This window comes from Strongylocentrotus purpuratus, unplaced genomic scaffold, assembly GCF_000002235.5.
Source record: "Strongylocentrotus purpuratus isolate Spur 01 unplaced genomic scaffold, Spur_5.0 spur5_scaffold_2, whole genome shotgun sequence".
NCBI lineage: Eukaryota > Metazoa > Echinodermata > Echinoidea > Camarodonta > Strongylocentrotidae > Strongylocentrotus > Strongylocentrotus purpuratus.
This window is the reverse complement of record NW_022145605.1, coordinates 30,101,075-30,173,163: the sequence shown is the minus strand read 5'-3', so window position 1 is coordinate 30,173,163 and position 72,089 is coordinate 30,101,075. Positions and strand designations below refer to the sequence as shown.

Genomic DNA, 72,089 nt, shown 5'->3' with positions numbered 1-72,089 from the left:
CCGTTATGCACTGTCAAAAATTTAATATCAAACTTCGTCACATAAATTTCATGAATATTTCCGGCATGAAAAAAGGTTTGAATATTTTATGCGTACATGTATAATTGAATTCCAATAATGCATCACGCTTGGATGCTCTTGCTTTGGTAGAATAATGGATGGCGTCGTTTTTTCTCTCTCTCTCTCTCTCTTTCTCTCTCTCTCTCTCTCTCTCTCTCCCTCTCACACACAAACACACACACACACACGATTTTTGTTTTCGTTTTTCAATTAAATTGCACCTTCAAAATTGTGTTTTGGAGGCCCCATCCTGATCAAGCGTCGCTTATGATGGCGGTCTCCTGCACTTTTCCACAAATAGCTAGGGTCAGGCACGTAGCCACGGAGAGGGGGGGGGGGAGGGGAGCACGTGCCCCCCAAAATGTCCAAGATCGGTTGAAATTTTTTAGACCCCTCCCCAGGACGTCGATCGATTACATGTACCAGGGGATTAGTTGGTATAAAACAATGGCGGCCAGCGTAATTGCAACTAGAACAACATTTATAATAGAACTAAAGAACACAAAAATACATTTTGAGAAGGAAGATACATTAATATTCTTCCTTGTCCCTCCATTACAGCGTTTCTTATAACATTCCTATGACAAAAATCGGCATCTGTTATGTCTCTCTCTCTCTCTCTCTCTCTCTCTCTTTCTGTCTCTCTGTCACTTTTTATCCAATCATTTCTCTCGTTATCATACACACGCATAATTATGTTGTACTCCCTTTCTCTATCCCTCTCTCTCTCCCTCCCCCCCCCCCCCCCCCTCTTCCTCACCCTCATATAGATCCGGTGGTATAATTTATGCTTGCTGGACTACTGGATATAGGTAGATATAATATATGGGGATGGGGAGATAATCATAACAAATTAACTAACAAAATAATGTAAGGTTGCTGATGTGAAGCACATTGAAAGTCAGGCAACTTCATCATTCTTGACAGAGCGTAGAAAATCTTGCTGGGTTGAAGAAGTTCTTTAATTTCAATTATATATCCTCACATTCTATCAATCTACATGTATATATATCTTCCATTTTTTAAATCCTACGACTCTATCATATTCTTCTATCACGACAAATTTATATTACTTTAAATTCAATATCTTCTTTCATTCTCACACTCTTTATCTCTTCCTTTCCAAATCTCTCACTGAATTATAAATCTCTTTCATTAAAACTTCTCTCAATATCTCTCCTCGACACGTTCTTATACGCTATGTACATGTATCTCTCTTCTTCTTACACAAACACAATTGACAGTAAAGTCATTGAAACTTAATTATTACACATGGCCTTCGGAAATGTAACGCCCCTACCAGGTTACAGGGGAGCTAAAATGATAAAATGAAGCGAACAAACAGTTCCTTGTGGTGAAATTGGTGTCAGAATGTAGAATGACTTTTATTACTAGAATAACCATAATCAAAAGTAATCAATATACAAACAATGATCATGAACACATTGTAATGCTTTAGTTTTATATAACGGTAAAGCTGTTTCATATCAATCTGCATGAGCCAGATCTTCACCACAAAAAAAAAGAAACCTAATCTAATTTCCAATTATATTAAACAGCTTTAAAGAAATGTCTATAAAAACAATGAAATAAATGTTTAGTTAATTCCAACTAACATTTCCTGGCTTCAATAATAACACGTAACTCAAATGATAACTAAGTATATCACAAGTAATATAAATAGTTTAATTGCAGATACAACATTTTCAATAAATAATTAATAATATATTCTGCTATGAATATAATCCTTACGTCCAATAACCAAGCAGTTCCAAATTACTCGTGTATCCACAAAACACAATAAGTCAAGATAAAACAACATGCTATAACAGTGTTATGTTCTGTCAACAATCCACATGGACAATTAAATACATGTAGTGATTGTTTGAATCATCTGAAAATATACTTAAGATTTAATGAGCGAATATAAATAACTGTGCAATGTAATGACAGGAAGCATAATATTGAAAGCAATAATTCCTTGCTTTAGGTTCCCTTTAAACTCTCAAACGAACTCCCTAGCTGGAGTAAAATCCGCTAAAGAAAAATATGATTTCCTCAATGTAAGAAAGTGCTCTATGTGCTCCTGTTTCACTGCATCAGCTAATTAAAAGAGAAACTTCTTTCTACCAATTTTTTGAGTTAAAACATATTCCTGAAACTTCGCATACCGCTGGGTTGGCTGTTTTAACTAATCAAATCACTTAAGTCCCTTTCTCCAAATAACTAATATTACTATTAAAGCCAGTTGCTCTAGCGCAGGCCTTCTCAACTAGTTTATTAGAAGTGCCAAAACGAAAAGAATTTGTAGTTGAAGTGCCACCCTGTATGGTTGTATGCCATACCTTGTATACTTGTATACCACCCTGTATGCCACCCTGTACTGTGCTGCGAGTGAGCGTAGCGACCGAGCCGAAAATGGTTGGGGTCCACGGGCGAAGCCCTAACGGGGGTAGCAGGGGGCAGAGCCCCCTGAAGCTGGTGGATTTAGGGCTTTCTAAAGGCCCTAATGGGGCATTTTTAGCACCAGTTCATTCCACAATATAATCAATCATAATTTCATATTGATGTGACAAAATTAGTACAATTCCTGGGTACAATTACACTGGAGGTATATTTATATGTAGTGTTTTGTGTGCAATAAACATAGGAAATGTCAAAATAAAGTGAAAATCAAACCAAAAAAAAACAAGATGTTTCCAGAGATTGGCAATGTTAAAATTGGTATCCCGTCGTAAGCTAATTGTTGTTCAGACCTTAGGTTTAGATTCGTATAAAATGGTAAAAAACAATAAATTCCCCTTTCTTCATGTTTGTTTAGCAGGCATTTTGGGACCAAATTCGACTGCAACTTCTTGATTTAGCTGAGTATTTGATTCTAAAATATATATTTTCTTTCTTTCTGTTTTTTGTTTTGTTGTTGCAACAGTCGCGCGCCACTCCGACTGACCGCAAGCGCCACAAGTGGCGCGCGCGCCGCCAGTTGAGAAGGCCTGCTCTAGCGTAGCATCACGGAAACAAAATAAAATGTAATGTAATGTAATCAAGCTCATGAAATGTGTGTCGCAATCATTAGTTATGCCGGTTAGAATTCAATAACTGCACTATTCTAAAACGTAGCAAAATACATCTTCTAAATGGGTCCAAAAGAGTTGTTGTAGTTGACTACAAGACTGTTTATTAGTAGGTTATAATTAAGAGGCGTCACACAGTCCCTCTCTTAGAACAAAGGTCCTGTTCACATTTATAAACGACTTGGGTGCCGTGTTTCCACTTCGTTACAGAAATTCTATGCCACTGGTTACAGGCTTGTTCATATTCTAGTTGTGAAATGGGTATCCACCCACACACTTCCACTACTATTTCATGAGGCATTCATTCATAGCATCAACAATTATCCTATTCTTCTACCGATTCTATATCTTATAAAGTGTAATAGCAAAACATTAAAAGTAGTAAACACTTATGTACTTACAAAACTCATCAATTCATTATACTGTTTAATAACAGTATAACGGCGATATAGGTATATTAACTCTAAAGTAAATCAGTATAAACAAACTCATCCAGCTCTTTTGATACACAATCACATACAACGCTTAAGTATATATTCTCATTGGGAGATTTACTACACTTCACGGGCGATCATCTAACAACACAGAGTCAATGAGAATTCGGTACTTTGAGATAAAAATCCCACTCTCCACTCATATAACACGTACAAGTAGAAACCATAATATCGTCGGCCTTATGCCAAAAGGGCCTTAACCCGATTTTGGGGGTTATTGAGTTATTAATATCACCTTGTAGATTTCATCATTCTCTTTAAAATGATGTGCTTCACTTGTTGAAATTCGATTTATTTATGAAGATAATTATGAATTTCAAAAGGGCCTTAACGCGTATCTCATCTTTTTCCTTACGCCAAAAGGGCCTTAACCTACACGGATGATCCATTTGCGTTAGGAGGGCCTTTCTGGCAAACCAAAGGTGTTGCGAAACAAGAAAATTTCCTTATGCCAAAAGGGCGCTAACTATGCGCGCGTACGCGCGCATAGTTACGCGCATAGTTACGCGTACGATAACGGCAGGTTAAGGCACTTTTGGCATAACGCCGCGTAGGTTACGCCCCTTTTGGCATAATGCCTAGCAGGTTACGGCCCTCCTGGCATAACATACGCTAACATACGCTACATTCAAGCCTTATGCCAAAAAGGCCCTAACATGTTTTTTGCACATAGCATGTACAATTCTGAATATTTTATAACAAATTTAACACATTTCATGTAAAACTTAATAACTTAACACATTTATCGAAATTGGCTTCAAAAGCAAAAAAACGACCACAAACTTTTGATTATTAGAGAGGCCAAAACCTTTAAACGCGATTATCTCGGAATGGCCAAAAGCAGTTAAGGCCCTTTTGGCATAAGGCCGACGATATGGCAGATTTTGCAGTCTTCAACTTAAATCAGAATTATGACCACAATCCTGTCTTCTGATCAAAAGTTGAATCATAGTAAAATTGTAGAGTAAAGTCTCAGCCGGGGTAAAACTTTGAATTGAAACTTTTTCTTTCCGAAAAGTGTCAACAGTTGCTCCTATGGTTTCTATATATCTGAAAAATGTCCTATTCAGATCTATTCAACGTCATGTAGTTGATTCAATTATATGTGTAAGGAAGGCGGTTAAATTGGCAATTGTATACAAATGTTTGTCTTCGAATGCTTTCTAATTATCATAAAAACTCTAGGTCTACTGTTGATCACCTTGGTATTAGCCAGCACGTTTTCGTATGAGCTTTGATTTTTTTAGTTTTTGAGGTTAATAAACCATTGACGTGATGTCACCTTCGAGTATAAGCAGTCAAGATGTTGTAACCGACAAATGAATAAACGTGAAAATGAGAGCATGATAACCATCTAAACACGTATCTAGAGATTTGCCCCCACTCTAAAAAAAAAAAAAAATTGCAAGTAAACACACAGCAACAACCACAACCACAACAACAACAACAACAAAGACAAAATCAATGTTTACCAGCAGTGGTTTGTAAATGTGACTGGTTCCGATTGTTCAGGTATCGCTGTTGTGGGTACGCTCATAGTTGTTGGAATCGGAGTTCATTCTGTTGAAAACAATCATTACAAGTAGTTACTGTGAATAACTAGGAACACACATATAAATAACAAAGGGGATATCAAATTGAACAGTGTAATGTTCGTTTGAATAAAATACTCATGATGGACAACCAATAAATTCCAATACTCAGAAGGAGCAAAACCTAACATCGGCCCCCAACATCGTTCTCGAAAGCCCATTCGCGGGATAAGGTTAACAAACAAAATGGTCCAAATTGTTACATATTTTAAACATGAGGATTGCCGCTCACGGAAAAAATAAAATGAAATAATTAGCTAGATGATATAAATACGTATACGATACGGTACCCTAACATTGAAACTGGCACGGTCACTGTTACCAGAGCTGACAGGTTATTCTATCAAAGCAAAGAACTAAATATTATTGGTTAAAAATGAAGGAGTAGAAGCATCCGATCAAAGCGAATGACATACCAATAGGTGCATGAACCCCTTCAGGAAACAGTTTAAGTGCAGTGGGATTTTCGCTCTTTAGGTTTGAATTAATGCTTTACAAGAACCACAATGTAACATGATTCGTTTCTTTTCTCCTGCCAATGTAAAATAATTTGATATGAATGCATACATCTTTATATTAATCACTTCTTCCCTACCTTGGCATCTGGGGTCAAGGGAACCTACTGCACAATACTGCCATTGTTTCTTAGGATTGGTGGTGAAACACCAAGCAGTGTAACTATTATCGGGGTTTCTGCAATAGTTCTCGTCTAGTCCCGCTTTAGGATAGTTAGTCATATAGTATACATGATAGGTCCACGCCTCACAAGTATGACCGTTGATTGTCTGAGATAAGTTTCCTCTGTAGTTCACTCCTTTAGGATCTTCCAGGCATGCAGGTGTGGCTAGTAAAAGACACAGAGTAATATTTCAAAAGAGCTTGCCAGAAGTAATATTGGTTCTGAATAATAATTTGCTCCACCTTTCCACTCGAAAAAGCAATTATCTACTGTTATGCAACGATTGATGCACATAACAAAATGGTCCAAATTGTTACATATTTTAAACATGAGGATTGCCGCTCACGGAAAAAATAAAATGAAATAATTAGCTAGATGATATAAATACGTATACGATACGGTACCCTAACATTGAAACTGGCACGGTCAATGTTACCAGAGCTGACAGGTTATTCTATCAAAGCAAAGAACTAAATATTATTGGTTAAAAATGAAGGAGTAGAAGCATCCGATCAAAGCGAATGACATACCAATAGGTGCATGAACCCCTTCAGGAAACAGTTTAAGTGCAGTGGGGTTTTCGCTCTTTAGGTTTGAATTAATGCTTTACAAGAACCACAATGTAACATGATTCGTTTCTTTTCTCCTGCCAATGTAAAATAATTTGATATGAATGCATACATCTTTATATTAATCACTTCTTCCCTACCTTGGCATCTGGGGTCAAGGGAACCTACTGCACAATACTGCCATTGTTTCTTAGGATTGGTGGTGAAACACCAAGCAGTGTCATCATTATCGGGGTTTCTGCAATAGTTCTCGTCTAGTCCCGCTTTAGGATAGTTAGTCATATAGTATACATGATAGGTCCACGCCTCACAAGTATGACCGTTGATTGTCTGAGATAAGTTTCCTCTGTAGTTCACTCCTTTAGGATCTTCCAGGCATGCAGGTGCGGCTAGAAAAAGACACAGAGTAATATTTCAAAAGAGCTTGCTAGAAGTAATATTGGTTCTGAATAATAATTTGCTCCACCTTTCCCCCCGAAAAAAAACAATTATCTACCCCTATGCAACGATTGACGCACAGACCAAATTATAATTTCTTGTGTCAGTCACTTCCGAATATGACGACGCGCCTGAAGTGTAGACCATATTTGAAATAATCATACGTACGTGTCAGGATCACTGCCCATGCAGTCAATATAACTACCTTCTAATAGACAAACAGCCAAGGTGACTACCCTTTAGACAAACCCCCAAGATGACTACCCTCTAGACAAACACCTAAGATGAGACATACACCCAAGACTCCTACCCTCTGGGCCACACCCCAAAAAAAGATGTTAACAATATGGAACTTAAATATTAATAAATTAGGGGAGATAAAATCGAATAGTGTATTTTACATTTGGATGAAATATTGATGAACAATAACATCCAAATGCGTATGAATTTAAACACACGCACATCCGCCTACGTACACACCAATGTGATTTACACATTCATGTACAATGCAAAATGATGATGTTGATAGTGATTATACAATGATCCAGCAGCTGCTTGATCGGCGATAATCGACCAGTTCGTAGTTAGCACATGGTTCAGGCGCCCCCAAATATCCGCAGATCTTTTAAACATAGATAAATCTCACTCGTGGTTTTAGCCATTCCTGTAAATAAACGAAAAATGCCAAACATATGTCATAGTTCTAGAGTAAATCAGTAAAATCCCGGCAAAATTCCAGTTACCGGGAAAATAGTTCAATCTTGCTGAAATACCCTTTGGTTCACGTGTTAAAATCTGGTTTGAGCGAGCGCAGATACCATACTGCATTGTGTGTGTGCGATTTGGTCGCTAGCTTAATTTTTATATTTTTTAATGAGACGTACGATGTCGATCGTACTAAATCCGGCCTAGATTCTACTTATAGTTTCCAAACAAGGCAAAAATGGCGGAAGAAACTCTTTCTAGATTTCAACTTCTTGATGATGATCAATTGCAAGACATGATTAATTTTGCTGACAGCAAGAACACCAAAAAGGTACGTGAAATTCTCCTACATTGCTCCGGTTGTCTCATTTTCGCTCGCTGGACCATTGCCAGCACAAACGTAGCTAGTTCGACGTCACTACCAAACTAGAATGTTCCACTTTGTTGCAGGGCCATTGGGTATAATGTGTGAACCGAGTGTGCGGAAATGGTGTGTTGGGGAGGGGAAGTGAGAGTGTTCGCATGTATGTGTGTCAACAATTAATGAATAATAAATATGGCTAATCATAAATCTACAAAACTGTCTACATCACTGTCCACAGATAAATGTGACTTAAACGTATATAGCAGACGGCAATCGGCGGATCAGACGACACTTGATAGTGATTTTGAAAGTGATATTGCTTTGCTAAATATAAACTACAGAACCTTTTCCATATCTTTAAACTATCATTGATATCTGATAATTAAACCATGAACCTAATAGTTAAACAGTTAGTAAAATAAACCTACCAAACTACATAATACAATGAAATACTTGACTGAAAGTAGGGGATTTTGATGTGGTGCACAATTGCACCCCTCTGTATTAAAATGATCGAATAGTCCATGGCGTGTCATGAATGTTCATGTTTGGCTTAACTCTGCAAAATGTTTGCCTGTACTAAATGGAAAAATAACGGTGGGGGTGGCTGAAATGGACATAATGAACCAATAAGAAGTGATCTATGAAAATTCATGCTTGTTATCCTTCGTGTGCTTGACCTAAACCTTACATTCGCGTGGCAAATTGCGTCCAAAGTTCGACTTGTTGCACATGTGTTATATAGGCAATGGCGAGCTGGCGACCTATTTTGATCAAATGACGGTGGGTGAACTTTAAAAAGTCAATGGGACATGAGGGTTCCAACGAAAGAGCTATTGTCAACGTACGTCAGGGTGGATGTGCTTTTCGTTTAAACAAAAAATGAATTTTTAAGGATTTTGGGGGTAAAAGTCCATAGGCTAACATGCTAGGCTGCTGGACTCTGACGATAGGGGGCGTTGTGAAATGAGACTATTCAGAGCCATATGATAACAATATTGAGATGATTAAGGTCTAGATCTACGCTACCTGCAAGTTATCAACAGAGACCTCGATAGCGTAAACAAACTTCTAAATGTTTACTATTAGATTCGGACTTCAGCGCCATTTCCTCAATTCTAACAATGTCGACATCATAAATTAAACATGAAGATTTTTCCAATTCGACGAGAATTTTTAAGTGTTTTTTAGCAATGCTTAGACAAGAATATTGTGAGGAATTAGGGGGAAATGCTACATACTTGGATCAGGATCTAGTCTAACTCTCAAAGATACACTCACAAAAAAAAAAAAAACGTGCAGATAAACGAGAAAAGCCAAAGTAATGTTTAGCAACGCCCTTAATAGGAAAGGACACAAAACACTCCGATAAAGACTAAGACAGAGATAGAGAAAGAGAGAGAGAGGGAGGGGGAGGGGGAGGGGGAGTAGGTGATAGAACGGGAAGGGGAAGTTGCTAAACACATAATGAGAGTGATTAAATGCAAGAGGTCATTTCATTGTTTCTCTTACTTACTGGAGTTGGTGGATTCTTCATAAGCCGTTGTGTCTAACATCGTTGTCGTAGGGCTCGTCATGGGCTTGGGGGTCGCGTCCCTAATCGATGATTCATTTGACTCTGAAACGATTTTAACAAACATAACAGAGTTATCAAAATGATCATGATATAGTTGATGGTTCAGGGTTATAAAAAATTAAAACATAAATTTTAACAGTTTATTTCTTTTAAAAGGTATAATTTGTGTCCGCATATTTTTTTAGATTTAGTGGTGTTTTATCAAAGCCCAAGGGACTTTTTTTGTCACATAATGTATCTATGTTCCTGTGGCGTGTTTGTTGTCCTTAAACTCGCGTTCTTAAAAAAAAAAAGACATAAAATACCCCACCCCCTCCCTAAAAAGAAGTTTCATCAATGGCCCTGTAAGGAAGGGTTAAAGAAAAAGAGAGTCAGGTAGAGCCTAACAGAGAGAGGGAGAGAGAAAGGGAGAGAGGGTGGAGGGGGTTCGGCAGGGGAAATGTGTGAGAGACGGAGGGAGAGACAATGAGAGAGAGAGAGACAGAGACAGAGACAGAGACAGAGAGAGGGAGAGAGAGGAGGGAGTGGTGGTGGCACATTATAACAATGATCGAAGTCATGACGTCATTTCATTGTTTTTCTTACTTACTGGTGGTGGAGGTTTCTTGCGATGATGTTGTGTCTGACATCGTTGTCGTAGGGCCCATCCTGGGCTTGGTAGTCGATTCCGTAGTTGATGATTCTGTTGACTCTGAAACGTTAAAACAAACATAACTGAGCTAATTGATCATGATAAAGTTAATGGTTGAGCGTTTAATATAACAAATGAACCCACACGTACAAATCAATGTGATTAGGAATGTACAAAGGCACAAACGTGGACAATTTAGCTCCAGGAAAATATATAAACTTTTACAGCTCATTTCTGTTATAAGGTAAACAAAAATTATAATAAGACGAGCACTACCCCCCTTATACAAAAATGTTTTAGCAACGTCCGTAATAGGAAAGGACACAAAACAGTCAGATAAAGACTAAGACAGAGATTGAGAAAGAGAGAGGGAGGGGGAGAAAGAGAGAGTGATAGAAGGGGGAGGGAAGTGGCTAGACACGTAATGAAAAGGATTAAATGCAAGAGGTTATTTCATCATTTCTCTTACTTACTGGAGGTGGTGGTTTCTTGTGATGTGGATGTGTCTGACATCGTTGTCTTAGGGCTCGTCATGGGTTTGGTCGTCCCGTCCGAAGTCGATGATTCACTTGACTCTGAAACGATTTTAACAAACATAACAGAGTTATCAAAATGATTATGATATAGTTGATGGTTCAGGGTTATAAAAAATGAAAACATAATTTTTAACAGTTTATTTCTTTTAAAAGGTATAATTTGTGTCCGCATATTTTTTTAGATTTAGTGGTGTTTTATCAAAGCCCAAGGGACTTTTTTTGTCACATAATGTATCTATGTTCCTGTGGCGTGTTTGTTGTCCTTAAACTCGCGTTCTTAAAAAAAAAAAGACATATAATACCCCACCCCCTCCCTAAAAAGAAGTTTCATCAATGGCCCTGTAAGGAAGGGTTAAAGAAAAAGAGAGTCAGGTAGAGCCTAACAGAGAGAGGGAGAGAGAAAGGGAGAGAGGGTGGAGGGGGTTCGGCAGGGGAAATGTGTGAGAGACGGAGGGAGAGACAATGAGAGAGAGAGACAGAGACAGAGACAGAGACAGAGAGAGGGAGAGAGAGGAGGGAGTGGTGGTGGCACATTATAACAATGATCGAAGTCATGACGTCATTTCATTGTTTTTCTTACTTACTGGTGGTGGAGGTTTCTTGCGATGATGTTGTGTCTGACATCGTTGTCGTAGGGCCCATCCTGGGCTTGGTAGTCGATTCCGTAGTTGATGATTCTGTTGACTCTGAAACGTTAAAACAAACATAACTGAGCTAATTGATCATGATAAAGTTAATGGTTGAGCGTTTAATATAACAAATGAACCCACACGTACAAATCAATGTGATTAGGAATGTACAAAGGCACAAACGTGGACAATTTAGCTCCAGGAAAATATATAAACTTTTACAGCTCATTTCTGTTATAAGGTAAACAAAAATTATAATAAGACGAGCACTACCCCCCTTATACAAAAATGTTTTAGCAACGTCCGTAATAGGAAAGGACACAAAACAGTCAGATAAAGACTAAGACAGAGATTGAGAAAGAGAGAGGGAGGGGGAGAAAGAGAGAGTGATAGAAGGGGGAGGGAAGTGGCTAGACACGTAATGAAAAGGATTAAATGCAAGAGGTTATTTCATCATTTCTCTTACTTACTGGAGGTGGTGGTTTCTTGTGATGTGGATGTGTCTGACATCGTTGTCTTAGGGCTCGTCATGGGTTTGGTCGTCCCGTCCGAAGTCGATGATTCACTTGACTCTGAAACGATTTTAACAAACATAACAGAGTTATCAAAATGATTATGATATAGTTGATGGTTCAGGGTTATAAAAAATGAAAACATAATTTTTAACAGTTTATTTCTTTTAAAAGGTATAATTTGTGTCCGCATATTTTAAGATTTAGTGGTGTTTTGTCAAAGCCCAAGGGACTTTTTTGTCACATAATGTATCTAACTATGTTCCTGTGGCGTGTTTGTTGTCCTTAAACTCGCGTTCTTAAAAAAAAGACATATAATACCCCCACCCCCTCTCTAAAAAGAAGTTTCATCAATTGCCCTGTAAGCAAAGGGTAAAGAAAAAGAGAGTCAGGTAGAGACTAATAGAGAGAGGGAGGAAGAAAGGGAGAGAGGGGTGGAGGGGTTTCGGCAGGGGAAATGTGTGAGAGGAGGAGGGAGAGACGAAACAGAGAGAGAGAGAGAGAGAGAGAGAGGGTGGGGGGAAGTGGTAGTGGCACATTATAACAAAGATCGAAGTCATGACGTCATTTCATTGTTTTTCTTACTTACTGGTGGTGGAGGTTTCTTGCGATGATGTTGTGTCTGACATCGTTGTCGTAGGGCCCATCCCGGGCTTGGTAGTCGATTCCGTAGTCGATGATTCTGTTGACTCTGAAACGTTAAAACAAACATAACTGAGCTAATTGATCAGGATAAAGTTAATGGTTGAGGGTTTAATATAACAAATGAACCCACACGTACAAATCAATTTGATTAGGAATGTACAAAGGCACAAACGTGGACAATTTAGCTCCAGGAAAATATATAAACTTTTACAGCTCATTTCTGTTGTAAGGTAAACAAAAATAATAATAAGACGAGCACTTCCCCCTTATACAAACATGTTTTAGCAACGTCCGTAATAAGAAAGGACACAAAACAGTCAGATTAAGACTAAGACAGAGATTGACAAAGAGAGAGGGAGGGGAGGGAGAGAAAGAGAGAGTGATAGAAGGGGGAGGGGAAGTGGCTAGACACGTAATGAAAAGGATTAAATGCAAAATGTCACTTCATCATTTCTCTTAATTACTGGAGGTGCTGGTTTCTTGTGATGTGGATGTGTCTGACATCTTTGTCTTAGGGCTCGTCATGGGTTTGGTCGTCCCGTCCGAAGTCGATGATTCACTTGACTCTGAAACGATTTTGACAAACATAACAGAGTTATTAGTCTGGCAGCCAAATCCAGATTATTGGCCTAACCTTGTTTTAGGGTCTATAGATTTTTTTTCAATGGATTTTGATTGCTTAGACCTTCTATTTCAAGAATCCGATTGCTGACACTCTGTCAGCCTTGAGCAATTAAAGATATATGACGTCATACAAAACGGCCGCCAAAGTACATGATTTTCCTTTAAAAATGAATAATAAATATATAATAAGGATTTTTTTTCTACAATTTTTGGGAGCCAAATGTCTGTATCTCTCTGGGACCATCACTAACAAAATGTTTTGTGATGTTGCAAGGCCATAGATGACCAGCTTATTCGCATATTTTGAAAAAGCGCCCTCTATAAACCTATTAATTTGAATAAAATATGTGTGCCAGCCAAATGCCAATTTCTTAAATCTATGTCACGTTGAAATCATATTAAATGCTTTTGGGGGGCAACAATTGCAGTTGTGCTGCATTAATCTTTCATCGTGTTTGGTATAAATTTAGATAGGGTAGGTGTGGAGAATGGAAGACCCTTAAGCAGACCCTTAATGACGTCATTACCAAAGGTCTCTCATTACCTACATGTGTAGGTAATAAGGGACAGTTACAAATCAAGACATTTTAAATACAATTTGAATGAAAATGGGATTGTTATAGTTCAAACACTTTTTGAAAGAGATACATGGAGCCAATGAACTTACTGTAATTTTGAAACGATTTTAAAACAATGTGGCCCAAAATATTTCTGTAGTTTTTTTTGTTTACAGTAATAAAGGTGCTCTCAATTATGTTAAAATACTTTCAGAATAATGTTCTGGCAATATGACTTTTACATTGATCAAACTCACAGCATAGAAACAACTTCTTAAAATTAAATGCATTCAAATTAGAATGGTGACACGTACAACCAAATATGTTTCATGATAGTGCCTTTCAACATGAAATGGACAACTCGGGAGAAGTAGGCCCGCATCTTAGACCTGGTGTCCCCAATTACCTACACACATTTCTGATCAGACACCATTCATAATGTGAATTGCAACACCCATTCACAACACACAATGGTCATAAGCTTTCTGTGATGGTTGGCACATTTCATAAACTTCCTTTTAAAACTAATTTTTAAGAGCCACCCCTAAATATCTGCATACACCACAACATTCAGTGAAAATTGTGTTTTTATATCAGAGCAAAATTTTACGATCAAAATTGCTTAGCTTGGTCAATTTTGCCAATTTTCTCGGAGAGAGAACGCATTGTAGTCTTCGAAATGAATTGAATAAATGCAGTAGTGTTGTTAAAGGCCACAAATGTCGCTATATCAATATTGGCGCCAACACGGACAGACAGTGATGAGTTCAAGCTTGGTAGTCTCCAATTCCCTACACCTACCCTACATATGTTAAGAAAAAAATGGCTATGAAAGAATTCATTTTTCATCAAATCGGTGAGAAGAGGTTTTACGTCACACATTATTATTCAATTGATAGGCTTTATTTAGACCAGCATTGCTCCAACGTCAGTGAATGTGGATAAAGCAGTTGACATCTATACTAGACAGATGCATGATTTTCAAAAGAAATTACCTGGTGGATTCTATGACACAATTTCCAAGAAAGTTCAAACCGTGGCAGCCATGAAGAAGTCAATGTTGGGGTACGAAAGTCTATGAAAAGTTGATCTACTCCAGAGTAATAGGACTGCAGACAAGTTCAAGAGAGGTCAATGTCAAGGACATTTTGTCATAAGAGCTTTCAGCAGTCCCAACAGTACTTGTTGATGATTCTGGAAACGAGCACTCCCATGTCAAAGACGGACTTATAGAATTTGACAAAAGTTGAGATGTCAGCCAAGCATGAGACACTGGAACAACCTTGTACAGTCATTGATGGTTGTGCTCTGCTGTAGATGAAAATCTGGTGATGTTTGCTTGGTGTTTGACAGATCCGAGAGTATCTAGAGGTCATAACGGGTCGAGAGTCTTCCAACTGAGTCCCGCGTCACTGCTGCCCTCCAAGAAACTATCTCTTACTGTTTGTCGTCGTCGTTGTCATATAGATCATGGCTCGCCCTTGTGACCCGTTTGATGAGACCTTTTGATCGGCATCTGTCTCCTGCAATCCGGTAGAGTGTCTTTAGTATTTAGAGGGTGGCTAGTGATTTCCCGAAGGTCGTCAGTCCACCTGAGCTTGAGTCTTCCTTTGTTACGTGTTCCTTCAAAGGTACCTTGAATGATAATTTGTCAAGGTTGTCTCCTGATCTTCTGCTAACGTGACCAAACTATTGTAGATTGTACCGTCAATCCTGGTAGCAAGTGGCGGTTGATCTCCGATGATGGACATTAATTGTGTCCGTTGGTGTTGTAATCTCTTCATGATATCCCAAGTAGCTTCCTCCAACACCACATTTCAAAGGCAGATATTGCCGAGCTTCCACCCTCCTTGACAATCATTGACCCAAGAACATTATATAAACTTGTCCACTTGATCAACTTCTTCTCCATCAACCACCATGCTCTGTTGCATGTAGTTAATTTCCACCAATCATGATCTTGGTTTTTTTTTCACATTGAGGTAGGGTCCAAATTATTCACTTGCATACTTCACTCTTTTTTTTAAGGAGTTCTAGTAGTTCTTCCGATGTTCTTGTTATAAGTGTTGTCAGTGGCATACTGAGCAAAAACACTTAGAGGGGCAGAAAAACAATCTGCATCCCCACCACTCATATATGTTACATGCAGGCCCCGCAGAACTTTTTTAAAAGCGGGGTGGGGGGTGAAGTATCTACGATCAGGAAGAGAGGAACACAAATTGGCGTGGTGTTCAAGGGGCACAGCCCCCGGAAGCTCAAGGGTTTCAGGCATTTATTAACTGTAAGATGAACATATTTTGATACCTCATTTCACATCTTTCTTTCTAGTTCTCTTTAACATACTTTATACAAAAAGTGAGGGGGGCTCGAGTCCCCTGAGCCCCGCTGTTCTGCGGACCCTGGCATGTAGGCTTTTAAATGGGCATAGTTTTTGCTTGACTGTGAATTTAGGATTTGTCATTTTCCAAAATACGCTTAACAAATAATAATTTACTAAAAAGTGAGAAAAAACCCAGGAAAATCATGTCATTTCAGCAACATTTGTAAATCACTGGTATCGAATATATAGAAAAAACATTTTGAATTTTGTTTGGGGGTTCAACTGTCCCCAACCCTTCCCCATCAATACGCCTGAGAGTGTTGTATTGTCGGTGTATCTTAGGTTGGTGATCGTTCGTCCACCAACAGAAACTTGACCATAAAATGCCTTTCTCATGATGAATTCAGCATAGATGTTGAAAAGTTATGGTGATAGGATGCAGCCTTGACGGACAACTTGACCAATAGTGAACCTTTCGGTGTAGCCATTCTCTGTTCTTACTGTTGCTTCTTGGTATTGGTAGAGCGACTGAATGAGTTGAATAATATGTGCTGAAAAGCCCATCTAGCTAATAATCCTCCATAGGCGTTTATGTTGTACGCAGTCAAAAGCTTTGGAAAGATCAATAAAGCTAGGGAGAGAAGTTGTTGAAACGTGTCTTTAGTGTTGTTAACTTCACTATCTTTTCATGACAACAAACTACAGTTGATCGACATCATAATTATATGCGCGAGTCTGCAGGATGATTGGGTGCTCAGAAATAGGCAAAAGCACAAGCAGGCCTTTACCGTCAAGGTGAGGTTCCTGTTGAAGTGATTCCAAGCAGTGATGTCATGCCAAGGAAAGGTCTGTCCACAACATAGTTATGATGAAGCAGGCAACATCAAAGTACAGCAAGCGATTTGAATTGATGCTAATGAGAAGATGTATGTTAGGGTCCTAGTGGATGACACAGACGTCTACGTACTACTTTTGCATCATTATCTACATGACGGACTTATAAAACGCCAATGACCATGGAGACGCTCCTTCACAAATCGAACTGTTATTGATGTTCTTGCCAATGTAGACAAGTTAGGAGATATCATTCCATCGATGTTGGCAGGACATGCGTTGACGGGATGCGACACTCTTGGGGCATAATTTGGGGTACAATGCTGAAAGTGATGAAGCAGAAGATTCGACTCCCTTAGGACTCAGTTGGCAATGTTGATGCAGCATGGTCATATGTCATCACTCAACCTACTCAATGCTTTGCTTCATGTTATGGACAATCAACAACCAACTGAATGTCAGGCTCGTATCATCGTGTGGCTATCAAGGGTCCGAAGACTAGGAGCTCCAAATACCCCCAAACCTTGCCTCACTACCTCAAACTAATGAAGCGTTTGTAGAAAATGTTAAGAGAGCTCATTTGCAAACATGCGTGTGGAAGCACGCATTACAGTCACAACCTCATTTTGCAGAATTAAGTGTTAAATGACACCCTCTTCCGCATGGAATATTTTAGGGTTCCCAACACTTTAGAGGGCTTTTAAACAAATTTCAAGATTTTGAAGCAAACTTATAAACGGATATAGTCCTGTTTCGTATTGGTAGTTCGTAATTTTAAGGTTAATTTAAAAGAATCTAGTACCTTAGAATACAAATCTAGTTTCTTAACGCTGTCACTGAAAATGGGCATTTATCACCATATGCCACCTCATATCTATGGGACAGAGAGCATAAAATTCAACCATGTTTTCTTCGAGTATCAAATTACAAAATAAAAATAAATGTGCAGCACAATTTTTACTCACTGTATCCAGTGCATCTGACTCATGACATATGATAATCTCATGTTAGAAATTGGTATTTGGCCATCATTTTGAACTATTCAAGTTAATGTGTCTATAGAGGGCGCCATTCCGAATTTTGCAAATTTGCATATCATTTGTGATCATACAACATCGCAATTTTTATTTAGTGATGATTCTAGAAAAAAATCAAGATATTTGACTGCCATTTAATGTAGTAAATTCTGTTAAAACTTTTTATATCATTAATTTTGGTTAAAAAGGGGATTTTGGCGGCCATTTTGTATGACGTCACATATCTCAAATTGCTCAATGCTGACAGCAATCGAATTCTTCAAATTGATGGTCTAAGGAACTATAATCCGAAGAAAAAAAAACTATAGACCCTAAAACAAGGTATATCGAGATGGCTGCCGGACTATATCAAAATGATCATGATATAATTGGTGGTTCAGGGTTATAAAAAATGAAAACATAAATGTTAACAGTTTATTTATTTTAAAAGGTATAATTTGTGTCCGCATATTTTTAGATTTAGTGGTGTTTTGTCAAAGCCCAAGGGACTTTTTTGTCACATAATGTATCTAACTATGTTCCTGTGGCGTGTTTGTTGTCCTTAAACTCGCGTTTTAAAAACAAAAGAAATATAATACCCCCACCCCCTCCCTAAAAAGAAGTTTCATCAATTGCCCTGTAAGCAAAGGGTAAAGAAAAAGAGAGTCAGGTAGAGACTAATAGAGAGAAGGAGGAAGAAAGGGAGAGAGGGGTGGAGGGGGTTCGGCAGGGGAAATGTGTGACAGGGAGAGGGAGAGACAAAGAGAGAGAGAGAGAGAGAGAGAGAGAGAGAGAGAGAGGGTGGGGGAAGTGGTAGTGGCACATTATAACAAAGATCGAAGTCATGACGTCATTTCATTGTTTTTCTTACTTACTGATGGTGGAGGTTTCTTGCGATGATGTTGTGTCTGACATCGTTGTCGTAGGGCCCATCCCGGGCTTGGTAGTCGATTCCGTAGTCGATGATTCTGTTGACTCTGAAACGTTAAAACAAACATAACTGAGCTAATTGATCATGATAAAGTCAATGGTTGAGGGTTTAATATAACAAATGAACCGACACGTACAAATCAATGTGATTAGGAATGTACAAAAGCACACACGTGGACAATTTAGCTCCAGGAAAATATATAAACTTTGACAGCTCATTTTTGTTGAAAAGTAAACATAAATAATAATAAGACGAGCACTTCCCCCCTTATACAAAACTGTTTTAGCAACGTCCGTAATAGGAAAGGACACAAAACAGTCAGATAAGGACTAAAACAGAGATTGAGAAAGAGAGAGGGAGGGGGGGGGGGGAGAAAGAGAGAGTGATAGAAGGGGGAGGGGAAGTGGCTAGACACGTAATGAAAAGGATTAAATGCAAGATGTCACTTCATCATTTCTCTTACTTACTGGAGGTGGTGGTTTCTTGTGATGTGGATGTGTCTGACATCGTTGTCTTAGGGCTCGTCATGGGTTTGGTCGTCCCGTTCGAAGTCGATGATGCACTTGACTCTGAAACGATTTTAACAAACATAACAGAGTTATCAAAATGATCATAATAGAGTTGATGGTTCAGGGTTATAAAAAATGAAAACATCAATTTTAATAGTTTATTTCTTTTAAAAGGTATTATTTGTGTCCGCATATTTTTAGATTTAGTGGTGTTTTGTCAAAGCCCAAGGGACTTTTTTGTCACATAATGTATCTAACTATGTTCCTGTGGCGTGTTTGTTGTCCTTAAACTCGCGTTCTTAAAAAAAGACATATTATACCCCCACCCCCTCTCTAAAAAGAAGTTTCATCAATTGCCCTGTAAGCAAAGGGTAAAGAAAAAGAGAGTCAGGTAGAGACTAATAGAGAGAAGGAGGAAGAAAGGGAGAGAGGGGTGGAGGGGTTTCGGCAGGGGAAATGTGTGACAGGGAGAGGGAGAGACAAAGAGAGAGAGAGAGAGAGAGAGAGAGAGAGGGTGGGGGAAGTGGTAGTGGCACATTATAACAAAGATCGAAGGCATAACGTCATTTCATTGTTTTTCTTACTTACTGGTGGTGGAGGTTTCTTGCGATGACGTTGTGTCTGACATCGTGGTCGTAGGGCCCATCCCGGGCTTGGTAGTCGCGTCCGTAGTCAATGCTTCTGTTGACTCTGAAATGTTAAAAAAATCATAACTGAGGTAAGTGATCATGATGAAGTTGATGATTGATGGTTTAATATAACAAATGAACCGACACGTACAAATCAATGTGATTAGGAATGTACAAAAGCACACACGTGGACAATTTAGCTCCAGGAAAATATATAAACTTTGACAGCTCATTTCTGTTGAAAAGTAAACAGAAATAATAATAAGACGAGCACTTCCCCCCTTATACAAAACTGTTTTAGCAACGTCCGTAATAGGAAAGGACACAAAACAGTCAGATAAGGACTAAGACAGAGATTGAGAAAGAGAGAGGGAGGGGGAGAAAGAGAGAGTGATAGAAGGGGGAGGGAAGTGGCTAGACACGTAATGAAAAGGATTAAATGCAAGAGGTTATTTCATCATTTCTCTTACTTACTGGAGGTGGTGGTTTCTTGTGATGTGGATGTGTCTGACATCGTTGTCTTAGGGCTCGTCATGGGTTTGGTCGTCCCGTCCGAAGTCGATGATGCACTTGAATCTGAAACGATTTTAACAAACATAACAGAGTTATCAAAATGATCATAATAGAGTTGATGGTTCAGGGTTATAAAAAATGAAAACATCAATTTTAATAGTTTATTTCTTTTAAAAGGTATTATTTGTGTCCGCATATTTTTAGATTTAGTGGTGTTTTGTCAAAGCCCAAGGGACTTTTTTGTCACATAATGTATCTAACTATGTTCCTGTGGCGTGTTTGTTGTCCTTAAACTCGCGTTCTTAAAAAAAGACATATTATACCCCCACCCCCTCTCCAAAAAGAAGTTTCATCAATTGCCCTGTAAGCAAAGGGTAAAGAAAAAGAGAGTCAGGTAGAGACTAATAGAGAGAAGGAGGAAGAAAGGGAGAGAGGGGTGGAGGGGGTTCGGCAGGGGAAATGTGTGACAGGGAGAGGGAGAGACAAAGAGAGAGAGAGAGAGAGAGAGAGAGAGAGAGAGAGAGAGAGAGAGGGTGGGGGAAGTGGTAGTGGCACATTATAACAAAGATCGAAGGCATAACGTCATTTCATTGTTTTTCTTACTTACTGGTGGTGGAGGTTTCTTGCGATGACGTTGTGTCTGACATCGTGGTCGTAGGGCCCATCCCGGGCTTGGTAGTCGCGTCCGTAGTCAATGCTTCTGTTGACTCTGAAATGTTAAAAAAATCATAACTGAGGTAAGTGATCATGATGAAGTTGATGATTGATGGTTTAATATAACAAATGAACCGACACGTACAAATCAATGTGATTAGGAATGTACAAAAGCACACACGTGGACAATTTAGCTCCAGGAAAATATATAAACTTTGACAGCTCATTTCTGTTGAAAAGTAAACAGAAATAATAATAAGACGAGCACTTCCCCCCTTATACAAAACTGTTTTAGCAACGTCCGTAATAGGAAAGGACACAAAACAGTCAGATAAGGACTAAAACAGAAATTGAGAAAGAGAGAGGAAGGGGGGGGGGAGAAAGAGAGAGTAATAGAAGGGGGAGGGGAAGTGGCTAGACACGTATTGAAAAGGTTAATTGCAAGAGGTTATTTCATTGTTTTCTCTTACTTACTGGAGATGGTTGTTTCTTCATATGCCGTTGTGTTTGAAATCGTTGTCGTAGGGCTCGTCATGGGTTTGGTCGTCCCGTCCGAAGTCGATGATGCACTTGAATCTGAAACGATTTTAACAAACATAACAGAGTTATCAAAATGATCATAATAGAGTTGATGGTTCAGGGTTATAAAAAATGAAAACATCAATTTTAATAGTTTATTTCTTTTAAAAGGTATTATTTGTGTCCGCATATTTTTAGATTTAGTGGTGTTTTGTCAAAGCCCAAGGGACTTTTTTGTCACATAATGTATCTAACTATGTTCCTGTGGCGTGTTTGTTGTCCTTAAACTCGCGTTCTTAAAAAAAGACATATAATACCCCCACCCCCTCTCTAAAAAGAAGTTTCATCAATTGCCCTGTAAGCAAAGGGTAAAGAAAAAGAGAGTCAGGTAGAGACTAATAGAGAGAAGGAGGAAGAAAGGGAGAGAGGGGTGGAGGGGGTTCGGCAGGGGAAATGTGTGACAGGGAGAGGGAGAGACAAAGAGAGAGAGAGAGAGAGAGAGAGAGGGTGGGGGAAGTGGTAGTGGCACATTATAACAAAGATCGAAGGCATAACGTCATTTCATTGTTTTTCTTACTTACTGGTGGTGGAGGTTTCTTGCGATGACGTTGTGTCTGACATCGTGGTCGTAGGGCCCATCCCGGGCTTGGTAGTCGCGTCCGTAGTCAATGCTTCTGTTGACTCTGAAATGTTAAAAAAATCATAACTGAGGTAAGTGATCATGATGAAGTTGATGATTGATGGTTTAATATAACAAATGAACCGACACGTACAAATCAATGTGATTAGGAATGTACAAAAGCACACACGTGGACAATTTAGCTCCAGGAAAATATATAAACTTTGACAGCTCATTTCTGTTGAAAAGTAAACAGAAATAATAATAAGACGAGCACTTCCCCCCTTATACAAAACTGTTTTAGCAACGTCCGTAATAGGAAAGGACACAAAACAGTCAGATAAGGACTAAAACAGAAATTGAGAAAGAGAGAGGAAGGGGGGGGGGAGAAAGAGAGAGTAATAGAAGGGGGAGGGGAAGTGGCTAGACACGTATTGAAAAGGATTAATTGCAAGAGGTTATTTCATTGTTTTCTCTTACTTACTGGAGATGGTTGTTTCTTCATATGCCGTTGTGTTTGAAATCGTTGTCGTAGGGCTCGTCATGGGTTTGGTCGTCCCGTCCGAAGTCGATGATGCACTTGAATCTGAAACGATTTTAACAAACATAACAGAGTTATCAAAATGATCATAATAGAGTTGATGGTTCAGGGTTATAAAAAATGAAAACATCAATTTTAATAGTTTATTTCTTTTAAAAGGTATTATTTGTGTCCGCATATTTTTAGATTTAGTGGTGTTTTGTCAAAGCCCAAGGGACTTTTTTGTCACATAATGTATCTAACTATGTTCCTGTGGCGTGTTTGTTGTCCTTAAACTCGCGTTCTTAAAAAAAGACATATAATACCCCCACCCCCTCTCCAAAAAGAAGTTTCATCAATTGCCCTGTAAGCAAAGGGTAAAGAAAAAGAGAGTCAGGTAGAGACTAATAGAGAGAAGGAGGAAGAAAGGGAGAGAGGGGTGGAGGGGGTTCGGCAGGGGAAATGTGTGACAGGGAGAGGGAGAGACAAAGAGAGAGAGAGAGAGAGAGAGAGAGGGTGGGGGAAGTGGTAGTGGCACATTATAACAAAGATCGAAGGCATAACGTCATTTCATTGTTTTTCTTACTTACTGGTGGTGGAGGTTTCTTGCGATGACGTTGTGTCTGACATCGTGGTCGTAGGGCCCATCCCGGGCTTGGTAGTCGCGTCCGTAGTCAATGCTTCTGTTGACTCTGAAATGTTAAAAAAATCATAACTGAGGTAAGTGATCATGATGAAGTTGATGATTGATGGTTTAATATAACAAATGAACCGACACGTACAAATCAATGTGATTAGGAATGTACAAAAGCACACACGTGGACAATTTAGCTCCAGGAAAATATATAAACTTTGACAGCTCATTTCTGTTGAAAAGTAAACAGAAATAATAATAAGACGAGCACTTCCCCCCTTATACAAAACTGTTTTAGCAACGTCCGTAATAGGAAAGGACACAAAACAGTCAGATAAGGACTAAAACAGAAATTGAGAAAGAGAGAGGAAGGGGGGGGGGGGAGAAAGAGAGAGTAATAGAAGGGGGAGGGGAAGTGGCTAGACACGTATTGAAAAGGTTAATTGCAAGAGGTTATTTCATTGTTTTCTCTTACTTACTGGAGATGGTTGTTTCTTCATATGCCGTTGTGTTTGAAATCGTTGTCGTAGGGCTCGTCATGGGTTTGGTCGTCCCGTCCGAAGTCGATGATGCACTTGAATCTGAAACGATTTTAACAAACATAACAGAGTTATCAAAATGATCATAATAGAGTTGATGGTTCAGGGTTATAAAAAATGAAAACATCAATTTTAATAGTTTATTTCTTTTAAAAGGTATTATTTGTGTCCGCATATTTTTAGATTTAGTGGTGTTTTGTCAAAGCCCAAGGGACTTTTTTGTCACATAATGTATCTAACTATGTTCCTGTGGCGTGTTTGTTGTCCTTAAACTCGCGTTCTTAAAAAAAGACATATAATACCCCCACCCCCTCTCTAAAAAGAAGTTTCATCAATTGCCCTGTAAGCAAAGGGTAAAGAAAAAGAGAGTCAGGTAGAGACTAATAGAGAGATGGAGGAAGAAAGGGAGAGAGGGGTGGAGGGGGTTCGGCAGGGGAAATGTGTGACAGGGAGAGGGAGAGACAAAGAGAGAGAGAGAGAGAGAGAGAGAGGGTGGGGGAAGTGGTAGTGGCACATTATAACAAAGATCGAAGGCATAACGTCATTTCATTGTTTTTCTTACTTACTGGTGGTGGAGGTTTCTTGCGATGACGTTGTGTCTGACATCGTGGTCGTAGGGCCCATCCCGGGCTTGGTAGTCGCGTCCGTAGTCAATGCTTCTGTTGACTCTGAAATGTTAAAAAAATCATAACTGAGGTAAGTGATCATGATGAAGTTGATGATTGATGGTTTAATATAACAAATGAACCGACACGTACAAATCAATGTGATTAGGAATGTACAAAAGCACACACGTGGACAATTTAGCTCCAGGAAAATATATAAACTTTGACAGCTCATTTCTGTTGAAAAGTAAACAGAAATAATAATAAGACGAGCACTTCCCCCCTTATACAAAACTGTTTTAGCAACGTCCGTAATAGGAAAGGACACAAAACAGTCAGATAAGGACTAAAACAGAAATTGAGAAAGAGAGAGGAAGGGGGGGGGGGAGAAAGAGAGAGTAATAGAAGGGGGAGGGGAAGTGGCTAGACACGTATTGAAAAGGATTAATTGCAAGAGGTTATTTCATTGTTTTCTCTTACTTACTGGAGATGGTTGTTTCTTCATATGCCGTTGTGTTTGAAATCGTTGTCGTAGGGCTCGTCATGGGTTTGGTCGTCCCGTCCGAAGTCGATGATGCACTTGAATCTGAAACGATTTTAACAAACATAACAGAGTTATCAAAATGATCATAATAGAGTTGATGGTTCAGGGTTATAAAAAATGAAAACATCAATTTTAATAGTTTATTTCTTTTAAAAGGTATTATTTGTGTCCGCATATTTTTAGATTTAGTGGTGTTTTGTCAAAGCCCAAGGGACTTTTTTGTCACATAATGTATCTAACTATGTTCCTGTGGCGTGTTTGTTGTCCTTAAACTCGCGTTCTTAAAAAAAGACATATAATACCCCCACCCCCTCTCCAAAAAGAAGTTTCATCAATTGCCCTGTAAGCAAAGGGTAAAGAAAAAGAGAGTCAGGTAGAGACTAATAGAGAGAAGGAGGAAGAAAGGGAGAGAGGGGTGGAGGGGGTTCGGCAGGGGAAATGTGTGACAGGGAGAGGGAGAGACAAAGAGAGAGAGAGAGAGAGAGAGAGAGAGAGAGAGAGAGAGAGAGAGAGGGTGGGGGAAGTGGTAGTGGCACATTATAACAAAGATCGAAGGCATAACGTCATTTCATTGTTTTTCTTACTTACTGGTGGTGGAGGTTTCTTGCGATGACGTTGTGTCTGACATCGTGGTCGTAGGGCCCATCCCGGGCTTGGTAGTCGCGTCCGTAGTCAATGCTTCTGTTGACTCTGAAATGTTAAAAAAATCATAACTGAGGTAAGTGATCATGATGAAGTTGATGATTGATGGTTTAATATAACAAATGAACCGACACGTACAAATCAATGTGATTAGGAATGTACAAAAGCACACACGTGGACAATTTAGCTCCAGGAAAATATATAAACTTTGACAGCTCATTTCTGTTGAAAAGTAAACAGAAATAATAATAAGACGAGCACTTCCCCCCTTATACAAAACTGTTTTAGCAACGTCCGTAATAGGAAAGGACACAAAACAGTCAGATAAGGACTAAAACAGAAATTGAGAAAGAGAGAGGAAGGGGGGGGGGGGAGAAAGAGAGAGTAATAGAAGGGGGAGGGGAAGTGGCTAGACACGTATTGAAAAGGTTAATTGCAAGAGGTTATTTCATTGTTTTCTCTTACTTACTGGAGATGGTTGTTTCTTCATATGCCGTTGTGTTTGAAATCGTTGTCGTAGGGCTCGTCATGGGTTTGGTCGTCCCGTCCGAAGTCGATGATGCACTTGAATCTGAAACGATTTTAACAAACATAACAGAGTTATCAAAATGATCATAATAGAGTTGATGGTTCAGGGTTATAAAAAATGAAAACATCAATTTTAATAGTTTATTTCTTTTAAAAGGTATTATTTGTGTCCGCATATTTTTAGATTTAGTGGTGTTTTGTCAAAGCCCAAGGGACTTTTTTGTCACATAATGTATCTAACTATGTTCCTGTGGCGTGTTTGTTGTCCTTAAACTCGCGTTCTTAAAAAAAGACATATAATACCCCCACCCCCTCTCTAAAAAGAAGTTTCATCAATTGCCCTGTAAGCAAAGGGTAAAGAAAAAGAGAGTCAGGTAGAGACTAATAGAGAGAAGGAGGAAGAAAGGGAGAGAGGGGTGGAGGGGGTTCGGCAGGGGAAATGTGTGACAGGGAGAGGGAGAGACAAAGAGAGAGAGAGAGAGAGAGAGAGAGAGAGAGAGAGAGAGAGAGGGTGGGGGAAGTGGTAGTGGCACATTATAACAAAGATCGAAGGCATAACGTCATTTCATTGTTTTTCTTACTTACTGGTGGTGGAGGTTTCTTGCGATGACGTTGTGTCTGACATCGTGGTCGTAGGGCCCATCCCGGGCTTGGTAGTCGCGTCCGTAGTCAATGCTTCTGTTGACTCTGAAATGTTAAAAAAATCATAACTGAGGTAAGTGATCATGATGAAGTTGATGATTGATGGTTTAATATAACAAATGAACCGACACGTACAAATCAATGTGATTAGGAATGTACAAAAGCACACACGTGGACAATTTTGCTCCAGGAAAATATATAAACTTTGACAGCTCATTTCTGTCGAAAAGTAAACAGAAATAATAATAAGACGAGCACTTCCCCCCTTATACAAAACTGTTTTAGCAACGTCCGTAATAGGAAAGGACACAAAACAGTCAGATAAGGACTAAAACAGAGATTGAGAAAGAGAGAGGGAGGGGGGGGGGGGAAAGAGAGAGTGATAGAAGGGGGAGGGGAAGTGGCTAGACACGTAATGAAAAGGATTAAATGCAAGATGTCACTTCATCATTTCTCTTACTTACTGGAGGTGGTGGTTTCTTGTGATGTGGATGTGTCTGACATCGTTGTCTTAGGGCTCGTCATGGGTTTGGTCGTCCCGTCCGAAGTCGATGATGCACTTGACTCTGAAACGATTTTAACAAACATAACAGAGTTATCAAAATGATCATAATAGAGTTGATGGTTCAGGGTTATAAAAAATGAAAACATCAATTTTAATAGTTTATTTCTTTTAAAAGGTATTATTTGTGTCCGCATATTTTTAGATTTAGTGGTGTTTTGTCAAAGCCCAAGGGACTTTTTTGTCACATAATGTATCTAACTATGTTCCTGTGGCGTGTTTGTTGTCCTTAAACTCGCGTTCTTAAAAAAAGACATATAATACCCCCACCCCCTCTCTAAAAAGAAGTTTCATCAATTGCCCTGTAAGCAAAGGGTAAAGAAAAAGAGAGTCAGGTAGAGACTAATAGAGAGAAGGAGGAAGAAAGGGAGAGAGGGGTGGAGGGGGTTCGGCAGGGGAAATGTGTGACAGGGAGAGGGAGAGACAAAGAGAGAGAGAGAGAGAGAGAGAGAGAGAGAGAGAGAGGGTGGGGGAAGTGGTAGTGGCACATTATAACAAAGATCGAAGGCATAACGTCATTTCATTGTTTTTCTTACTTACTGGTGGTGGAGGTTTCTTGTGATGACGTTGTGTCTGACATCGTGGTCGTAGGGCCCATCCCGGGCTTGGTAGTCGCGTCCGTAGTCAATGCTTCTGTTGACTCTGAAATGTTAAAAAAATCATAACTGAGGTAAGTGATCATGATGAAGTTGATGATTGATGGTTTAATATAACAAATGAACCGACACGTACAAATCAATGTGATTAGGAATGTACAAAAGCACACACGTGGGCAATTTAGCTCCAGGAAAATATATAAACTTTGACAGCTCATTTCTGTCGAAAAGTAAACAGAAATAATAATAAGACGAGCACTTCCCCCCTTATACAAAACTGTTTTAGCAACGTCCGTAATAGGAAAGGACACAAAACAGTCAGATAAAGACTAAGACAGAGATTGAGAAAGAGAGAGGGAGGGGGAGAAAGAGAGAGTGATAGAAGGGGGAGGGAAGTGGCTAGACACGTAATGAAAAGGATTAAATGCAAGAGGTTATTTCATCATTTCTCTTACTTACTGGAGGTGGTGGTTTCTTGTGATGTGGATGTGTCTGACATCGTTGTCTTAGGGCTCGTCATGGGTTTGGTCGTCCCGTCCGAAGTCGATGATGCACTTGAATCTGAAACGATTTTAACAAACATAACAGAGTTATCAAAATGATCATAATAGAGTTGATGGTTCAGGGTTATAAAAAATGAAAACATCAATTTTAATAGTTTATTTCTTTTAAAAGGTATTATTTGTGTCCGCATATTTTTAGATTTAGTGGTGTTTTGTCAAAGCCCAAGGGACTTTTTTGTCACATAATGTATCTAACTATGTTCCTGTGGCGTGTTTGTTGTCCTTAAACTCGCGTTCTTAAAAAAAGACATATAATACCCCCACCCCCTCTCTAAAAAGAAGTTTCATCAATTGCCCTGTAAGCAAAGGGTAAAGAAAAAGAGAGTCAGGTAGAGACTAATAGAGAGAAGGAGGAAGAAAGGGAGAGAGGGGTGGAGGGGGTTCGGCAGGGGAAATGTGTGACAGGGAGAGGGAGAGACAAAGAGAGAGAGAGAGAGAGAGAGAGAGGGTGGGGGAAGTGGTAGTGGCACATTATAACAAAGATCGAAGGCATAACGTCATTTCATTGTTTTTCTTACTTACTGGTGGTGGAGGTTTCTTGCGATGACGTTGTGTCTGACATCGTGGTCGTAGGGCCCATCCCGGGCTTGGTAGTCGCGTCCGTAGTCAATGCTTCTGTTGACTCTGAAATGTTAAAAAAATCATAACTGAGGTAAGTGATCATGATGAAGTTGATGATTGATGGTTTAATATAACAAATGAACCGACACGTACAAATCAATGTGATTAGGAATGTACAAAAGCACACACGTGGACAATTTTGCTCCAGGAAAATATATAAACTTTGACAGCTCATTTCTGTCGAAAAGTAAACAGAAATAATAATAAGACGAGCACTTCCCCCCTCATACAAAACTGTTTTAGCAACGTCCGTAATAGGAAAGGACACAAAACAGTCAGATAAGGACTAAAACAGAGATTGAGAAAGAGAGAGGGAGGGGGGGGGAAAGAGAGAGTGATAGAAGGGGGAGGGGAAGTGGCTAGACACGTAATGAAAAGGATTAAATGCAAGATGTCACTTCATCATTTCTCTTACTTACTGGAGGTGGTGGTTTCTTGTGATGTGGATGTGTCTGACATCGTTGTCTTAGGGCTCGTCATGGGTTTGGTCGTCCCGTCCGAAGTCGATGATGCACTTGACTCTGAAACGATTTTAACAAACATAACAGAGTTATCAAAATGATCATAATAGAGTTGATGTTTCAGGGTTATAAAAAATGAAAACATCAATTTTAATAGTTTATTTCTTTTAAAAGGTATTATTTGTGTCCGCATATTTTTAGATTTAGTGGTGTTTTGTCAAAGCCCAAGGGACTTTTTTGTCACATAATGTATCTAACTATGTTCCTGTGGCGTGTTTGTTGTCCTTAAACTCGCGTTCTTAAAAAAAGACATATAATACCCCCACCCCCTCTCTAAAAAGAAGTTTCATCAATTGCCCTGTAAGCAAAGGGTAAAGAAAAAGAGAGTCAGGTAGAGACTAATAGAGAGAAGGAGGAAGAAAGGGAGAGAGGGGTGGAGGGGGTTCGGCAGGGGAAATGTGTGACAGGGAGAGGGAGAGACAAAGAGAGAGAGAGAGAGAGAGAGAGAGAGAGAGAGAGAGAGGGTGGGGGAAGTGGTAGTGGCACATTATAACAAAGATCGAAGGCATAACGTCATTTCATTGTTTTTCTTACTTACTGGTGGTGGAGGTTTCTTGCGATGACGTTGTGTCTGACATCGTGGTCGTAGGGCCCATCCCGGGCTTGGTAGTCGCGTCCGTAGTCAATGCTTCTGTTGACTCTGAAATGTTAAAAAAATCATAACTGAGGTAAGTGATCATGATGAAGTTGATGATTGATGGTTTAATATAACAAATGAACCGACACGTACAAATCAATGTGATTAGGAATGTACAAAAGCACACACGTGGACAATTTAGCTCCAGGAAAATATATAAACTTTGACAGCTCATTTCTGTCGAAAAGTAAACAGAAATAATAATAAGACGAGCACTTCCCCCCTTATACAAAACTGTTTTAGCAACGTCCGTAATAGGAAAGGACACAAAACAGTCAGATAAAGACTAAGACAGAGATTGAGAAAGAGAGAGGGAGGGGGAGAAAGAGAGAGTGATAGAAGGGGGAGGGAAGTGGCTAGACACGTAATGAAAAGGATTAAATGCAAGAGGTTATTTCATCATTTCTCTTACTTACTGGAGGTGGTGGTTTCTTGTGATGTGGATGTGTCTGACATCGTTGTCTTAGGGCTCGTCATGGGTTTGGTCGTCCCGTCCGAAGTCGATGATGCACTTGACTCTGAAACGATTTTAACAAACATAACAGAGTTATCAAAATGATCATAATAGAGTTGATGGTTCAGGGCTATAAAAAATGAAAACATCAATTTTAATAGTTTATTTCTTTTAAAAGGTATTATTTGTGTCCGCATATTTTTAGATTTAGTGGTGTTTTGTCAAAGCCCAAGGGACTTTTTTGTCACATAATGTATCTAACTATGTTCCTGTGGCGTGTTTGTTGTCCTTAAACTCGCGTTCTTAAAAAAAGACATATAATACCCCCACCCCCTCTCTAAAAAGAAGTTTCATCAATTGCCCTGTAAGCAAAGGGTAAAGAAAAAGAGAGTCAGGTAGAGACTAATAGAGAGAAGGAGGAAGAAAGGGAGAGAGGGGTGGAGGGGGTTCGGCAGGGGAAATGTGTGACAGGGAGAGGGAGAGACAAAGAGAGAGAGAGAGAGAGAGAGAGAGGGTGGGGGAAGTGGTAGTGGCACATTATAACAAAGATCGAAGGCATAACGTCATTTCATTGTTTTTCTTACTTACTGGTGGTGGAGGTTTCTTGCGATGACGTTGTGTCTGACATCGTGGTCGTAGGGCCCATCCCGGGCTTGGTAGTCGCGTCCGTAGTCAATGCTTCTGTTGACTCTGAAATGTTAAAAAAATCATAACTGAGGTAAGTGATCATGATGAAGTTGATGATTGATGGTTTAATATAACAAATGAACCGACACGTACAAATCAATGTGATTAGGAATGTACAAAAGCACACACGTGGACAATTTAGCTCCAGGAAAATATATAAACTTTGACAGCTCATTTCTGTTGAAAAGTAAACAGAAATAATAATAAGACGAGCACTTCCCCCCTTATACAAAACTGTTTTAGCAACGTCCGTAATAGGAAAGGACACAAAACAGTCAGATAAGGACTAAAACAGAAATTGAGAAAGAGAGAGGAAGGGGGGGGGGGGGAGAAAGAGAGAGTAATAGAAGGGGGAGGGGAAGTGGCTAGACACGTATTGAAAAGGATTAATTGCAAGAGGTTATTTCATTGTTTTCTCTTACTTACTGGAGATGGTTGTTTCTTCATATGCCGTTGTGTTTGAAATCGTTGTCGTAGGGCTCGTCATGGGCTTGGTGGTCGCGTCCTTAGTCGATGATTCACTTGACTCTGAAACGATTTTAACAAACATAACTGAGTTAAATGGCCATGATAAAGATGATGGTTCAGGGTTATAGAAAATGAAAACATACATTTTAACAGTTTATTTCTTTTATAAGGTATAATTTGTGTCAGCCAAGCCCAAGAGACTTTTTGTCACATAAAGTATCTATATATGTTCCTGCGGCGTGTTTGTTTTCCCTAAACTCGCGTTCTTAAAATAAAGGCGGATACTCCTCCCCACCCCCTCTCTAAAAAGAAGTTTCATCAATTGCCCTGTAAGCAAAGGGTAAAGAAAAAGAGAGTCAGGTAGAGACTAATAGAGAGAAGGAGGAAGAAAGGGGGAGAGGGGTGGAGGGGGTTCGGCAGGGGAAGGTGTGAGGGAGGGAGGTAAAGTCAAAGAGAGAGAGAGAGAGAGAGAGAGAGAGATAGAGAGAGGGGGAGTGGAAGCGGCACGTTATAATAATAATCGAAGGAATGAAATCAGTTCAATGTTTCTCTTACTTACTGGTGTCGGGGGTTTCTTGCGATGGCGTTGTGTCTGACATCATCGTCGTAGGGTTCGTCGTGGGCTTAGTCGTCGCGTCCGTAGTCGATAATTTAGTTGACTCTGAAACATTATAACAAACAAAACTGAGCTAGTTGATTATGATATACATGTAGCTGATTGTTCAGGGTTATAACAAATGAAACAACACGTACAAATTAATGTGATTAGAAGGATTAGAAGGCACAAACGTGAAAAATTTAGCTCCATGAAAATATATAAACTTTTACAGCTCACTTCTGTTATAAGGTAAACAAAAATTGTGTCATCAATGGTGGAGGTTGCTTGAATAAGTTGTCGTTGTGTCTGACCAAAAAAAATTGTTAGCGATGCACGGAATAGGAAAGGACAAAACAAAAGTCAGATCAAGACTGATACAGAGAGAGAGAGAGAGAGAGAGAGAGAGAGAGAGAGACAGAGAGACAGAGAGAGAGAGGGAGAGATAGATAGGGATAGTGGCTATACACAATTTCGTGGTAACGATTTTGATAATGATCAAATGCATGTTTCTAGTAATATATGTCTAGGTGGACGAGATTTTGAAATAAATATATATCTGATGTAGCTCGTTTATTGTCAGTTTGTATGCAAAAAACAAAATACGGGCACTGCCGTCTTAAAAAAGTGTTTTAGCGACGACCGTGACAGACTAAGAAAAGTAGAGTCAGGTAAAAACAAAGAGAGAAGAGTTTTTATTGCTTAGACATACTCGATGTAGTGGTGTTTTGAGTAGTCGTTGCGTCTGGGCGTTCCGACATTATGGTCGTATGGCTCGTCGTGGCCTTGGTCGATGCTTCCTCCGTTGACACGGTGACCTCTGGAAAAAGAAAAAAAATAGGTAAATGACGAAGCATAACATTATTTCCTCTGAAATTATTTTCCCATCGACTGTCTCCAGGCGCCCTTGGTCAGCATACAGGGACAGGATCAACGAGGGGTGGGGAGATATCGGAAAATGCTTTTCCTGTGGGAATCCCAATTCTATCAAGAAATTCCGAAAGAGGACCATGAGGTATTTTCTTCGTAGTCATCATCATTTTTTCCTCCTTATTATTATTCTTATTATTCTTCAGTTGCAGTACCAGCCACCGGCATGTCTTGTCGTACTGGTGAAGTGCAGTGCAGAATTCATGTACAATGTCTGATAAAAGATACAACAAACTGCGTGCAAGTAACACAAATAAAAAATTACCCCCTGTAGAAAGTCTCATCATGCTCTTTGTTCATTAATTAGCCACCCCTCCCCCCCCCCCCATGATACGCCAATGATATAACACTTACGTTCATCGCAGTGTCTCCCTTGAAACCCACTCGAGCAGTGACAGTCGTAGCCTACCATAGTCTCCTCACACCAGCCGTTTGTACAGAGATCTTTGACACAATCTGCAAAAAAAGGGGTATATTTTCGGACTTTTGACAAATTAATATGTAAAAGATAAGCAAGACTAATGTTAATGCATTTCCCATGGGTGTCCGTGCCCCTTCTGGACAACTACCTTCTAGGATGGTTGTCCGGGGCGTAGTTGTCCTAGAGGGTGGATGTCGTAAGGGGTAGTTGTCTGGGGGTACTTTTCGGGCTAAGTTGTCCTAAGGGGTAGTTTACCGGGGGTCATTGTCCATGGGGTAGTTGTCCTAGGGGGTAGTTGTCCAGGGATCGTTGTCCGGGGGTAGTTGTCCCGGGGGTAGTCGTCCTAGAGGGTAGTTGCCCTAGGGGTGGATGTCCAGGGGGTAGTTGTCCTAGGGGGTAGTTAACTGGGATGGTTATCCGGGGGTGGATGTCCAGGGGTAGGTGACCGGATACCCTTTAAAGATGTGCTGGTATTATTTGTAAGATTATGAAGCGGATCCTAATTAAATGATTGGTTGAGAGCGTACACGGTCAATAGCTTTTTAAAAGATGCCCGCATGCCCGCCTACGTACCGGTCTATGATTTTGTTAAAGATGACCATTGGCCCGTGTAACGGGCCGCATTAATACATTTTGCTGAGATCCTCATTTTGAGTGTGAGTGCGGATACAAAATACAGTGCAGTGTGTGTGTGCAGTTCCCGAATGATCTTAACATTCAGTCAACTTTCTAGCGAAGATCCACAGACGGTGTCTCAGATTTTCGGTGATGAATTCGGTATATAAAATTTGTTATATAAAAGATACATCGACTGCTTTAATATTCGAATCTTAGCTGTTTCTATAATGGCTCTCGGGGTCGTTATACACCCTGATATGACCCCTTTGACGCGCCTCGGGGTCATATCAGGATGTAACGTCCCCTTGAGCCTATATAAACAGCGATGCCTCCCATAGCAGTCAATATATCTATACTAATATCCGGTCATTGGTAAAAATCATCTTGCTATATCGCAGCGTAAATCAGAAAGGAAAGACAGAAAGAGAATGTAACAGAAGGAAGAAACAAAAAAATAACATGAGGAAAGACGGAAAGAGAAGGTGATAGAATGATAAAAACAAAGATTATCATAAGAGAAGTTGATAATAGGAAGAAACAAAGAATAACATACGGAAAGAAGAACGAGAAGGTGATAGAATGATAAAAACAAAGAATGTCATTGGAGCAGGTAATAGAAGGAAGGCACAACTAATAACATAAGAAAATACAGAAAGAGAAAATGATAGATTGATAAAAACAAAGCATAACATACATGTAAGAGAGGGTGTTAAAAGGAAGAAATAAAGAATAACATAAGGAAAGACAGAAAGAGAAAGTGGTAGATTGATACAAAAAAACAAAGCATAACATAAGCGAAGGTGGTGGAAGGAAGAAAAAAAGCATAGGAAAGACAGAAAGAAAAGGTGATAGAAGGAAAAAAAGGATAATATAAAGAAAGACAAAAAGAGAAAATGATAAAGAGTAGTAATGAAAAGATAGAAGAAAAGATGAAAGGTCCGAAAAACAAAGGATAACATAAAAAAAACAGAGAAAGAAAACAAAGAATAACATGACGAAGGATAGAAACAAATGAAGTGAAAGAAGATGAAATTGAACTAGAAATGCAATCGTGTCACAACGATGTGCGTGCAATGACGCCATGTTTCTACGTGTCAAACAAAAGAGCTTCTCTCGGACTATCCAGAGCAATTTGCACGAAGTCTGTAGCTTCTGTGATATTGGAGATAGGTGGGCGAAAGAAAGGCCTCAACAGTGACCTTGATGGGATGGTACTATGCCTACGAAGTTTGAAAGAAATTGGGATAGGGGAAAGAACCTAGAAAGGGCTCGCAAGCACTGCGTGCAAAAACCAAGGGGATTTGGTGCATGTTCGTCATTGCAATAAACATCGTTCTGGGGGCCAAAAGCGTGAACCCGATATGCCCCATAGACAATGCGTGTAATGAATGGGCGGAAAACGTACAGGATCTGTATTATGACCGGAGTTAAATGGTTTTTTCTCTCTCTCTTTATGTCTCTTTATGGGCCGTATTTGGTATCATTAGAAAGAGAATTTCATGGTTGTTATTGTAAACCACTCTCTTTTTTTCTATGATAATCCTATCGAAACACGTGATGTAAAATAGATTTATAGGACAAAATGGCGTCTTAAATGGCCCCCTTGACCAATTTAAAAAATCCGGCCAAGAGGTGCCCTGCGTATTGGAACTCGGCATGTCACTGCAAATTTTCAAGAAAAAAAAAGGACGTTTAAGGGGCGAAAAGCAGTCTGAAAAAATGACGTCATAGCCGATACGTGTTAGATTCGGGCGGAAACTCGGCGGAATTTGTATAGTGACCTTTGCTCAAATGCGATTTACTCACAATTTTCTGTGTGAACATATACTATACTTGGTATCATGCAAAAGGGCACTTCATTGCAGTTAGTTTGACACCATTGTTATCTGCGCGCAATGTATTACAAGCATTAAACGCGCTATTACGTAATGCATAGTAAATTCATCATTTTTGGCGATAACTTTGCGACGAGGGCATTACAATATATTTAACTTGGCAGACAGTTGTCACGTATATGGATACATATGTGTGCCAAGTTTCATTGATGTAGGTATCAAGATCGCCATTTTAGAGCAAGTTTAAGTTATTTTGGAATTTTCTTGAAAATGGCGAATTTGGAGGGCATTTTTCTCAAAGTCGGTCAGTGTTAGGGTATATAATTTTGTTTATGGCTTGAAAGGGCATATCTTCAAGTATCTAAATCCAAAAAAGGGTACGGATTTGCCAAGCCATAATGGAGATACGGCCACAGAAAGACAGCCAATTCCCAGAACTTTAGAGGGCGCTATTTATGTTTTGCAAAGCCATTGGAGCGTGAAATTTGGCATGGCTATGTGCAATTATGAGATAAAGATACTGTGAGATTTAAATACAAAACGGAATTCATATGAGAAAGTTATGGCAGTTTTAGATTATTTAGGGGTCCATTTTTCAAGAACTGGAGAGATTTTTGACGGAGTCGGTTTCAGATTTGAATTTTGAGTACGAAGATGGCATTTTGAAGGTCAAGTCATACGTCGCAGATGAAAGAACATCTCTCAGACTATCTAGAGGAATTTGTTAGAAATTTGTAGGATCTAGGATAATGGAGATAGGAAGGAAGAAAGAAAGGCCTTAAAATGGACCAGAAACGGACAAAATGGCGCCTGGACGGTTATGCATGAGTGATTTCGAAAATCGAAGAATGTAGTGACCTTGATGAGATGTTAGAGACTATGCCTATGAAATTTGAAAGGAAAAGGACATGAGGAAAGCACCTAACTAGGAATAACAAGCACTGTGTGCAAAACGAATAGGATTTCCGGACGATAACCAGGAAAACAAGAATATTAATGGGGCAGAATGTGAACGAAAACAAGGCAATGACGAAGGTCGTCATTGCAATAAGCGCGGAGGGGGGGGGGGGGGGAGCATTAAATCATCGTGTAGAGAACGGGCTTCGATTACATACAAACGGGTTGTAAAGTAATGAACAGGACGGATTGACTGTAGCCAATTCGTATCGTTAGAGGAAGGAAACAGCGCCCCCGTCTTCACAAACGAAAAGGCCCTAATGATATCATTGAAGAACGTATTATATAGATTTATTAAATAAACAAAGAAATACATTTGAGATCAAAATTAAAAAAGGAATGAAACCTACACGGGATTCTGCATATTCTATGCCCACCCGGGATCCCTTCTTTACTCTTCCTCTGGTGGCACCCGCCGATGACAGAAGGGAAAGGAATGAGCTTGGGGATGCTCTGCACCATGCTGCCATCTTGGAGTCGCTTCATCTCACACTTTTTGAACATGGGCAAAGTGTAATTTAGGCCGTACCAGTCTGGACAAGTTGTCTTCGCCATCTTGGACCTATCCGATAACACAGGCAGGGCTGTGAAGAAGATATTAGACAATTAATTGCTAGTTCTTTGTTCTCTCCCTCCTCCTGCGCCTTTTCTCCATCTGTCTCCTACTTTTCCTACCTCTCCTCCTCCTTCATTTATCCTCTACCTCCCCCTCCTCTTCCTCCTCCTACACGCCCTGCTACTTCTCTCCCCTCCTCTTACTCCCTTTCCTCCTTATCCTCCTCTGCCCCTCACCATTCTTCATCTCCAACTCATCCTCATATAATCCTCCTCTAGCCGAATCCTCCTCCTTTTCCTCCTTCCCTTCCTCCCTCTCCTCCGTCTTGGGAATGCAGTTTATCTTTATATATTTTGAAACATTTATTAGGGAGACTTTTTAATAATGTGATTTTTTTTGTTTGAGATGCCCCGGATGTCTAGTTTGAGGGCACAAACCCTTTTCAATAGTTGTGTAATAGTATCTGCATAATGTAACTATACAAATGGTTCAGTAATTTTTTTTTTTTTTACACAGCCAGGACCATGGAGATATAGGCTCTTCCCAAGGCTTCATGAAATGTGATAAAGTGTCAAATTACAGTCTGTCCTTGCAGACTAACGTAGGTTTTACACTTCACGGCTATTTTGCCTCATTATGGTAATTTCGAAAAACCAATTATTTTTCAGCATCATTCGTGAAATCATATAAATATGCCAAAATAATACTTACCGAAGGACAGACAGGTCACGGTACCAAACAGCAACTTCCAAAACACACCTATCTTTGGGCCTTTAGCCTGTATTTAGAAAGACATATAATATTGTTTAAATCAACAATAACAACAACTGAACAAAATTATGATGATATTGATACGGATGAAAATGGTAATACCGATAATGGTGATAACGATAATGATGATGATCATGATTATCATCAAGATTACGGTTACTTGTACAGCACATACATGTATCACTAACGTAACATAATTGTTGAGTCTGTCACATCAGTCATTGGTATTCTATCAAGGTTTTTTTGGCTATTAAATCTCGGAGTTTTTCCAGCAAATCTGGTAAAACTTTAATTCAATATAGCGAAAACACTATTTTTTTTTAGTGGAGACTGTCGTTTAATTTAGGGGATCGGGCAGGGAATTGTACATATCTAACTAGGGGGCAAAGCAGGTTTTTGATACATGGAATGCTGTAAAAGGTTGGTGAGTATCAACCTGTCTGCACAGTTTCTAAGTGGACTACCAGGAAAACATGCTGATGGAAAAAAGGAATGGCGACCATTTTCTAAAATTTCTGTTGAACTATATAAAGATTATATCTTAAAATAACCTCATTTTATCATGTTTGTCATATGAAAACGAGTTAAATTGCATACAAAATGATGACACAATTTACAGGTGTACGGATGATTTGCATAAAAATGTTGAGCAAAAAAAATGAATTTTTTAACCATTTTTTAAAAAAAAATATAAATTGCCCCCAAAATATCTATTTCTCCATCTTCATACAAATATGACGACTTCTTACTTGGAACTTCTTGCAAAAACTGTCCATAAATATGTTCGAATTTTGTATTTAAATGTCAATTTCATTGTTTTGCACCGGAGTGTTGGCTCAGTCAGTAGAGCGTCCGCCTCACAACCGGGAGGTCGTGGGTTCGAACCCCGGCCGCGTCATACCAAAAAGGGAGTTGTTGCTACCTTGTTTGGCGTTCAACAATAAAGGATAGAGCAACGTCGATCTGGCGCTGCTCAGTGGCTGCCGGGCTCACGGTCAATTGGGCAAAAAGAATTTCCGTTTCAGTTTAATAAAATTTGGAGTGGACTATTAGGCTATTATTATTATTATTATTGAAAACTTTTATAGTGCTCGAAAGATGAAACTTTGATATGAGCTAAAATGGAAATGTTGGTTGATCTAGGCTGTCTACTCCTTAGCAACGGTAATATAATTAGATGAAAAATAGAATGTATTGCGAATAGAGGCTATCATTGAGGAGATGAATATTTCGATAGGAAATATGACGTCAGGTGATGCAGTTTCATAATATTGTAATATGTCTCTCTTAGTTCCGGTTTATATGTTAATAATATGCCTGCCAACCAATATAAATGTGTTCCCACATACCAAATTAGGCTTTCAGTCATACTGATACATAACATTAGAACTGATCAAAATCAGTTCATTTCACTTATTTATTTCCACGTCGAGGTGAATATATATATTTTATAATCGATAAAAACGTATGAAATGAGATGTCTGTCTCTTTCGTCTGCACTTTATTGTGGTATCTGGTCATTAATAGCTGTAGGCATTTGTGAAAGAAATCTCACTTGAATTTTTCTCATGAATTTCCCTTGTCCACTTTTTACAATTCGCTTAAATAATTTTAGGTGGGAGGATCATCTTTCCAAGTGACAGACATGATTTGCAGTCTGAAACATGTACATAGTTCTTGGTGTGGATCAGAAGTTTCATATATGGATTAATGCGCCAATAGTATTCAATGAGACTGCGACCCACCCCGCCCCCGCCCCCCACCCCTACCCCCTCTGCCCAAATTTAGCTACATAACTGAGCAAGCAAGTGAGCAAGGCGACCGGCTGTAGATAGTAGTAGTAGGGCTTCGCATTTTGAACATTGATAGGTGCTTTTTTGTATTCATTCCTCATTAAGTGGTAAACAAAATTAACGAAAACTGTGAAGACATTCAGTCGAATAATTTAGCAAAGTAACCCAAATATAAGATTTCAGAAATTCAATTAATATTTTGATGTCAAATTTGGAACCATTTAAAAATGCTATTCCCCACCCCTCCCCCCCCCCGCAAAAAACAACAACAATAATATATATATATATATATATATATATATATATATATATATATATATATATTGGGGCATAATATTAAGAGATTCTGTGCAATATAATTATGCGAGTCGCGACCGGGCATATTATTTTGCGTATTAGGGCGAATATATACATAAGGATTACTAGTTTTCTTCATTTTGTGTATTTTAATCCGGGTCTTGTATTATCTTACACAATCTGGTTCAATAATGTATTATACAAAACAATTATTTTTATGCCCGAGGTACGGAGAAGAAGGATAAAAAATGAATGTTCTACATGAATATTGCTTTGCGAAAAAAAAATTGTTCTAGGAGAGAGAGAGAGAGAGAGTGTGTGAGATGGTGGTCACAGAATGGGGATGGGTGCAAATTCCGAACTCCACAATTCATTATCTTCATGATTCAGACTACAAATCATGACTACCACCTTGATCCAGATCTTATATATGTATCACTCAACCAATAGCCTGCATTATATTTTAATCCACACCATGCCCTAAACTACATTGCCCCCATCAATTCAATTCAATTCATTTATTTTTCCTCTTTCAATCGTTCATATTTACAATGATGGTATATTTTAACATATTCACATATTTATATACATATAGATCAATTTGCACAATACAATATATTAACAAAATAAACATGAAATTGAAAGGGAAGGAGGGCCGACTAAAAAGCAGAGCTTGTAGGGTGTAAGCCCCCCTGTAAAAGTAATTATTATGAATTATTATTTTATGAGAAGAAAAAAAACAACAATAACAATAACTGATTCAGTAATACAAAAAAAATCACTTCTGAACGCAAAAAATTATTAAATACATACATGTTTAAAAAAAGAAACAATCAAAGTTGCATAAAGTCACACTACAAATAATATTTGATTGGGGAATGCAATAGCCTAGTAACTATTCAGAAGAAAGCTTTTAAGTCTCCTTTTGAAAATTTGTATCGAATTACACTGTATAATATCATTTGAAAGAGAATTCCACAGTTTTGGACCTGTAAAAACAAATGTCTTTTGTGCAAAAGATGTTCTATTTAATGGTAGATGAAAAGAGCTCGCCTGGCGAGTGAGGTAACTATGAATCGAATCATTTCTTATGAACATATCATTAAAAGGCAAAGGTAATTGTTTAGTGTTGAGCTTGTACATTAACTGTCCAAGCTGAAAAATATACAAGTCTTTCATTTTCAAAATATTATTATTCAGAAATGATTATTCGTGTGTGCCCCGAAATCTGCATTATTGATAATACGAATCGCTCTTCTTTGTTATATAAATAGTCTATCAATATGGGAGGTTGCTGCACTGCCCCAGGCAATAAGTCTGTAATTCAGGTAAGGAAGAATAAGCGTAGAATACAAGGATAACATAATATAATGGGATAGGAAGTGTCTTAATTTGCTAAGGATACCAGTGTTGTGAGCAATGATTTTGCAGATATTGTCAGTGTGCGCTTTCCAAGATAGTTTTTCATTAATAACTAGCCCCACAAATTAAGTTGATCGGGCCCTTTGAATGACAGTACCATAAAAAATTATACAATTAGGCAAAGTTGCAACCTTATTACTAAATTGCATGCAACTAGTTTTGTCTAAGTTAAGTGACAGTTTGTTTGCTTTTATCCAATTTGCCACACCTTTAAGTTCGTTATTTAGTATTTGCGTCAATTGCTCTGGATCGCGATGTGACAAAAAAAAATAATTGACTCGTCAGCAAAAAATATAAATTGAAGCAGACAAGATGCTCTCTCAATGTCGTTTATATAAATAATAAACAAAAATGGGCCAAGAATACTTCCATGCGGAACTCCACAAAGGACAGGTTTACTTTCAGAGAAATTACCATTCAGCGAAACAAACTGGGAGCGCCCTTTAAGATAATTCTTGAACCACGTCAACGGTTTTCCCCTTATTCCATAGTGAGAAAGTTTGTAAAGAAGGACATTATGATCAACAGTATCAAATGCTTTAGAAAAATCTATGAACAAACCAACCGTATTAGAAGACTTATCGATAGCTTTGGCGACTGTTTGAACTATATGGCATGGGTAGTGCTACTCTTTTCTCGGAAGCCAAATTGAGTATCAGAGAGGATGTTGTGCTTTTTAAAGAAACTCATGGTCCGTATGTGGACCAACTTTTCAAGGATTTTAGACAAGGTTGTAAGCAATGAGATTGATCTATAATTACTTGGTAATGTACTGTCACCCTTTTTGAAAATTGGGATTATTTTCAAAATTTTCATTGATTCTGGAATATGTCCAGATAAAATTACTAATTAAATAAATAAACGAGAGGATCAACAATATAATTCATAGTTTTCTGTAAAAGGTTGTTATCAATTTCATCAAATACTGCACTCTTATTTATTTTTTAGGCCAGATATAATCTTAATTATCTCTTTTGGGTACGTAGGAAAGAAAATTTAGAACTTTCATTTCTCTCCCCCAAATAGTAGTGAAATGAACGGTTCGTGGATAGTATGTGCCTAGCAAGATTAAAACCAACTTGAGAAAAATAATTGTTTAAAATATCTGCCAACTGAACTTCATCCTCAACTATTGCATCATTATGTCTAAGCTTAGTAATCTTAAAATGCTTTGATCCAATGTTGATGGTAGAATTGATGATCTTCCATGTTCTTTTAAGATCATTTTTGCAACGACTGAATTGATCATGATAATACTCTTTTTTAGCAGTACGTATCACTCATGTAAGTTTATTCTTATAATTAGTATACTGGATCCGTGTTTGATCAGTTAATTTAGATATATAGCAGTATAATTTATTTTTTCGATTTATTGTACGTAGAATCGAATTCGTTATCCAGATAGTCTGGGTGACTTCTTATCATTTTTAGACTTGGGTTTAGAAAAAGGAATATTTCGATTTACATGAGACATAAAAATTCCAATAAAAATTCCATACGACTGATTAACATCTACTGTATTAAACACGTCATCCGAAGATTCTTCTTCTAGGCTTAGTTTCAATCCATATAGGTTTTCGTCATTATATACACGTCTTTTAGGTTCATCACTGGGAGAGTTATTTGCCTGAAATCGTTCGGAATAATACATGGAAATCGGGAAATGATCAGAAACATCTGACAGGACTATGCCAGCTTTAATTTCAGAGCGTACATTTGAAGAAAAAAAAGTTGTCAATAAGAGTTGCCTAGGTATTGGTTATTCTAGTGGGTCTAGAAATAAGTGGCAAGAAAGAGGTTGAGAGGAATGTCTGTTAAGAGATCATAGTTGAAATCTCCCATTATGATACACTGTTTTGTTTTTAACGGAGTGATAGTGTAATAAATTAGTCAAAGTGTCCAGAAAATCAGCATGATTGCTCTGAGGTGGCTTATAAACAACTCCACAACATCACTTTCATGTGCATAAAGAATGCAACACCACCACCTATTTTGTTTATACGATTATTATTTTGTAAGTATATAATATCCAGGGAGAGAAAACAGTGTATTATTTTGGTCTGAAAGCCACGGGGGAGGGATGGGGTAAGTATGCACTATGCACATGTTTCAGATTTAAAATCATGTCTGTCACTTGGTATCAGGGTATTTTATGCGATAACCCAATTTGATTTCTTAGAAACACATAATTTATCGGTTGCTATGGATATTATCATCATAGCAACGGGTATTAAGAAAGATATATCATTAAATGACATTATACTTCCTCTCAAAATATTAACCTGCTTGATGATAGCATCTACCCGCGATATATTACATTTTGTTTATCTATGGTACCGTTGTTAAGGAGGAGACGGGCTTAGCAACCAAAATTGTAATTTTACTTCATTCAATTTAATTCTTTATTCGACCAGCATGAAACAATTTTAAATGACAATGTACAATATAATTGTAAGGACCACTTAGAAGCAGTAATCTGATTGTATTCGGGGCCATATAACAAACAATACCAAAATAATAAACATAAATTAACAATAACAAATTAAAGACTTGCATAATACAAGTACGCACATACACATCAACACACGCACACACATCCGTAAAAAAAGGTTACACAAAAAGAAGAAAAAGGAGCAAAAAAAGGAAGGAAAGAGATAAAAGTAGAAGAAAGAAGGGAAAGAGAAGTACCTACTAAACCATAGCTACCATTCCTTGAAAAATACCTTTTTTTCATTGTACTTTAATTTAAATATCTTAATTGTAGAACTGGATCTTAGGTCATGATTCATATCAAGGTATATCACTTTTTTTTATACAAAAGCAATGAACTTGAATATGATGTACAAGTTTTCCAGAAAGTTCCAAGTCAGTAGTCATAATAATTATTTCAATATGGACAAATAGGTATTTTGGGGCAATCCATATTTCTGGTAAATTTGTAAAAATTCACATTTTTGGCTCAGTCCGAACCCACTTAATGTTAAATCATCTCGTATGAAAATAAATTTTTGTCTCATATTACACCTCACACGTAGTAAAATCATGTTTTGTTAAAAAGCAATTTTCAAAATAGTTATACCCTGCGTCCAAATTGAAAGCAGCATTTTAAAGGTAGTCCACCTAAAAATTGTGCATGAAGGTACATGTTATTGTTAATCTGATTAAATCAAACGCGAATTTGCATACACAGATCAAGAATTTGAACGTTCTAATAGCAATGCTGGGTCAACTTCAATTTCGATTGAATGGATTAAAAAAGCTGAGAAATTGCTATTATTCGTTGAGTTATCTTTCATTTCATCACACAAACATTGCTTTCTATAGCATGCCCCATATCTTTTTTCTTGTATTTTGGACACATTTGTTAAATTATATCATTTCGAAATGTATCAAATACATGCTTATATTAAAACGGATAACAAGTAAAATGGCAATGAAATCAAATCAGACTCATGGTAGCCATTTCACTATGATTGAAACAAAAACATAACATACTTACCATGTTACAGATCAATCTTCAAAGGCTTCCAAAAAATATGAAACAGCACGATGATAACCTGACGTCTTTCTCGGATATAAAAGAACAAATTTGGCAACGAAGAATACACCAGCTTGAATACAGAAGACGGAAAAGATGAACGGTAAGATCCAAACTGAAGGCTATAGCGATCGATCAACGGTGATCAATTGAAATCGCAGGAGACATTATGACTTGATATCTACCTTCGACCACTTGTAAATGGTAAATGGTACGTTTGCATTATCTGCAAGCGCTTAACTCGTACGAGAACGGGATCGATATGAACAGATAGATTAAAAAGAAAAAATGCCAACGGATGACGATTGGTTGATTGAAATTATGGGATAGCTCTGCAAGGGATTTAGCTACTTATGATTTTTTGGGGTATAGTTTTTGTTTGAAACAGCACCCGTTACCTTAGCAACATGTTGTATATTGAACAGAAATTGTGGGGTAGCTATAAACGCCGATGATTATTGTTTCTTTGTTTGATTTTGCTATTGTTTGAGAAAACGAACGTTATCTCAGAAACATTATACCTTTGGATCGAAATAGGGGATAGCTCCTTGAGATAATAGCTATTAGACCTAGTAATATTTGTTTGTTCATTTGTTTTTGCTTTTGTTTCAGAAATTGGATGTTTTCTGAGAAACATCAAATTTTTGATTAAATTTTAGGAATAACTCTGTTAGATAGGTATTCGCGCCGATGAACCTGTTTTGAGGATTCGGACGTACATAACTTTGATTGTTAAAATACATGTTACGCTAATAAAATGCTAAAAGTGGATACAAATTATGAGTCAGCTTCATTGGAATATCTTTCAGCGCCAATGATATTTAGGGGGTTGGTGATGTATTTTGTTTGTTTGGAAGGAAAACAAATGTTACCTTAGAAACATGATCAAAATGATCATTTTGCAACATAGAATCGCCGAATTTTTTCTGTCATCATATTTGGTACATTTTTCCAAGCATTTTGATATCTTGTTCACCTTTTAATAACGCAATGAGCGTCCGTCAAAGTTGAAAGCATGCGCGGATCTGCGTTATCTTTATCCACAATACATGGGCAAAAACATGCCTATACAAAATTCATTTGAAATCTTCAGAATGGATAATACCCCCAATTGTTTTCATATTTAGATAGATTATGAGTTGGAAATATGATTTAATGTCTCATTTGATCCTCAATTAACTCATGACGTCATCATAATGGCTTCCAAACTCATTATTTCAATTTGCATATTATGACGTCAGCATATTTTTGGAAAATTGATTGTATCTCTGTAGATATTGATCGTTTTTCTTACAAATTTTGATATGTTCTAGCTGAGACAATTTTCTACAAATGTGATGACCACAATTTTTCATTTTGACAAAGGCATCATGGCGTATTTTTGCAATCAATGGAGGCATGTCAATTTTTCACATCTTGCGTGTATTCTCTATGGGACATGACTTTTTCTCAAAACCGGATTCTACATTCCTGTCTTTCGCGAGCAAAATATCCGTTGTTTTAGCTTCGTTTTCGCTGAGCTTCGAGTATGTTGTAGCTGAGACAATAAGCTATCACAAATCTGTCTCTTATTTTTCGATCAGGTGCTGGGATTATGCTCGTATTTCACTTGCAAAGTAGGATTTGAGAATTTCATTTCCCGTGTACGTGTACTCGCTATGGGAAATATTTTGGTATATTGGTAACGCACTTGACTTCCAACGTCGAGATCCCTGGTTTTTTTCTTCACTCTTTTTTCGTTTTGACCTTTCACTGTACCATCTCCTTTGATTATTAAAACACGGTTGAAACTTGACTCATGGATAGACCATAAATGGGAGAAGTATTTTATAACGAAAGATGAAATCGTGAAAATGCGTTCTTCATTATGTTATACATGAGCATAATTACGTATCACCTAATTCGTCAAAGTGACAAATTAAAGTCTAGTATTTATTTTGTGTCTGTATAGAAGAAATTATTATTATTAGGTGATACGTACGTAGACGTATCACCGTTTGATTATTGTTGAAATGCACGTTACGATAGAAACAAGCTGATTAATTTGATAGGTATGATCGAAGGAAAAAAAGCCCGACCGTTATGCACAGTCTGACAAATTAATATCGAGCCTCATCACATTATCAGCCCTGGTTAGACACATATACCAATACAGCTTCACACTTTAATGCCCTCGCTTTGGTAGAATAATGCATGGCATCGTTTTTCTCCCGAAGGTTGGTACTCTCAAAGGTTCGTTTATTCGAATTATGAGAATGAAATAAGGTTCACTATACTTTTAACCAGGTTTGCAATTGTGAAAATTAAAATTTTCTCTTTTTTTCGGAAGTAAGAACCCTGTTTCATCTTCAGAATTATCATTATATATTGAACTATCGGAAGTATGAATTGTCGGAATTAAGAAATCTTTCTGGTTTAAGAACCTTCGGATTAAAAAAAACCTTCGAAATTACTTATCTTCGAAATTGTGAACCTTCATAATTATTAACCTTCGAAAAAACTGAAATAAACTTGCTGAAGTAGGTGAATTGTCAGACAAGGTTACTTTTAGCCTAACCAAATTAATAAGTATTTTTTAACATCATTTTGGTCATTTTATTGTACGTACCGAAATTGTCTCCAGAGTAAACAAACAAATATTTTAATGCTCACATGGAGAATATAATGGAAATAAAAATTATTGGAGAATTCTGAGTTTTGAGACGATTAGAGAGCCATGAGCCTTCTGCAGATTCGGATACTACTATACATGAGGCCATGATCATTATCATTATCCTCATCATCATCCTCCCCTCCTCCCCATCACCACCATCATATTTCATCACCGTCATCATCATCATCATCTTTATGGTCATCCCCATCACCTTCATCATCACTATATCATCATCATAATCACCGTCATGAGTACCATCGTCACCATCATCATCATCATCATCATCATAATAAAAAACAACATCTTGATCATAAAATGATTATAGTTTACTAAATAACACACATATTTAACCAGTAGCTTTGTCGTACATGTATTGGAAAGTGACACTTTACACCCCCTCCCCTCCCTTTCCTGCCTGCATTCGCATAAACATTAAATGAGTTTTGTGTCATAGGCATGATGTAGAAAGAAAAATAAAGAGGCCTGTCAAGATGCTGGAATCCTGTTGTTATATGGTTTTTTTTTTAATATTTCGACAGAGCTCTAATAATATTGGTTTCTTTGAAACCTAATGGATAGCCAGCATATTTTTAAATTTCGTTCTACCTCTTTGGAATGGCATCCAAAGACATAATAGATAAATTTTGGTAGGCATATTGTGCTAGTGTGGTCGGAGGTCGTCCAAATTTAGAAAGAAAGGTGAGTTATAGCCTTTAAACAAGGCCACATGCCTGATAGACGCCGAGCGACTAAAAAGAGACTAATCGCGAAAACCTGAATGAACACCAGTGCGAATTGTCCAGACCTGTGGCCTTTATCAATCTGGTTTGGATTTCTTATGTTAACCCTTGTTTCCGACTGGAACTCGCTTCAGAAAGCGTAGTGTCCAATCAGCGAACGTATCCTCGCACGACGTCAGCATAAAGTATCCATCACACACACACACACACACACACAGTAAACTCTACGCAGTGCGAACATGGACCTACATGCCTACTATACGTACGTGCTAAGACCACTGACCTCTACATGGAACGAATCACGAACGAAGCCAACTGGGAGATCGCCGTTCTGATTGGTCAATAAATCCAAAGTAGACGTATTGGCATGCTAATATGTATCTATGAATAATTCATGCGGAGCAGTGAAACCCACTTTCCAAAAGGCCTCATGACATTCGTCATTCGGTCGCGCGTTCACTCCGGGTATCTAGACTCATCTCAGCCGCTAAGCCAGAGTCAACGAGGCCTTGTCAAAAGGCTAGGTGAGTTAAGGCATTTACATAGTCTGCATAGGCGAATCCAAGGTGAACAAAAACGGTCATGTTCCCATTTTGTGAGAAAGACAATGATATGATGAAAAAAGTGGAAAATAGGAAAAACCATGGTCCTTTTCAGAACCTTTGCAGAACTACAAGAGAGCCAGATAAATTAACGTGCGTAAAAAAAAGTAATTACGAAACTAAAATGGTAAATCATTTCCCACGCCCATCCTGTCGGAGCAAATCACTAAGCTTTCGGAGTTATGAACCTCCTTCGATTTAAGAGTAATCACTGGTATATTATTATTATTTTTCTTAATAAAAACGAACTTTTTCAAATACGAGTGCCCCAGGCCATGCCCCAACTCATTGACAAATAGCCAGTATAACAATAGTTGTGCTGAGATTATAAGACGAAATACAAGTCCAACCATTGAAAGTGGAAACTAATTGTTATTTTAACTCTGAACAACGGCAATAGAAGTACTGTGGGTTGGTTTGGAACGTCAATTTTGGCAATATTAGTATTATCATGTTGGCTACAGCAAACTTTCTAAAGCTGTTTTTTCTTAAAGTCGACCAAAGATCAAAACAACTCGTATTACACCACGTGCATAAATTATATCATACTTGGTCGAATCATCATATTCGATCCAACTTCGATCTTGTTACTGACTTACATGAGTATAATACAAGAAATAGCCGATTCAACTTTAACTTACCAAAAAGAGTAGGTAGTATTTGAATTCGTTTTATTACAATGCCATAAAACATTGGAATTCTCTTCCAAATGGTATAAAGGAAATAAAATAATATGCTCATTTTAAGAGGAAATTAAAGGAATACCTAATACTTGAGAGTCAGAGAAAAGAAGTGAATGACATGTTATATGATTGAAATTGTATTCTTCTGCCGGTTCATACTTTTTCATTTTGTATTTACTATGTTTTTGTACGTTATAGAAATTCTACAAAGTCTTCTTTATTTTCCTCTTCTTCCTCCTCCTCTTTTTCTTCTTCTCCTTCTTCTTTTTCTTCTTGTACTTATTATAATTTCTATCATCAGTTATTTGTTGTTATTATTATTATCTTTAATAAATAATCATTTTTAATTTTCTTATCAGTCTGTAAATATTACTATTTTAACTTATTAATTTTGTACATGTCTGTAGGTGACCCCACTAGAAATAAGCTCTCGAGCTTTCGTAGGTTATCCTGTTCAAGCTGACATATTTTTATATGTTATTATTGTATATTGGTGTATGTTGGAAGCTTGTCGAATAAAAATCAATCAATCAATAAATCATTAGCGCCGCTAAAATTAATTTGAGGATAGGGACGTACATAATTTGTTTGTGAAAATACATGATTGACACAATCAGACAATTTGATATCGGGCCTCATCACATTACCTGCCCTAGTTAAACGCATATCAATATCAAACGCGTCACACTTTAAAGGTATCATGTCCCATTGGCAGGCCAAGAAAATGAAAAGGTTAAATTCCAACGGCATTTGAAAGATAATATTTAATTAGTGCTTCCCTCATTACGAAAGGGCTTGAAAAGGTCTTTTAGTGGCAAAATAATGAGCATTAAAGGTACTATGTCCCTTTTGCAACCAACCTCAAATTCTGTAGAACTTTGCAGGAATTATGAATATGTCATGTATGTCCTATCTGTGAAATTTAAATATTAGCATTGTCCTATTATTCAAATTATGCAAGGAAAACCGCTTACTTTCTAGACTTCACTGTAAATTTAAAGTACATGAGCAGTTGTCTACATCAATAACCCACTTCTTGTGATGGCCAAGATTAAACTGATTGAATCTTTGCGCAGCATAAAACTTATGACCATTCGGTACAATTGTCTGAAAGTCAAGACTATTACTTTTGGGCTCTATAGCCCTAAAGTCGATTTGACAACTAATAGTCATTATTTTCCCACTTGAAGACATTTTCAAGCCCCACCTTTTTTAGGGAAGTTCTAAATTAGTATTATCTTTCAAATGCAGTTGGAATTTAACTTTTTCATATTTTTGGCCTGCAAATGGGACATGGTACCTTTAATGATTGCAACCTTGGTTTTTAAATAGGTCCCATGGGACCCCCTTAACCCTGCCACACCACACTATCTACTGGATCTTCATCACCACGATGGCGAGGTGTGGCCTTCAAAGTATATTCAAGGTATATTCAATTAAATTAGAAATAGTTTTATTTGTTAGACCCTTGTACTGAATGGTCATACATTTTGTGCTGCGTAAAGATTCAATCAGTTTACTTTTGGCCATTACAAGAAGTGGGTTATTAATGAAGACAACTGCTCATGTACTTTAAATTTACAGTGAAGTCTAGAAAGTAAGCGGTTTTCCTTGCATAATTTGAATAATAGGACAATGCTAACGTTAAAATTTCACAGATAGGACACTGCTGACGTTGAAATTTCACAGATAGGACATATGTGACATATTCTTAATTCCTGCAAAGTTCTACATAATTTGATGTTGGCTGTAAATGGGACATAGTACCTTTAATACTCTCGCTTTGGTCGAATAATGTATAAACATGTTAAGTGGATCGAAATTTTAAGATAGCATTAAGAGATAGATGTTTATAGCATCGACCATTTTTGTGTAGTTGAAATTCGCGTTACCATAGAATCAAGCTGGTTAAATTGAGACGCATGATACCAGAAAAACATAACAGACCGTTATGCATTGTCAGACAATTTAATATATCAATCTTCATCACACTATCTTAATGAATATTGCCGGCATTACAAATTTGTCTAATTGAATTACAATTATGCATCCCGCTTGAAAGCTTTGGCTTTGGTAGAATAATGGATGGCATCGTTTTTTCCCTATCTCTCTCTTTCTCCCCCCCTCTCTCTCTCTCTCTCTCTCTCTCTCTCTCTCTTACACACACATATACACACACACCGACACGCAAAGTACACTCACAAACTCATACACAAAGATCATGTGTAGTTGAAATTCGCGTTACCATAGATCATGTGAACACATTTTCATTTAAATTTCACCTTCAAAATTTGTTTGGGACCGCTATTCTAATCAAGCGTCGTTTATGATGGCGGTCTCCTGTACTTCTCCACAGTTAGTTATATATGAATCACATTTTGATATGAAGTTATTATTGTTTGCATATTTTTATTATACCTAACGTTTTATACATGTTTTTTTTTTTATAGTTATTGTATGTGGACAAACGAAGAGATCAAATCAATATAGCGAATTCGCGAAATTTTTCAACTTTCATATAAATATTAGTATAAAATGTACTATAATCTTCTCGTTTTGTAACATAAGCTGCTACTGTTAAACAATTATATTAAACCAAGTATATACACAAATTGAAAAGAAGTACAACAACATGCACTGAGATAATGTTTCATATGGAATAAATTCCATATTAACTCCGGGTTAAATGTCGGATTTGAGTGTATGAATTTTTTTTTCCTGGCGCTATATACATGTACACAAAGCGGCATTTTCCCTCTTTTTTGTTGGGGGGGGGGGGTTAATTTCAATTTTTCAATTTTTTAAAAATTGTTTTTTATCTTGTCAATGATTATTGTTAATTACACAGTGTTTCATAAATTGTCATACCTCTCCATTTATTGTAACAATTTCTCTTAAGTCAAATGGATTAGAAAAGAAGACCTTCGGGTCATAGTTATTTAGTTAATCTTTTTGTTTTTCCGTCATCCATGCGACTCTTTTCCAAATATACTCTTGTTTTGTAATCAATGATTTTCTTTGTTTTTGCCGAATCAATAATAATGTTAAAATAAATAATGGTAGTATGGATATGGCCAGCGATGGTGTAAGAAAACATGCTTGGAAAATGATCTGATACCAAAGGAATTGTCATTTGCTTCTGCGCAGCAGTTACTAAACACCTGTATAATGAAAAAAAAATGAATTAAGATGTCAACCAGGCGATTAATTGGTATAAAACAATGGCGGCCAGCGTAATTGCAGCTAGAACAACAAATATGCCAGAACTAGGATACAAAAAGTTCACTTTGAGAAGGAAGGTACATTTATATTCTTCCATTTCCCTCCATTACAATGTTTCTTATAATATTCCTAAGCAAAAATCGGCATTTGTTTTGTTTCTCTCTCTCTCTCTTTCTGTCTCTCTGTCACTTTTTATCCATTTCTCACTTTATTATACACACACATAATATTGTACTCCCTTTCTCCCCCCCCCCCCCCCCCTCTTCCTTTCCCTCGTATAGTTCAGGTGGTCTAATTTATGCTTGCTGGACTACTGGATATAAGTAGATATATTAAATGGGGATGGGGAGATAATCATAACAAATGAACAAACAAAATAATGTAAGGTTGCTGATGTGAAGAGCATTGAAAGTAAGACAACTTCATCATTCTTGACAGAGCGTAGAAAATCTTGCTGGGTTAAAGAAGTTCTTTAATTTCAATTATATATCCTCACATTCTATCGATCTACATGTATATATATATATCTTCCATTTTTTAAATCCTATGACTCTATCATATTCTTCTTTCACGACAAATTTATATTACTTTAAATTAAATATCGTCTTTCATTTCCACACCCTTTATCTCCTCCTTTCGAAATCTCTCAATGAATTATAAATCTCTTTCATTAAAACTTCTCTCAATATCTCTTCTCGACACGTTCTTATACGCTCTGTATCTTTCTTCTTCTTACACAAAAACAATTGACCGTAAAGTCATTGAAATTTAATTATTACACATGGCCTTCGGAAATGTAACGCCCCTATCAGGTTACATGGGAGCTAAAATGATAAAATGAAGAGAACAAACAGTTCCTTGTGGTGAAATTGGTGTCAGAATGTAGAATGACTTTTATTACTAGAATAACCATAATCAAAAGTTATCAATATACAAACAATGATCATGAACACATGTTAATGCTTTAGTTTTATATTACGGTAAAGCTGTTTCATATCAATCTGCATGAGCCAGGTATTCACCAAAAAAAAAGAAACCTAATCTAATTTCCAATTATATTAAACGGCTTTAAAGAAATGTCTATAAAAACAATGAAATAAATGTTTAGTTAATTCCTGGCTTCAATAATAACACGTAACTCAAATGATAACTAAGTATATCACAGGTAATATAAATAATTTAATTGCTGATAAAACATTTTCAATTAATAGTTAAAAATATTTCCCGCAATGAATATAATCCTTACGTTCAATAACCAAGCAGTTCCAAATTACTCGTGCATCCGCAAAACATAATAAGTCAAGATAAAACAACATGCTATAACGGTTTTATGTTCTCTCAACAATCCACATGGACAATTAAATACATGTAATGATTGGTTGAATCATCTGAAAAAAAGACTTTTAGATTTATTGTGCGAATATAAATAACTGTGCAATGTAATGACAGGAAGTATATAGTGAAAGCAATAATCCCTTGCTCTATGTTCCCTTTAAACTCTAAAACAAACTCCCTAGCTGGAGTAAAATCCGCTAAAAAAAAATATGATTTACTAAATGTAAATGTAATTAAAATTAAAAGAGCTTCTTTCTACCAATTTTTTTTAATAAAAGCATCTTGCTGAAACTACGCACACCGGTTCGCAAACCGCTGGGTTGGCTGGTTTACTTATCAAATCACTCAAGTCCCTTTATAAAATAACTAATATTACTAAGCTAGACTAAGCCAGTTGCTCTATAGTGTAGCATCGCGAATACAAAATACAATATAATAAAATGTAATCAAGCTCATGAAAGGTGTATCGTAATCATTAATTATGCCGATTAGAATTCACTAACTGCACTATTCTAAAACGTAGTATTACGTACGTACATCTCAATGGGTCCAAAAGAGACCACTTACTTGACTACTAGACTGTTTATTTGTAGGTTATCAGTCAGAGGCGCCACACAGTCCCTCTCTTAGAACAAAGGTCCTGTTCACATTTATAAACGACTTGGGTGCCGTGTTTCCACTTCGTTACAGTAAGTCTATGCCACTGGTAACAGGCTTGTTCATATTCTAGTTGTGAAATGGGTATCCACACACTTGCACTACTATTTCATGAGGCGTTCATTCATAGCATCAACAATTATCCTATTTTTCTATCGATTCTATACCTTCTAAAGTGTAATAGTAAAACAGTAAAAATAGTAAACAGTTATGTACTTACAAAACTCATTAATTCATTACACTGTTTAATAACAATATACCGGCGATAAAAGTAAATCATACTTGCAAAACTCATCAATTCAGTATACTGTTTAATAACAATAGAACGGCGATGTATGTATATTAAAACTAAAAGTAAATCATACATGCAAAACTCATCAATTCATTATACTGTTTAATAACAATATAACGGCGATATATGTATATTAACACTAAAAAATCATACTTGCAAAACTCATCAATTCAGTATACTGTTTAATAGCAATATAACGGCGATGTATGTATATTAACACTAAAAGTAAATCATACTTGCAAAACTCATCAATTCAGTATACTGTTTAATAACAATATAACGGCGATGTATGTATATTAACACTAAAAGTAAATCATACTTGCAAAACTCATCAATTCATTATACTGTTTAATAACAATATAACTGTGATGTACACCCACAACAAAAAGTGAGTCATTTGACACATTTAAGCATAATTTTCGTGAGTCAGGTGTAAATTGACTCATTAGTAACAACCAATGAGTCTCTATTGACTCATTTATATTTCACCAGTGTGTCAATCATGAGCTGACGCATTTGCAAAATGCTTCGACTGACTCACATGGTCGTAAAAAATGAGTCAAGATCGACATAAGAGCATTTTAGAAGAAAAAAGTGAGTCAACTTGAAAGTGAGGCTGTATGCATGCGCGCGCATGCTTTCGTGACGTCATCCAAAATGCGCATTCTCGAGCCATATTTGAATTCCCGATCGACGACGCGACGTCGCCATCTTATATCTTGGATTCAGAAGAGTTTTGACTGCAGCTAGTGAAAAATTGGTACGCATAATTATTCATATGGTTTTAAACGATGATTTTTATGACTGGATTCGTGGGCTGAATCTTCTGATTATTATACAAATGATGCATGCGTTCATTTTACGATATCCGCACTCGAGTTGATGAGGCTGTGTGTAACTTAACTATCACTATGAACATGACTGACAATGAGAGCGGACAAAATATACAGTTCCTCAGGTAGACAAAGGAACATCCCTTACTGCTATTATGTAAAAATGTGTAGAACAGGTGTCACATGCATATTCACCTTTTTACATAATAGCTGTGAAGGGATGTTCCTTTTTCTACCTGAGGAACTGTATATTTTGTCCGCTCTCATTGTCAGTCATGTTCATAGTGTATAGATTCTACTGTATCGCACGAAGCCGTGTCGAATGAAAACATGCATGATCTTGCATCATTGTTTTATACAACGAAACTCCTAGATCCTTGTTATTTGATGTAAAACGAATTAATTCAAGATTGTTTCGTGACAGTATGGGTGACAAATAAATCTCAAGTTAAGGCTTAATTTAGTGCGTACAAAGTAGATTTTTCAGATTCGGGTAGCGGGACCACCGATTACATCGCTAAAATGTGATATTTTAGGATATATTTTCCATTGCAAATGTAGACAGTGACTCTGGCATGGTATGGTATGTGTGTGATAGGCCTAGGGAGTAGGGGGGGTCTATGTCATGATGCACCCACAACAAAAAGTGAGTCACCCTTACTCAAATTGATGAGTCACTGGTTTGTCCGTACAGCGAAACACTTGAAGGATCATGTGAGTCACTATGACTCGATACAAATGAGTCTCTTAGATAAATAAGACTCATTTGTATCGAGTCATAGTGACTCACATGATCCTTCAAGTGTTTCGCTGTACGGACAAACCAGTGACTCATCAATTTGAGTAAGGGTGACTCACTTTTTGTTGTGGGTGTATGTATATTAACACTAAAAGTAAATCAGTATAAATCTACTTATCCAGCTCTTTTGATACACAATCACATACAACGCCTAAGTATATATTCTCATTGGGAGATTTGCTACACTTCACGGGCGATCATCTAATAACACAGAGTCAATGAGAATTCAGTACTTTGAGAACAAATCCCAACCTCCATTCATATAATGCGTACAAGTAGAAACCATAATGGCAGATTTTGCAGTCTTCACCTTAAATCGGAATTATGACCACAATCCTGTCTTCTGATCAAAAATTGAATCATAGTAAAATTGTAGAGTAAAGTCTCAGCCGGGGTAAAACTTTGAATTGAAATTTTTCTTTCCGAAAAGTGTCAACAGTTGCTCCTATGGTTTCTATATATCTGAAAAATGTCCTATTCAGATCTATTCAACGTCATGTAGTTGATTCAATCATATGTGTAGGGGTGGCAGTTAAATTGGCAATTGTAAACAAATGTTTGTCTTCGAATGCTTTCTAATTAGCATAAAAACTCTAGGTCTACTGTTCACCTTGGTATTAGCCAGCACGTTTTCGTATGTGCTATGATTTATTTAGTTTATGAGGTTAATAAACCATTTACGTGATGTCATCTTCGAGTTTAAGCAGGCAATATGTTGTACCGACAAATGTATAAACGTGAAAATGAGAGCATGATAACCATCTAAACACGTATTTAGAGATTTGCCCCCACTCTAAAAAAACAAAATTGCAAGTAAACACACAGCAACAACCACAACAACAACAACAACAAAGACAAAATCAATGTTTACCAGCAGTGGTTTGTAAATGTGATTGGTTCCGATTGTTCAGGTATCGCTGTTGTGGGTAGGCTCATAATTGTTGGAATCGGGGTTCATTCTGTTGAAAACAATGATTACAAGAAGTTACTATGAATAACTAGGAACACACATATGAATAACAAAGGGGATATCAAATTGAACAGTGTAATGTTAGTTTGAATAAAATACTCATGATGGACAACCACTAAGCTATAATAGACAGAAGGAGCAAAACCTAACATCGGCTCCCAACATTGTTCTCGAAAGCCCATTCGCGGGATAAGGTCAACAAACAAAATGGTCTAAATTGTTACATATTTTAAACATTAGGATTGCCGCTCACGGAAAAAATAAAATGAAATAATTAGCTAGATGATACGTATACGATACGGTACCCTAACAAGGAAACTGGCACGGTCAATGTAACCAGAGCTTACAGGTTATTCTTTCAAAGCAAAGAACTAAATATTATTGGTTAAAAATGAAGGAGTAGAAGCATCCGATCAAAGCGAATGACATACCAGTAGGTGCATGAACCCCTTCAGGAAACAGTTTAAGTGCAGTGGGATTTTTACTTTTCAGGTTTGAATGCTTTACAAGAACCACAACATAGAATTTTTCATTTCTTGTCTCCTGTCAATGTAAAGTAATCTGATATGAATGCATAGATCTTTATATTGATTAATTTCGCGCAGCCATTTGTGCACATTCTAAACACTTCTACCCTACCTTGGCATCTGGGGTCAAGGGAAACTACAGCGCAATACTCCCATCTTATCCCAGGATTGGTGGTGTAACACCAAGCAGTGTACTCAATATCGGGGTTTCTGCAATAGTTTCCGTCTAGTCCCGCGTTAGGATAGTTAGCTGGAGTAATAGTGTGTTCATGGGGATCTTGAGAGGTCCACGCTTGACAGGTACGACCGTTGATGGTCTGAGATAAGTTTCCTCTGTAGTTCACTCCTCTAGGATCATCCAGGCATGTATATGTGGCTGGAGAAAAGACACAGAGTAACATTTTAAAAGAGCTTGCTAAAGTAATTTTGGTTCAGACCATGGGCGTAGATCTGTAATTGATACCTATTGTTCAGGGGGGATGATCTATTCATTCAACCCCCCGAACAATAGGTATTACGTAAGGATTGACGCCCATGGTTCAGACTAATAATTTGCTACATCTTTCCACTCAAAAAAGCAATTATCTACTGTTATGCAACGATTGATGCACATACCAAATTAGAATTTTTGGTGTCAGTCACTAACAAATATGACGACGCCTGAAGTGTAGGCCATATTTAACATAATCATGATTACGTGTCAAGATCACTGCCCATGAAGTGCCAACTTGGAAAACATTCAATATAACTACCCTAATAGACAAACACCTAAAACCCCGTCTTAACCGGAAAACATAGTCGCGGTGTATTGCTAGGAGTCCACTTGGCCGGCGCCAGTTGGCGCCAGTTTGCGCCAATGCAATTTACTGTAGCGCCTAGTGTCGCCAATAAGGTGCCTAGTGGCGTGTAGTGGCTCAAACTGCCTCCCAACTGGCTCGTGGTGGCCCGTAATGCTAGGAGTCCACTGGGCCGGCGCCAGTTGGTGCCAGTTCGCGCCAAAGATTATGTGATTGGCGCGTAGTGGCTCGCTGTGGCGCCGAATTAATGTCCACTCGGCATGTGTCGCCAAGTGGAATAAACTGGGTGCCATATGGCGTGCGCCAAATGCCACCCGGCTTGCTCCAAAATGTTGCGCCAGTTCGCGCCAGTTTGCGCCATTACACGGCCATTTGATTCCAAAATTCACCCTGTTGGCGCCATTCGCGCCAATAGACGGCTACTTTGCGCCACTTGGTGATTAGTTTGTGCCAAAGGTCGCCAAATTGGTTTGAACTTGCCGCCGCTTGGCGCTACTTGCCGACTAAATAAATACCGGCCATTGGCTACCTGGTTCAGACCCTCCTCAGCTCTACTAAATATTTACAATTTTGATATGTCTGAGGCTTTTGGTAATGTTGGAGTGATGATGCTGCTCCATCAGAAGATGATGAGAGATGCTGAGGTGGCCACTGCCTATCAACTTATGCTGGCCAATCCTGAAGAAGAAGAGCCTCCTAAGAAGAAAAGGAAGCACAACTGGTGGTTTAGACCCATGCTCCACCCACAGTTGAGGGCCGAACATGGACAGTACCACACTTTGATGGAAGAGCTGAGTGAGAATGACAGGAGGAAGTTCAAGAACTACACCAGGGTGTCCCCAGAGATGTTTGATGACCTGTTGGTCAGGCTAACACCCCACTTGCAGAAGAAGGACACCCACATCAGGAAGGCCATTCCCCTGGTCTCAAGTTGTCCCTCTATCTGCGCCATCTCGCCACTGGGCCTATGCCGAGCTGTCTTACAACTTCCGAGTGGGCAAGGAAACCATCCAGAAGTTTGTCCCTGATGTAGCCAGAGCGGTAGTGGATGAGTATGCTGCAGAAGTCATCTCCCCCCCCCCCCCCACAACCAGTGAAGGCTGGCTTGAGGTTGCAGGTGATTTTGAAGCCAGATGGAATATTCCTCACTGTCTGGGAGCCTATGAAGGAAAGCACATCCGTCTCCAGAAGCCCAACAAATCAGGCAGCCTTTACTTCAACTACAAGCAGTTCTTCTTGGTTGTCCTGATGGCTCTGGTAGATTCAAAGTACCAGTTCCTGTGGATCGATGTGGGTGGGGTTGGCCATCAGTCTGATGCCCAGATCTACAACAACAGTGAACTGAAGGAGTGCATTGAAGCTGGCACTTTAGGCATCCCAGATCCAGCTCCTCTTCCCCATGATGATGAAGAGCACCCTATGCCGTACGTCTTCGTGGGAGACGATGCCTTCGCCATGAGGACGTACGTGATAAAGCCCTATTGCCGTCGTAACATGGACCAACAGCAGAAGATCTTCAACTACAGGCTGTCCGGGGCAAGGCGTGTGGTTGAAAATGCCTTTGGTATTCCGGCTCTGCGGTTCCAGTGCTTCCTTGGCCAGATGAAACAGGAACCAGACACAGTCCGCCTACTCATTGAGCTGCCGTCATGCTGCACAACCTCATCAGGAAGCACTATCAGGCACTGGACGTCCGCATGTTGGACCAGGAGGATGCCCAGCACAACCTCATCCCTAGAGCTTGGGGAACTGCCGCCATCACTGTGAGAAAGTCCTGCGATGCCGCCCTGCTGTTATAGGCGGCAAGTGGCGCTGAATGGCGGGCAATCAGGTGGCATTTGGCGCGAAGTAGTCACCAATCGGGTGCCGTTTGGCTCGCGTAGTGGCGCAAACAAGGTGCCCCTTGGCGCCAAGTGGCGCCATGTGGCGCGAAATCTCACTGGCGCAACTTGGCGCGCGCCATTACATTCCAGTGGATTCCAATAGGCGGATTGTTTGCGCCAAAGGGCGATATATTCGCGCCATTTGGTGCCACTTGGCGGACACTTGGCGCTGATTGCTCGATGCAAGTGGCGCGACGAAAATTTCAAACATTTTGAAATTTTCTTGCCGCCACATTCAAATTTGGTGCCGTTATGCGCCACCACGAGCCAGTTGGGAGGCAGTTTGAGCCACTACACGCCACTAGGCACCTTATTGGCGACACTAGGCGCCACAGTAAATTGCATTGGCGCAAACTGGCGCCAACTGGCGCCGGCCCAGTGGACTCCTAGCATAACGGCACCAAATTTGAATGTGGCGGCAAGCGTCGCGCCACTTGCATCGAGCAATCAGCGCCAAGTGTCCGCCAAGTGACCCCAAATGGCGCGAACATATCGCCCTTTGGCGCAAACAATCCGCCTATTGGAATCCACTGGAATGTAATGGCGCGCGCCAAGTTGCGCCAATGAGATTTCGCGCCACATGACGCCACTTGGCGCCAAGGGGCACCTTGTTTGCGCCACTACGCGAGCCAAACGGCACCCGATTGGTGACTACTTCGCGCCAAATGCCACCTGATTGCCCGCCATTCGGCGCCACTTGCCGCCTATAAAAGCAGGGCGGCATCGCAGGACTTTCTCACAGTGATGGCGGCAGTTCTCTAAGCACCAGGGATGAGGTTGTGCTGGGCTTCCTCTTGGTCCAACATGCGGACGTCTAGTGCCTGATAGCGCTTCCTGATGAGGTTGTGCAGCATGACGGCAGCTTCAATAAGCAGGCGGACTGTGTCTGGTTCCTCTCTCATCTGGCCAAGGAAGCACTGGAACCGCAGAGCCAGAATACCAAAGGCATTTTCAACCACACGCCTTGCACTGGACAGCCTGTAGTTGAAGATCTTCTGCTGTTGGTCCATGTTACGACGGCCATAGGGCTTCATCATGTACGTCCTCATGGCGAAGGCATCGTCTCCCACGAAGAAGTACGGCATAGGGTGCTCTTCATCATCATGGGGAAGAGGAGCTGGATCTGGGATGCCTAAAGTGCCAGCTTCAATGCACTCCTTCAGTTCACTGCTGTTGTAGATCTGGGCATCAGACTGATGGCCAACCCCACCCACATCGATCCACAGGAACTGGTACTTTGAATCTACCAGAGCCATCAGGACAACCGAGAAGAACTGCTTGTAGTTGAAGTAAAGGCTGCCTGATTTGTTGGGCTACTGGAGACGGATGTTATTTCCATCATAGGCTCCCAGACAGTGAGGAAGATTCCATCTGGCTTCAAAATCACCTGCAACCTCAACCCAGCCTTCATTGGTTGTGGGGAGGGAGATGACTTCTGCAGCATACTCATCCACTATCGCTCTGGCTACATCAGGGACAAACTTCTGGATGGTTTCCTTGCCCACTCGGAAGTTGTAAGACAGCTCGGCATAGGTGGCCCCAGTGGCGAGATGGCGCAGGAAGACGGACAACTTGAGACCAGGGGAATTGCCTTCCTGATGTGGGTGTCCTTCTTCTGCAAGTCATCAAATATATCTGGGGACACCCTGGTGTAGTTCTTGAAATTCCTCCTGTCATTCTCACTCAGCTCTTCCATCAAACTGTGGTATTGTCCACGTTCGGCCCTCAACTGTGGGTGGAGCATGGGTCTAAACCACCAGTTGTGCTTCCTTTTCTTGATAGGAGGCTCTTCTTCTTCAGGATTGGTCAGCATAAGTTGCTAGGCAGTAGCCACCTCAGCATCTCTCATCATCTTCTGATGGAGCAGCATCATCACTCCAACATTATCAAAAGCCTCAGACATATCAAAATTGTAAATATTTAGTAGAGATGTTGTTCATACAGCAGCTGAGGAGGGTCTGAACCAGGTAGCCAATGGCCGGTATTTATTTAGTCGGCAAGTAGCGCCAAACGGCGGCAAGTTCAAACTAATTTGGCGACCTTTGGCACAAACTAATCACCAAGTGGCGCAAAGTAGCCGTCTATTGGCGCGAATGGCACCAACAGGGTGAATTTTGGAATCAAATGGCCGTGTAATGGCGCGAACTGGCGCGAACTGGCGCAACATTTTGGAGCAAGCCGGGTGGCATTTGGCGCACGCCATATGGCACCCAGTTTATTCAACTTGGCGATACATGCCGAGCGGACATTAATTCGGGGCCACAGCGAGCCACTACGCGCCAATCACATAATCTTTGGCGCGAACTGGCACCAACTGGCGCCGGCCCAGTGGACTCCTAGCATATCCGAAAGACGTTCTACCCCGTTCCAGTTTAAGAGAAGGTTGAGTTCTGGGAAGAGGTGAAAATAATTTGTGAGCATTACTCATTCTTATTATGCAAGTGTGGAAGAACATCAGATTAGACATGTTCCCTGAAAAGCATGGCTCTTCTAATGCCTTCATATTCTAAATATGCATGTAACATCGTAAAAATCGGGGGGGCGGCTTTTTACGCCACTTGTTCGTGTAGTCCCATATACATCTTTCTGTGTACATTGTTTGTAACTTTACCAAGACTTGGCCAAATTTCTTATCATTTTGATGATTCCAGAACCTTGCAATACACACAAATTCTTATATGCTATATGATCAACCTTTTCTGGTCGGTTCCACACCGTTTCTTTCACAATGCAATCGCATGACCAGAACTCAACTTCATCTTTAAGACGCGTTAATCGGGGTAACGTCCGAACGTTGTCCGGATGACATCCTGATAAACGGCCTATTAAGACGCGCGCGGAACTTTACCCGGGTAGAATGACGTCAGGGCCGTTAAAAAAATGTATACATGTACACAGCGCGCGCCAGCTGATCGCGATGAGGGAGGTGCGGTTGTTATGGTAACCTACTCGAGTGAGGTTTTTGCGGATGGCTGGTTAAGACGGTGTCCATGAGCCTGGCAAAAGCTCACCCCGTGTTTTACGGGATAAGAGCACACTTTTTTAATTTTTTTTTTTGCTCCCGAAAATTTGAAAATCGCGCCGGCCGCAAATTCGCTCAGTTGGGGGGGGGGGGGGGGGGGGGGTAGTGCACACTATTTTTTTTTTAACGGGGGGCACGTGCCCCCTGTGCCCCCCTCTCTCTCCTGAATCCGTGCATGCACCCTCATGGCAGGCTATGAGTTAAGACGGGGCTTAAGACGACTACCCGACAAACACCCCGGATGACTCCCCTAAAGACATACACCCAAGACTACCACCCTCTGGACAACACCCCAGAAATTGCTGATGACACTATGGAACTTAAATATTAATAAATAAGGGTAGATAAATTGTACAATTGTATGGGGGGGGTAGTGCAGACTATTTATTTTTTAACGGGGGGCACGTGCCCCCTGTGCCCCCCTCCCTCCCCTGGATCCGTGCATGCACCCTCATGGCAGGCTATGAGTTAAGACGGGGCTTAAGACGACTACCCGACAAACACCCCGGATGACTCCCCTATAGACATACACCCAAGACTACCACCCTCTGGACAACACCCCAGAAATTGCTGATGACATTATGGAACTTAAATATTAATAAATAAGGGTAGATAAATTGTACAATTGTATGAAATATTGATGAACAATAACACCTATATGCATTTGATATTAGACACACGCACACCCGCCTATACGTACACACCAATGTGATTCACACATTTAAGTGAAATTCTAATCTTTAGGTTCAATGGCTCTCCAAGAATCCCAACATAGCATCTTTCGTTTCTTTTCTCCTGCCAATGTAAAATAATTTGATATGAATGCATACATCTCTATATCAATTAATTTTGAGCAGTCTTTTGCTCACATTCTAAACACTTCTACTCTACCTTTGCATCTTGGGTCAAAGAAACCTACAGCGCAATACTCCCATCTTATCCCAGGATTGGTGGTGTAACACCAAGCAGTGTACTCAATATCGGGGTTTCTGCAATAGTTTCCGTCTAGTCCCGCGTTAGGATAGTTAGCTGGAGTGATAGTGTGTTTATGGGGATCTTGAGAGGTCCACGCTTTACAAGTACGACCGTTGATGGTCTGAGATAAGTTTCCTCTGTAGTTCACTCCTCTAGGATCATCCAGGCATGTATATGTGGCTGGAGAAAAGACACAAAGTAACATTTTAAAAGAGCTTGCTAAAGTAATTTTGGTTCAGACCATGGGCGTAGATCTGTAATTGATACCTATTGTTCAGGGGGGATGATCTATTCATTCATCCCCCCTGAACAATAGGTATTTCGTAAGGATTGACGCCCATGGTTCACACTAATAATTTGCTACATCTTTCCACTCAAAAAAGCAATTATCTACTGTTATGCAACGATTGATGCACATACCAAATTAGAATTTTTGGTGTCAGTCACTTACAAATATGACGACGCCTGAAGTGTAGGCCATATTTAACATAATCATGATTACGTGTCAAGATCACTGCCCATGAAGTGCCAACTTGGAAAACATTCAATATAACTACCCCCTAATAGACAAACACCTAAAACCCCGTCTTAACCGGAAAACATAGTCGCGGTGTATTCGAATGACGTTCTACCCCGTTCCAGTTTAAGAGAAGGTTGAGTTCTGGAAAGAGGTGAAAATAATTTGTGAGCATTACTCATTCTTATTATGCAAGTGTGGAAGAACATCAGATTAGACATGTTCCCTGAAAAGCATGGCTCTTCTAATGCCTTCATATTCTAAATGTGCATGTAACATCGTAAAAATCGGGGGGCCGGCTTTTTACGCCACTTGTTCGTGTAGTCCTATATACATCTTTCTGTGTACAGTGTTTGTAACTTTATCAAGACTTGGCCAAATTTCTTATCATTTTGATGATTCCAGAACCTTGCAATACACACAAATTCTTATATGCTATATGATCAACCTTTTCTGGTTGGTTCCACACCGTTTCTTTCACAATGCAATCGCATGACTAGAACTCAACTTCATCTTTAAGACGCGTTAATCGGGGTAACGTCCGAACGTTGTCCGGGTGACATCCTGATAAACGGCCTATTAAGACGCGCGCGGAACTTTACCCGGGTAGAATGACGTCAGGGCCGTTAAAAAATGTATACACAGCGCGCGCCAGCTGATCGCGATGAGGGAGGTGCGGTTGTTATGGTAACCTACTCGAGTGAGGTTTTTGCGGATGGCTGGTTAAGACGGTGTCCATGAGCCTGGCAAAAGCTCACCCCGTGTTTTACGGGATAAGAGCACACTTTTTTAAAAAAAATTTTGCTCCCGAAAATTTGAAAATCGCGCCGGCCGCAAATTCGTTCAGTTATTTTTTTTTTTTTTTTTTTTTTTTGACCGGGGGGCATGTGCCCCCTGTGCCCCCTCCCTCCCCTGGGTCCGTGCATGCACCCTCATGGCAGGCTATGAGTTAAGACGGGGCTTAAGACGACTACCCGCTGGACAAACACCCCGGATGACTCCCCTATAGACATACACCCAAGACTACCACCCTCTGGACAACACCCCAGAAATTGCTGATGACAATATGGAACTTAAATATTAATAAATAAGGGTAGATAAATTGCACAATTGTATGAAATATTGATGAACAATAACACCAAAATTCATTTGATTTGAAACACGCACATCCGCCTAAGCAAACTCCAATATGATTCACACATTTTAGTGAAATTATAATCTTTAGGTTCAATTGCTTTCCAAGAATCCCAACATAGCACATTTTGTTTCTTTTCTCCTGTCAATGCAAAATCATGTGATATAAATGCATGTATCTTGATATTAATTAATTTTGAGCAGCAATTTGCTCACATTATAAACACTACAACGCTACCTTGGCATCTCGGGTCAAGGGAACCTACAGCACAATACTGCCAATTTATCTCAAGATTGGTGGTGAAACACCAAGCAGTGAATCCCATATCGGGGTTTCTGCAATACTTTTCATCTAGTCCCGTGTTAGGATATTTAGTCATAAAGTATCCATGAGAGGTCCACGCCTGACAATTATCCTCGTTGATTGTGTGAGATAAGTTTCCTCTGTAATTCACTCCTCTAGGATCTAGTAATATGTCAAAAGAGCTTGCTATAAGTACTATTGGTTCAGACTAATAATTTGCTACATCTTTCCACTCGAAAAAAAGCAATTATCTACTGTTATGCAACGATTGATGCACATACCAAATTATAATTTCTTGTGTCAGTCATTTGCGAATATGACGACGCCTGAAGTGTAGGCCATATTTAACATAATCATGATTACACCATCATACTTACGTGTCAGGATCACTGCCCATGCAGTGCCCACTTGAAAAATATTCAATATAACTACCCTCTAATAGACAAACAGCCAAGGTGACTACCCTGTAGCAAACACCTAAGATGACTACCCTTTAGCAAACACCTAAAGATGACTACCCTCTGGACTAACATCCAATATGACTACCCTCTAGACAAACACCTATAAAGATGACTACCCTCTGGACTAACACCCAATATGTCTACCCTCTAGACAAACACCTATAAAGATGACTACCCTCTAGACAAACACCTAAGATGACTTCCCTCTAGACAAACACCCAGGATGACTACCGCTGAACAAACACCCAGGATGACTCCCCTATAGACATTCACCTAAGACTTCTACCCTCTGGGCGCCACACCCCAGAAATTGATGATAATAATATGGAACTTAAATATAAATACAATAGGGAGATAAAATCGAATAGTGTATTTTACATTTGTATAAAATATTGATGACAAATAACACCCATGTGCATATGATTTTCAGCACACGCACATCCGCCTATACGTACACACCAATGTGATTTACACATTCATGTACAATGCAAGATGATGATGTTGATAGTGATTATACAATGATCCAGCAGCTGCCTGATCGGCGATAATATAACAGTTCGTAGTTAGCACATGGTTTAGATGACCGCCAATATCCACACATCTTTTAAACATAGATAAATCCCACTTTGTGCTTTTGGAATAATCACAGCTAAAAAGTCATTAAGAGGTGATTCTTTGTTTGCCCTCTTGAAAGGATTACTTCCACCTGTGTTCAATAGAATGTATCATAGGTACATGCATGTATAATATAATATTAAATAACTTTCGTGAACATGTATACAGTATTAGTCTAAGTGAATTTACAATTTTGTACGAGTGACCTTTATCTGCGAACTGGGCATTATGTCTTCAAAGGCTTTAGGTTAGGTGTAGGTTTGGGATTAAGGTTAGCTTAAGTGTTTGGTCCAGGGTTAAAGTTTGGGATTTAGTTAGTGTAGGAAATTGAATACGGAGTACTGTCACAGGAGCATTCTGTCATACAACCGATGTAATACAAGACGATCACATATGCTTTCAATGAATCACTACGGGTGATTTCAATACACTATTGTACTGTCGCTATATGTTTGCACATTCTAATAGGTGACACACAAGGCTACATCTTGGTGTCAGCATAAAGTTCAAATCCTACATAAAACGAAATGAAATAATAAAGAACAGTTGGTGACTCTAAGGAAAAAAGTTCGCCATGGTAGAAGATCTGACATCAAAACAAAACCCAGCAACACTCAACGAAGCAAAATATAAATCTAAAGTCAGAACTGCGTATATAGTCAGAACGGAAGGATAATGATTGCTTTAATTTTCGAGCCATAGTTATTTTTATACGCTCTCGGGAAGGTTACAATCGAGCTATTGCCCTCGGCAAGCTTCGGGCAAATTTGTAGATTTAAGTGTGTTTTGTCAAAGTCGAAGGAACTTTCTAGCCAAATAGTTTATTTTATTGTATTGCTGTGGCGTATTTGCTGTCGAAAACAAAAGAATAAGATGGGCACTTCCCCTCTTATAAAAAATGTTTTAGCAACGCCCTTAATAGGAAAGGACACAAAACAGTCAGATAAAGACAAATACAGAGATAAAGAAAGAGACAGAGAGAGAGAGAGGGGGGGGGAGGGGGAGTGAGAGAAAGAGAAAGTGATAGAAGGGGGAGGGGAAGTGGCTAGACACAACATGATAAGGATTAAATGCATGATGTCTTTTCATTGTTACTTTTACTTACTGGAGGTGGTGGTTTCTTGCGATGCCGTTGTGTCTGACATCGTTGTCGTAGGGCTCGTCATGGGTTTGGTGGTCGTGTCTGTAGTCAATGATTCACTTGACTCTGAAACGATTTTAACAAACATAACAGAGTTATCAAAATGATCATGATATAGTTGATGGTTCAGGGTTATAAAAAATGAAAACATAAATTTTAACAGTTTATTTCTTTTATAAGGTATAATTTGTGTCCGCATATTTTTAGATTTAGTGGTGTTTTGTCAAAGCCCAAGAGACTTTTTTGTCACATAATGTATCTAACTGTGTTCCTGTGGCGTGTTTGTTGTCCTTAAACTCGCGTTCTTAAAAAAAAAGACATATAATACCCCCACCCCCTCCGAAAAAAGAAGTTTTATCAATGGCCCTGTAAGCAAAGGGTAAAGAAAAAAGAGTCAGGTAGAGACTAATAGAGAGAGGGAGGAAGAAAGGGAAAGAGGGGTGGAGGGGGTTCGGCAGGGAAAATGTGTGAGAGGGGGAGAGACAAAGAGAGAGAGGGAGAGAGAGGGTGAGGGGGGAGTGGTAGTGGCACATTATAACAAAGATCGAAGGCATGACGTCATTTCATTGTTTTTCTTACTTACTGGTGGTGGAGGTTTCTTGCGATGATGTTGGGTCTGACATCGTAGTCGTAGGGCCCATCCCAGGCTTGGTAGTCGATTCCGTAGTCGATGATTCTGTTGACTCTGAAACGTTATAACAAACATAACTGAGCTAAGTGATCATGATAAATTTGATGGTTAGGTGTTATAACAAATGAAACAACACGTACAAAACAATGTGATTAGGAATGGCACCTGAACAGGATTAGAAGGCACAAACGTGGACAATTTAGCTCCAGGAAAATATATAAACTTTGACAGCTCATTTCTATTGTAAAGTAAACGAAAATAATAATAAGACGAACACTTCCCCCCTTATACAAAATTGTTTTATCAACGTCCGTAATAGGAAAGGACACAAAACAGTCAGATAAAGACTAAGACAGAGATTGAGAAAGAGAGAGAGAGAGAGAGAGAGTGAGGGGAGGGAGAGAAGGAGAGAGTGAAAGAAGGGGGAGGGGAAGCTGCTAGACACGTAATGATAAGGATTAAATGCATGAGGTTATTTCATTGTTTCTCTTACTTACTGGAGGTGGTGGTTTCTTGCGATGCCGTTGTGTCTGACATCGTTGTCGTAGGGCTCGTAATGGATTTGGTCTTCGCGTCCGTAGTCGATGATTCACTTGACTCTACAACGATTTTAACAAACATAACGGAGTTGAATGATCATGATATAGTTGATGGTTCAGGGTTATACAAATTGAAAACATGCATTTTAACCGTTTATTTCTTTTATAAGGTATAATTTGTGTCAGCATATTTTTAGATTTAGTGGTGTTTTGTCAAAGCCCAAGGGACTTTTTGTCACACAATGTATCTCAACATGTCCCTCTGGCGTGTTTGTTGTCCTTAAGCTCATGTTCCTTTAAAAAAAAGGATACTACCCCCCCCCCCCCTCCCTACCTAAAAAGAAGTTTCATTAATGGCCCTCTATTAAAGGAAAGGTTAAAGAAAAAGAGAGTCAGGTAGAGACTAATAGAGAGAGGGAGGGAGAAAGGGGGAGAGGGGTGGAGGGGTTTGGCAGGAGAATGGTGTGAAAGAGGGAGGGAGAGACAAAGAGAGAGAGAGAGAGAGAGAGAGGGGGGAGTGGAAGTGGCACATTATAATAATAATCGAAGGAATGCCATCGTTTTAATGTTTCTCCTACTTACTGGTGGTGGGGGTTTCTTGCGATGGCGTTGTGTCTGACATCATCGTCGTAGGGTTCGTCGTGGGCTTAGTCGTCGCGTCCGTAGTCGATGATTCTGTTGACTCTGAAACATTATAAGAAACAAAACTGAGCTAGTTGATTATGATATACATGTAGCTGATGGTTCAGGGTTATAACAAATGAAACAACACGTACAAATCAATCTGATTAGGAGGATTAGAAGGCACAAACGTGGAAAATTTAGCTCCATGAAAATATATAAACTTTTACAGCTCACTTCTGTTATAAGGTAAACAAAAATTGTGTCATCAATGGTGGAGGTTGCTTGAATAAGTTGTCGTTGTGTCTGACCGAAAAAAAGTTTTAGCGATGCCCGGAATAGGAAAGGACAAAACAAAAGTCAGATCAAGACTGATACAGAGAGAGAGAGACAGAGAGACAGAGAGACAGA

General features: G+C 39.0%; 1 protein-coding gene across 1 annotated transcript; it reads right to left on the bottom strand.

Moving 5' to 3' along the window:
* Positions 1 to 11,809: 11,809 nt before the first annotated feature.
* On the bottom strand, positions 11,810 to 71,055 carry LOC105437143 (mucin-5AC-like). Its single transcript, XM_030991207.1, has 41 exons — positions 71,012 to 71,055; positions 70,471 to 70,572; positions 70,216 to 70,253; positions 69,852 to 69,953; positions 65,627 to 65,895; positions 63,310 to 63,447; positions 62,483 to 62,635; positions 61,469 to 61,625; positions 59,179 to 59,414; positions 38,616 to 38,682; positions 37,699 to 37,932; positions 33,872 to 33,973; positions 33,300 to 33,407; positions 32,552 to 32,653; positions 31,951 to 32,052; positions 31,426 to 31,527; positions 30,800 to 30,901; positions 30,285 to 30,386; positions 29,645 to 29,746; positions 29,127 to 29,228; positions 28,501 to 28,602; positions 27,986 to 28,087; positions 27,348 to 27,449; positions 26,827 to 26,928; positions 26,183 to 26,284; positions 25,660 to 25,761; positions 25,012 to 25,113; positions 24,489 to 24,590; positions 23,863 to 23,964; positions 23,340 to 23,441; positions 22,714 to 22,815; positions 22,192 to 22,293; positions 21,566 to 21,667; positions 21,045 to 21,146; positions 20,399 to 20,500; positions 19,884 to 19,985; positions 19,254 to 19,355; positions 18,731 to 18,832; positions 12,969 to 13,070; positions 12,449 to 12,550; positions 11,810 to 11,919 (listed from the first exon to the last, which is right to left on the bottom strand). The coding sequence occupies exons 1-41, from the start codon at positions 71,053 to 71,055 to the stop codon at positions 11,810 to 11,812; spliced, it is 4,614 nt and encodes a 1,537-aa protein (XP_030847067.1).
* Between the last annotated feature and the right edge of the window lie 1,034 nt (positions 71,056 to 72,089).

What these genes read in the sequence shown, in the direction of transcription:
- LOC105437143 (XM_030991207.1), bottom strand. Translation starts at nt 71,055, where the DNA reads ATGTCAGACACAACGGCATCGCAAGAAACCACCACCTCCAGTAA. An exon ending in AGGGAGACACTGCGATGAAC is followed by an intron (nt 33,408 to 33,871) that starts GTAAGTGTTATA and finishes TTCTTTTTCCAG; the next exon opens with AGGTCACCGTGTCAACGGAG. An exon ending in GCAAGAAACCCCCGACACCA is followed by an intron (nt 32,053 to 32,551) that starts GTAAGTAAGAGA and finishes AAATCGTTTCAG; the next exon opens with AGTCAAGTGAATCATCGACT.